This window comes from Chanodichthys erythropterus, chromosome 11 (genome assembly GCF_024489055.1).
Source record: "Chanodichthys erythropterus isolate Z2021 chromosome 11, ASM2448905v1, whole genome shotgun sequence".
Lineage (NCBI taxonomy): Eukaryota > Metazoa > Chordata > Actinopteri > Cypriniformes > Xenocyprididae > Chanodichthys > Chanodichthys erythropterus.
Genome location: NC_090231.1, coordinates 3,849,534 through 3,913,694, shown reverse-complemented (window position 1 = coordinate 3,913,694; position 64,161 = coordinate 3,849,534). Strand labels below are relative to the sequence as shown.

The following is a 64,161-nucleotide window of genomic DNA, read 5'->3' as shown; positions in this document are numbered from 1 at the left end:
AATCTGAAACAAATACACACAACCCGTACACACACACACTCATTCCATACAGCTTATGTAACAACTATACATGAAAAAAATAGAGAGGTGCAGGTTTATTTCAGCATTTAATGGTGATTCTCGTCCTTCACTGCCACTTCTAAGTTATCATCTCATAAACTCTGCAGATCTTCTCTTGTTTACTGAATGCAGGAAACATGAAGAGCTGCTGGGTTTATATGATGATATCAAAAAAAAAATAAAGGAAACAGTTTAGAAATTTGCTTATGGACATAAAAATTAATGTCTACTCTAATATTACAACAAGTGAAGGAGAGTCAGCGAGTAGGGAAATAAAGGTGAATTCACTTTTTTCAGAAAGGTCAGAGGTCACCTCACCTGCTATTGAGCATCATCTGGTGGACAGATACAAGCAGTACAGAAACATCCTCATAAGACTGGGAAATAATACTGACGCGATATTGACAGCAGCATTATGTTTAGCTCAAATACAAACCCAATTCCAAAAAAGTTGGGACACTGTACAAATTGTGAATAAAAACAGAATGCAATGATGTGGAAGTTTCAAATTTCAATATTTTATTCAGAATACAACATAGATGACATATCAAATGTTTAAACTGAGAAAATGTATCATTTTAAGGGAAAAATAAGTTGATTTTAAATTTCATGGCATCAACACATCTCAAAAAAGTTGGGACAAGGCCATGTTTACCACTGTGTGGCATCCCCTCTTCTTTTTATAACAGTCTGCAAACGTCTGGGCACTGAGGAGACAAGTTGCTCAAGTTTAGGAATAGGAATGTTGTCCCATTCTTGTCTAATACAGGCTTCTAGATGCTCAACTGTCTTAGGTCTTCTTTGTCGCATCTTCCTCTTTATGATGTGCCAAATGTTTTCTATGGGTGAAAGATCTGGGGCCTGATGTATAAACGTTGCGTACGCACAAAATGGGCATAGAAATATGCGTACGCATTTTTCCATTTATAAAAAATAAACTTGGCGTAAATAAGTGCGCACCGTAAGGATGCTCTTGACCGTGCGTACGCACTCTTTTAGAAGAGTATGTGTTTTGGCGACACCAACTGGCCCAAATAGCAATAACTATTTAAAAAGAAACTTCTAAATTATCCTATTACATCACCCAATAAATCAAATTGCATCGACCTGAATTATCATTATCAGCATTCTTAACCAGGTGCAAATACTTTGAATTTACTTTTTTTTTTTTTTAATGAATGGGCTATAAAAAGGTATGTGCGTATATAACATATCATCATAATGGATGCTCTAGTGCTGTTAGAAGACCTTGCTAATGACGCTCTATGGAGGGAGCGTGTTTTCAGAGACCGTGAAGATTTCCTTGCTCATGATGATGATTGGCTCATGAGCCGATTTTGATTCCCAAGAGCCATCCTTTTGGAATTGTGTTCTGAATTATGGCCAGTATTGGAAAGACCCTCGCGGAGAAACCACGCGCTGTGTGTTCCTGTACAATTATTGACCACATTAGGCCACTTTGCCACTGGTACTTTCCACCGAGAGTTGGCAGACCGATCGGGTATGTCTCAGTCATGCCATATGTATGGGATGCCATAGTGGGGATGGCACCCCGATACATCCGTTTTCCTTACACGCAAGCTGAACAGGCCAACATCAAAATGCAATTTGCAGCAATCGCCGGTTTTCCCAATGTAATCGGTGCTATTGACTGCACTCATGTTACAATAAAGGCACCATCTGAGAATGAATTTGCTTTTGTTAACCGAAAACATTTTCATTCTTTGAACGTGCAGATCATATGTGATGCGCATATGTCTCTGACAAATGTAGTTGCGAGATGGCCTGATTCCTACATTTTGTCCAACAGCAGTGTAGGGAACAGACTGCAAACAGGAGCTGTGCGTGATGGATGGCTTCTTGGTAAGTCGGCAGGAATGCGCATGTAATTGTAATTGAGTAATGATGCAAATGTGTTTAAAGCATACCTTTTAAAATGTTTTTTTCTTTTAGGTATAATTATAATCTCCAATGATAAACAAACCCACACTTATTTTAATATTTTTTTAAAGCAAAATTTCACATTAATCAATGCAAATTTTCAGGAAACAAAACATGTTTTATAGCATTTAAAAATTAAGTGAAATGTTATATTGAATCAATATTGCCCTGGAAAAAACAAAAAGCTATCTGTAGGCTATTTTACAAGCATGTACTTTCTTTAAAGTATTCTTATAATTTTGTTTATAATTGTTACCTCTGTCTAGTACTTGAAATGTTATATTAATTGTCCCATTGTATTTACATTCATTGTTTTGTTATATTTTCTTAAAAAAAAAATTGTAAATGTTTTACCTCTTGGCTGCTAACTCCACTAACTAGACCCCAAACCGAACAAGAACAGCATTGCCGGACGCGTTCAGTGGTCGAATGCACTATTGGTCTGCTAAAAGGACGCTGGAGGTTTTGACACCTGTCAAAACTTCTCCAGGGCCCCAAAAATCCTCAGACCCCTGAGGATTAAATAATGTGCCTTATTTGAGAGTTGGCAATTGAGTCCATAGAAATCAGATCAGCTCATATGGGTGAGGGTGAAATTTGCAAATCAGCTGATAGTGGAGCTTGACTATGAGGCCTGCCTGAATGCTTGATTTTAGTCAGGACCACTTAAGTCAAAAATTACCATAGATTTTTTATTTTATTTTATTTTATTTTATTTTTTTATCTGCATATTTTGCTGAAGTTACATTTGGCGGTATGGCTCTGTTCTAAATTCCCAGTCCTTTTCATGAGCTCCATGAAAGATAAACTGGGAACAGCATCTTTGTTCATCTTCAGAACACAAATAAATAAATAAGATATTTTTGTTGAAATCATATGGCTCAGTGAGGCCTCTATTGAGAGCAACGCCATTGAAACTCTCAATATCTATAAAGGTACTAAAAACATATTTGAAACAGTTCATGGTTCAACCTCAATATAATAAAGCGATGAGAATTTTTTTGTGTGCCGAAAAAAAAAAAATCAAAACATGGGATGATGGTGGGCGATTTCAAAACACTGCTTCGGAGCTTTACGAATCGAATTAGTGTATCGGAGCACCAAAGTCATGTGATTTCAGCAGTTTAGCCGTTTGATAGGAGATCTGAATCACTGATTCTAAACAAAAGATTCATAAAGCTGAGAAGCAGTGTTTTGAAATCAGCCCATATAGATATCGTTGAAAAGTCATTATTTTGTTTTTTTGGCACACAAAAAGTATTCTCATCGCTTTATAATATGAAGATAGAACCTCTGAACTCACATGCACTGATTCAAATATGTTTTTAATAGCTTTATGGACCTTGAGAGTTTCAGTGGCTTTGCTCTCAATACAGGTCTCACTGAGCCATCGGATTTCAACAAAAATATCTTAATTTGTGTTCGGAAGAAGAACAAAGGTCTTACGGGTGTAGAACGACATGAGGGTGAGTAATAAATTAAATTATTTTAATTTTTGGGTGAACTGACCCTTTAATAAGGGCTCAGGAAAAAGACATTAGTTGATCTTTAAACAGCTGCTTTTATATGTGAACAGTCAACCTTGATAGGCTGATTGTTTATCTCAGTACCAGAAAAATTAGTGTTTCTTTTTTTTTTTTTTTTTTTTTTTTTACCAACTAGTGACCATATATTTTTGTCTGTCTTTAGTTTACAGGAAGAAACACAGTTGAGTTTATTTCAAAGATACTCAACAGCTCCTATTAAGCTCTTCCTGAGACCTTCCCTGAGGATCTTCATCAGCTGGTAACAGACACACTTCAGACTGATCCAGCGAATCGCCCGTCTGTCAGTGAGATCTTGATGAGGCCCTTTATCATTAATCATCTTTATCAAAAGGTGAGTTGTGTAATTAAAATGTATTAACTTTTTGTTTACACTTTATTTTGTGTCCATGTTACAGTGTAATTATATGTTTAAGTAGTGAGTAATAATTATTAACTACATGTAGTTACTATAGGGTTAGGGTCAGGATGAGGATTATGTTTAGGGTTAATTGCATGTAATTATGCATAATTTATAGATATTACTACAGTAACTACATGTAACCTGTAACAATGACATTGTAAAATAAAGTTTTACCAACTGTTATCATACATTTTACTGTAGTCTCCTAAAGTCATAAAGTAACCATGTTTCAGACACAAGCACAATGTAATTAAAACACTAAACCATCAAACACAATTTTTATTTAATTAAACTTGATTTTTTAATTTTTTTTTTTTCAGAGCACACAAACTACTAAAGAGCTTTATGAGAGACTAAAGTTACTGGAAGATCTGGCAGATGGTTTGGAGAAAGTCCATTTCAACACAACCATAGGCAGTCTCGCAGGAGGTGTAGTAGGATTGGCTGGAGGAATCGCATCTATAGTTGGACTTATTCTGACTCCGTTCACTCTCGGAGCGTCTCTGATAGTAACAGGAGTGGGAATCGGTGTAGCAGTAGCTGGTGGAGTAACAGCTGGTGCAAGCAATGTAACAAAGATGGTTAACGAGCGCTCAGACCGCCAAAAGATCAAAATGATCATAACAGAGCTTCAAGAAAAAATTATCTCCATAAGCTGCTGCATCCAAAACATCCACATAGCAGTGGAAACTCATAGAGTGCTTTCTGAACACAATAATTCATGGTCCAATGAAGAGTCTGGGACAGATTGGGCAAATGTTGGGGCTCGACTTGGACGAGGTCTGGGAGGGATTGCAGAGCTTGTCCGTTTAACTCAAGTTGGAAGTGTTGGGAGAATTGCAGCTCAGACTGCGAGAGCCGTTCGTGTGGCTGAAGCAGCTACAGGGGTTTTATCTGGACTATTTGTAGCTGTCGACATCTTCTTTATTGCCCTCGACGCCAAAGAAATTCACAAACTCCGCAAAGATTACGCTTCTATAGCGACTCAACGAGAATCTGAAAATGCAGCAATCAGTGATGATAATTAAGAGCACAATGCAATAAATCAAGAGCTGCGGTCTGAGATCATGAAATTTGCGAAAAAAATAAGAGAGACTAAAGATGAGCTAAAAAAGATCCTTGATGAATTAAAAGACGAACTGCAAAAACTAGAACCAGAGATACAAAGATAAAGGTCACATGTGACGTAGGTGGAAGTACTGCAGTAGGGTGAAAAACTCATCTCATTTTCTTCAACTTCAAAATCGTCCGACTAGGAATTCCAAGAGTATATAAGTATAGACCCCTTAATCACCTACGTCACTGTGACGTCACCGCTCTAGCTGGAGGCAAAACATAAATAAGAACTAATAGGAACAGAAGAATAGAAGGAACAGGACTTTTGGTTCAAAACTAAAGTTTTACCAGATCCCGGCAGACATTCCTTCACAGAAATCAAAAAGATAATTGTGGTTGAAAGCAATACGCCGTACAGACTGGACGGAGACGATCATAAATAATACTCGTGTTTGCAGTGCACACTTCATATCAGGTAAAATAATCGATGCGTATGTAATGGTGAGTTGGTTTTATCTAGTACAAATCAGCAAGTTTCTGTTTTAACTTTCAGTGCACAAGCTAGCTTAAATGTTAAACAAACATACAGCGATAGATGTGTGTGCCATCCTTTGAATGGCCTCTTAAAATAATCCACATTGCTAGCCATAATCATAGTTAGCCCAGCGTTAGGTTACATTAGACAATAAGCCTTGACAAAATTCCCCGAACCACCTGAAAGTAATTCATATGTTGTCTAGGAAATTTAATAACTTAAGTTAATTTACAAAAATAGCTGTCACGGTCCCGCAGAGTCAGTTACTGTACATATTCGGACAGTTCTGAACCTTCTTCTGCATCTTTGTTTAATAAATCCCTCCTAAAACATGCTAGCTTACGCTTGTCAACATTGAGTCCAGCATCTCATTTTGCCTCCAGCTAAGCCCCGCCCACCAGGAAACGTTGCAATGTTTATAAACTTTCAAGGGGTCTATATAATGCTCAGTATATTATTTTATCATAGACATATGTACTGATTATAGTAGCAGCATATGTCAGGTAAGAGTTTACTATATATTCTGGGTCTTCATGATAAAGTAATTACTAGGTTATCACTCAGAGAGAACTTTTCAAGAATAAAATAAAGAAGCATTTATTCCAATAATTCCAATAATATGGGGATTTTAAGCATGCTAGGAATATATTGGGCCTTTTTCTATTTAGAATAGAGTTTTTGTTTCTTAATGTTTTAACAAAAAAAGGGTAACATGTAAGCCCTAATGTGTCATATTTTTGTGTATGCTAGTCTTTGTGTGTGTCTGTGATTAAATGTAATTTTTTTTCTTCTGCACTGTAAAATCTAATTAGTTAGACTTGCTTAAGCATGCAAACCGATTGCCTTTAAAAAAACAAATAAAGTGAAATAGGAACAGTATGTTGTACTGTTAAGTTCAACAGTTTAAGTATAGTTCACTTACACAATAGTTCTAGTAACAAAAAAGAACTGAGAGTACTTGTTAATTGACTTTAAATAAAATTTAATTGTTACCATTGTTGTGAAGTCTGTGTGTGACTCTGACTCAAGCATTGTCAATTACAAAACACTGTCACAAATATAGAGGGATATATCAACCCAATTAAACATTTCACAAAATTTCAAAAGATCAACATGTATTACTTTCCTTCCTTTAAAATCAAATAACTGTGATTTTGTTGCATCGCTCCATCAAAAGAAAGGGAATTACAGTAATATAAATGAAGTTCCAAGTGTCCAACCAAAGGGAACACTAATCATCATCATCAAACAAAAACATTTTAGGAAAATCAACATTAAACAATTTATGAAGTCAGCTTATGTGATGTTCTCTCAAAATTTTCAGTTGTATTCACAAATTAACATTTGAGATGACTTTAGGAAATCAGTGAAACAAACAGAAAAAAAAAAAAAAGAGAGAAAGATGCAGAAGTGGAAGAAATGAGTGAAAAGTCTGTTTAGAATTGCCTGACAAAATAACACTCAAACCAATCAATTAATCTTAACTTGTGTTTTCTAAAAAAGGCATAGTATATGAATAGTACAGATTACTAGATTTGTTTACAGTTAAGGTAAGACATTAAAGGTTCAATATGTAAGAATTTTGAAGTAAAATATCCCAAAAACCACTAGGCCAGTGTTATATATTTTGTTCACTTGAGTACCTACAATATCCCAAATGTTTGCAACTATTTGTAAATCTTGAGAAAATTTCTATTTTAACCAAGGCTCCGGGACGTGTGAGGAGTCGCCTGTCAATTGCGTCATACCCGTTTTATTTTGTAGAAACCATCGAAACACCAAAGACGCTTTAATATTTACATGTTTTAATAGACAAGGAACAACTGTTTTGATATATTTATAGACAGAAAACTAATTATTGTTATATAGCTCAACACGTTTAGTCTTATTGTTTAGGCTAGATCTAATTTTCTTGATTTTTTTTGCGAGTCTCATGCTTTACCATGCCTCAGAGAAAAACACTATTTTGTCAAGTAGCTAACATAGCATAATCAGATGCAGCTTTATTTTTAGTAACAGTAATACATAAGTTTCTCCATCATACAACACGTTTTAAAATTAATTGCATGCCATTTATCAACACAAGCCATCCATGATCCTAAGCACTAAAACTTGCAGTTATAACTAAATGCACCGGGTGGCGCTGTGGAGCGTTTTTTACAAGTTTATTTTATTTGATTGTCACAAAATGTTGTGGCCTCTTCAGATGTCTGTTTACTTCCTACAGATCAGGATGAAAAAATCTGTATGAAACAACAGAAACATGTTGAAGATCACAGAACACAGAAGCTGCATTTACACTTCAGGGTTAGATACAAACTTTTGACACATTTTTTTCTGTTGATTTTTAGAACAAACAAACATAAAACATGAAATGATTCTCAGAACAAACTAAATCAAACACAACAGAATGATTTACAAGGTATACACATGAGCAAGTTTAAACTAAAAGTTGTATACTTTCCCCTGGTAGCCTACTTTACTTCACACATCGGTTCACAATCTGACTAACTTATACTGAACTGATTTCAGCCTTGGCAGCTTCTCTCATAGTCAAGATCAGGGGTCTCCTTTTTTCATTTGAGAGCTACTTTTTAAAAATGAAAGTGATCGAGAGCTACTCATGTTATACAATACTTAAATCTCTTATCATAACTCTCATATTAACAACTATCCAAACTGTTTTACACCTGAAAGATATTTTTATATACATCACCCTTGTCAAAGAAAAGAATAGAATCAGAGAATACAGTTCTTTATGGAAATGGTACTTTGCATAGTATACTATAAAAACATAACTATAGTTTATTTTATTGTGCATCATAACTAGAGATGGAACTGTATGAAAAATGTATGATTATAGTGATCAAAATGATCATGGTTTTCACGGTATCAGTAAAATGTGCTTGAAATGTTCAAAAAGTACCGATACTACACAGTAAAATCAATTCAGTTTTATGTCAAAAACCAACTAGTGTGAAATAATTTTGTGTAAATAAGTGACTTTGATAAAATTTGTCTGTGACCATTTTATATAATGCTTTTTCTTACCGGTGATAAAATAGTTTATTGCATTCTATTCACAGCTGCTATCTAGTGTTGTGAACATGAACACTCATCAACTAAGACATCAGTCTTAATATTTAATACACATTTGAGTGATTCTGACAACAACGTTAAGTTGCAAAGTTCAAATACTAACTACCATGTCCCAAAAACCCGATAAAGCTGATATGACCGGTTTTTCTATCATTGACCTAATTTAAAAAAAAACTAACTTTTTTAAGGTTTTAATTGAAAGTTGCTCTTAAGTCAATTATACTATAGTAATAATCATTGAAAAAATGGTGCATCATCATTTATGTTATGTAAAATAGATTTTTTTTTAGACTGTTATAAAGTACATGTATTTACTCATTTTAATTTGAACAAACATGAACAGGAATAAACCTGAGAAAATCAAAAAATGCATTCCTGTTTGAACCTGCATTCAGATGTTCTTGTAAAAGAATTAATTATACAAAAATGAGCTTTGTGTCAAGCCACAACCCTCCTAAATGTAATACATTGCTATAATGTATGATTTATACATTAGATTAAAAATATAGAGATTTAAACTTGTTTTTATTGTCACGTGATCTGGTTGCAACAGAGTTGAGGCAAGATCTATGCTCAGCAGTCTCGTTTATTAACAATTCAGATCAAAACAAAACACTCAGGAGCAGAAAAAAGTGCAGGAGAATAACCAACTTAACATAGACAAGACAAGGAGAAATGACAACTCAGACCGAGGGCTATAAATACAGAGAAACCAAACTGCTAAACAGGGCTGCCAACTCAGGCATTTAGCGTGAGACTCATGCAACTGACTGTTCTCATGCTCTCACAATCTGTACATTTTTTCATTCTTGAAGCACTGACACCGACAGATAAGACAGAGCAGGTTACCTTTGATGTAAAACAGTCTCAGCTTTCAAACTCGGTCAATTTTATTACAAAAATTCAAACCATAAACGGAGTGTATATTTACACAAAGTGCAAATAGTGTCCTTGTTGGCAAATGCTATTTACACTAGCCACAAACACCAATGTCTGGTTGGGCCACTCAAGTTTTAAAAAAGAGTTCAACGTCTTCAGTGGCGCAGGAGTGAGTAAAGCTCACTGACCTACAGAATCCCTAAGAGGCCATGGATTATAATTATTTTCTTGTTTTCTCGTGATCGCGATCTAATTTTCTCATGATCTCGAGATAACAAAAGACCATGACTTAAAGGATTAATCCACTTTCAAATAAAATTGTCCTGATAATTTACTCACCCCCATGTCATCCAAGATGTTCATGTCTTTCTTTCTTCAGTCGAAAAGAAATTAAGGTTTTTGATGAAAACATTCCAGGATTATTCTCTTTATAGAGGACTTCAATGGACTCCAAATGGTTGAAGGTCAAAATGTCAGTTTCAGTGCAGCTTCAAAGAGCTTTAAACGATACCAGACGAGGAATAAGGGTCTTATCTAGCGAAACGATCACTCATTTTCGGAAAAAAATACAAATGTGTATGCTTTATAAACACCAAATGATTGCCTTATGTATGTGCTTCCACTTTCCGTTTTCTTCAAAAAGCTTAATCTGGCAGTAAGTTTTGGAAGATCATTTAGTCCATCTCTGCAAGATGGACATTTCAGGATAAGAGATGGACTAAAAGTGAACTCCCACACCTTACTGCCAGATTCTGGAAGATAAATTCTTCAAACAGTGGTACAAGAGGATGTGGTGCTGGTCCTTCAGGAGTCACTCTCAAGCTGTCTGTCTATAAGGCCTATAAAAACCCAGTCTTCATGTATTTTTCATGCACTTCAGCTTGTGATTCTTATTAAGAGCGGGTCATTTTTTAGGATTCTTTAGCTAATCTAAGTCTCTGAGATCCTGACACCTCACACTTCTGAAGACTCCAGGTAGGTTTCAGTACTGGGAAATGGTGGCGCTGGAGACTAAAGGGTTCCTGATGGTTTCACACTTAATTCTTCACCTTAATTCTTAATTATTTTGCAGTTAACGTGTCTTTTCTTCTCCACCTGTTTTTGCAATTTCTAGTATTACATTAGTATTGCGTCCTCCTCATGAGTATTTAATAATTTTTGACTTTTCAGTCTGAGTTAAATCTCTTTTTTGGCTCATTTTATCTGTAAAAGAAAACCTGCCTAATAATTCTGCACCTGAATATAGGGCATTTTTCATTTCCAGCCTTCATGAACAATTATATATCACTTATAAATGATTAAAAACAATATTAATAGTAGTTATTAAGATTGATGTGGATTGGAATTGGTAAAATGTGCTTGGAAAAAAAATATGATCAGAAAATCAACTTGCCTAATAATTCTGCACTCCCTGTACAAACACGATCATTGCTATTGAGCTGCTAATCCACTAGCAAGTGAAGTCAATAGTTGGAGGCCTTGCATGAACAATGCAGTTAAATCACTTAGAGTTTTACCTGCAAGTGAGCGTTTATCTTTGCTCTTAGAATGTGGTTTCCTATTTTGCTGAAAATAAGGTGAAGGTCTACCCCTACCCAGTGACCAGCATTTGTCCTCTGTATGGCCTACTTTCTGACAGGAACTGCAAAACCTGTTCTCTTTGCCACAGGGTTGTTTGCTGTGTTCTCCTGGAGTTTGAGGATTTCCATGACTCTCAAATGCTTGAACACCATGCGTTCTGGTACATGACTCTGCGCTATTACGGTGCTGCATCACCTTAAGAACTGAAATAGGCACACTTTCTTGAGCAGTGGCCTCTGAACAAAACATTCCAGATTCATCAGAGCAATTCACCTCATCTAAGAAGTGAACATGCTTTTTAGCGCCATCGCTGTTAAGCGTTTTGGGAGACTTTTGAGCATTTAGCTTATCCTTGAGATCTGCAATGGTCTCTTTGTGTTTTTTACACTTTTCAGTCAGAACTAACTGCTCAGCTAGTAAATTATCCAACTGTGACTGAAGATCCTGAATCTTTGCCTCACGCTTTTGTACCTCTGCATTTTTAGAATTCACTTCTTCACATTTGACATCCATAAATGAAGATAGAAATGTTGTTAACTCATGTAGCCGTTTATAACGCATGTAGTTTAAAGCCTCAATTATTTCACCATGTTTTGATTTCTTATGATGTTTACCAATTATGTCCCAATATGCGAATGTCATCATCTGAATGGAGATTTTTTGGTATGTATTTCCCATTAAAGATAGGCTCAACTTTTTTGCTCCATAAAGCAAATAATATGTCACTCTTTTCAGAAATGTTCCCTTCCATCCCTGAGGAGATCTGAATATCATACCATTAAACAATTAAAACAGACTTACCCATTCCTTGGTGAGATGGTCAGCTTTAATCCATTCACAAATTCAACTGTGAAAAAATGTCCTCATTCTGATGACCGATCAAAGTAGATTTCAGAAAACTCACTGCAAGGGATCCCGGGTTTCGGCACCATCTGTAAGGGTGGAACTCCTACAGCGGTTCAGACTGTAAGGTTTGCCGAGCGACTAAAGAAACTTTATCAGTAAGATGTTAGAAAACTGTACATTTCTTGTCTATTACCACCCACTGCAACTTATACCAATGATGGAAATAAGCGCAGGTAAATAATAGCAAAATATGTGGGAGAGCGTTGCTATAGTGTGACAATATTGTATTGCAATAGGGAGCACATTAATGTTAATACTAAATCAAAACTAGTTAGCACATCAATTGTAATTGAAAGGGTTTAATGACAATTTCTGATTATGGTTACACTTAAAATAATCACAAAATAGATGTATGAGATGATAAAATCATATACCATTAATCGTACACAACATGTATGAAAAAAGTTACCTGAGAGAGAGAAAGAAAATAGAGAGAGAGAGAGAGGGAGAGAGGGAAGGCAAGAGAGAGAGGGAGAGAGGGAAGGCAAGAGAGTGCCAGAGATCCAAGGAAGAAGAGCATAGAAAAGACACCAGAGCAACAGTTAAAATCTTCTTTTATCCCTTCCTTGACCATGTGACTGAAACTCAAATGTGAGACATTCAAACTGACCAATCAGAAGATTAAAACTTCCCCCCACTGTACTAAAGGTGTGACCATTTGTAGACCCCCGATGTACACACATCTTGGCCTACAGGCCTTGATCACTATCACCTTTGTGCCTCTCAAATGGCCCTTGGCAAGAGAGAGGGGGTTAAACAGTAAAGCAAATGTCTTTGTTCATTTTAAAATATCTTTGGATATTTTCAATTCTTACAACTCTCTGGTGGCTCAGTCATGAACTTTGGCCCGTCAGAGGTTTTTCTGGCTTGATATGGAGCGTGATGTGTGGGATTATGTGAGGAAATGTTCCAGGTGTATCCTCAGCAAAACTCCAGATCCTGCAGTGAGAACCACTTTGGAGTGTATTAAAACCAACGAATCAGTGGATGTTTTGGTGATCACAGATCACTTCACAAAGCTGGTGCATGCATTTCTGTGTCAGGACCATACAACAAAAAGAGTGGCTAAGGCTGGCCACACACTTGAAGAATTTAAGCCCAATTTTGAGCCTGATTTGCACCCCCGATGTATCACAAACAATTTTTTGTCCAAAAAATCATCTATTGTGTGGTGTCAATATGATTATTTAACTGCTCCCGATCAAGATGGAAGGTCCACGATCTCAAATCGTAAATTTCAAAAATACATATTTGATATTTTTGACTCTTGATTGGGCTGCCTATGACGTGATACCCGTGCAAGCCAATAAGAGTGAGCAAGCTTCACCTACCGGATGTTGCGTGCTTGTATAACTGAAACTTGGCAGCCACAAGCATGATGGGGAAACTGCCAAAGTCACGCAAACCACTGAAATTTAGAAACACAATGTAGCGAAGCCTCGTTTACTGAAATCACGTGACTTTAGTAGTTTTCTGGGCAATGAAAAAGTGAAAATTAACTTGCTGGCAATAGAGTCCTCACTGAGCCATCAGATTATATCAATAATATCTTAATTTGTGTTCTGAAGATGAACGAAGGTCTTACGGGTGTGGAACGGCATGAGAGTAATTAATGACATTATTTTTTTGTGCACTAACCCTTTAAATCTGTGGAAATGAGAGCACATGGTGACAAGTGCACTAAAATTTATTTTATAGAGAAAGTTAAGGGCAATCTGAAAAGAAAAAAAAAAAAACAGTGAAACTAATGCCTGTTGTCCCATGTTTAACTCCACAAAGCTACACAATGCAAAATCAAAGTGTTTCATAATGTTGCTGGCTGCATGTCACACTTGGCATCACGAGTCACCAGTTATATTAAGTTCAGCTTAAATGTTTAGTCAGACACACCCTTTTTTTTTTTTACCATTTTATAAATCAAAAATGAAATAAATACTTTGATTGTTGCGATCCTATCTGTTAAGGTTGCTGGTGTATAAATCACACAATGAGGAGAAATACACATAAACAAGTCTTTTACTGGAATATCCACAGGAGACTACAGGAACAGGCAGGAACATACACCAAACAATACAAGTACAATACCGGGCAACACATGACAGGAAACACAGGGCTAATATACAAGGGATAACAAGGTGGGTGATTAGACACAGCTGAATGTGATCAGTTACCATGGTGAATGACTAGTGGCGGGAAATAGAACAACAACAAGTCCAGAGTGAGTCCAAAACAGAGTGCACATGTAACACTATCAGACTTATGATAGCAACCTGAATCGTAACAAAGCACTGTTCACCAGAGGAGAACTGGCCCCCCGACTAAGCCTGGTTTCTCCCAAGGTTTTTTTTTTTCTCCATTTTAACACCTACTTGCCACCTGATGTCACCTGTTGGAGTTTGGGTTCCTTGCCGCTGTCACCTTTGGCTTGCTTAGTTGGGGACACTTGACATTTGACTTGACATTTGATATTCAACAGTATTCTTGACATTTATTCAACAGTGCTTTGATCTGCCTGCATTGACACTATTCTTGAACAGCTGTATATATACCAGTTATCAATGTAAAGCTGCTTTGATACAATCTGCATTGTAAAAAGCGCTATATAAATAAAGGTGACTTGACTTGACTCAAAACACATGACATGTTCTAACGGATACATACTCTGTCATACTCAAGTAAAATTGAGTAAATACATTTTTGATTTTAATCCAAAATCTAGTGATGCATGGCTGATTTTGCATCAAGTCTGGACTGGAATTCGGAAGTTTATATGTGCACATAAAATAAAATCATATTCTTATTAACTTTTTTTTTTAACCGAGATGATGCTGGTTCTTGTGGCAGAGGTGGTGGTCTATCAGGAGAACCAATGACCAGTGAAGATGCTGTAACTGAATAGGTCAGACAACCCGCCCACATAGTAACCAGACTTTCAATGTTTAAAAATGGATTTTAAACATTGCACTGCTAAAGTCATTTTATTTTTAGTTTATGAGTGAACATACTGTTTTTGAGGCAAATAACAAAAGTTGTAACAAATAATTTGTGTGTGATTTGTAAATAACATAATTTTTAGATGATAAAAGACCAGACAAATTAATTTTGTTAGCTAACCAAATGAAGATTTGCATAATCCCTTTTAACCACACACTTTGTAGATCTATTTAAGCAACAGCCCAATCAAACACATCTCAGTTTTCTGACTTGTACCAGACGAGCTGATCTTGAGAAGTTCATCAGACTAAAGTCATTGATGTGAGTATATTTCAGTGAGTAGTTTCAAGCTGTTACATTGTAATTTGTGTAGCTAATGGCTTGAAACTTTGCAGGATTTTAATAAAGGACTAATAATAAATGGAAAAACATTTGTGTGCAGATGAAAAAAAAAAAAATCTTTAAATCATGGAATAAGAAAAAAAAAAAGTATTGAGTAAAAATACTTATTGACCATTTCATAATTCATGAATAAGAGACATTACCTGATTTAAATCTCTGGTGTTAATTCTGATATTAATCTGATATCTAATTTTCAAATCTAATTTCTTCAAAGATGTCCTACCCAACCACTATGTCTAGTATTGGTGGTGGAGGAGGTGCTCCATTTTCATTTACTGGTGAAAACAATGGTGTTTAGAGAAGATCTGGGTGTGGGTGGGGAGAATGGCAGGTAAAGGCTGTCAGGGTCTGGCTTACAGATGGGAGAAATGAAACCTTTGGCAAGCCATCTGGATCGAATCAAGAGTATGTGTTCAAACCTGGTGAGCGTTTCACCAAATCGACTCTGTGGGGAAACGAAGCAGGAACACGCCTTGGAGCGATTTGATTCAAGACCAGTGAGGGTGGAGAGTTTTTTGCAAAGATGACAAGCTGGAGTTTAAAAACAGAATATCCCATGGATGTTGGCTCTGGATATTGTTTAGGAGTTGTAAGAGGTGGGATTCAAGTTTCTCAGTGCAGTTCAATCAACAGTTCTCACCAACATCAACTATCCCACTATCAACCAATTGATACCAAAGGTGACTGTGGAAATCCATCACTTACCAGAACGACTCTTCTGCCAAACAACAGCAAACAATCGAAACCTCAAAGAAGGTGATCAAAAAATCCTCATGGTCTAGGAGCAAGAGTTTTACTTCAACGTTTAGTATGGAAGTGAAGGCTGGGATTCCAGTGGTTGCAGAAGTTTCTACAGGATTCAGTTTCAGTGTTGGAACAGAAAGCACCTATAGTCTGGAGCACACAGATGAGAGAACCGAAACTCTGTCTACCAATTTAGAAATCCCACCAAAAAAGAAGGTGGATGCTACAATCACCATTGGCAGAGCCACTTTTGACCTGCCTTACACTGGCACGGTGAAGATCACTTGCAAGAATGGCAGTGTGTTCCAGTATAAAAACAATGGAACATACAAAGGCGTCACTTACACTGATATCAAAGTGAAGACTAAAGAATCTGCTCTGTAATGTCAATGTATCAATTGTTCTACATTTAATTGATTTGTTTGAGCTTTTCTTCCTCTGTTCCATTTCAAAGTGCTCTTTACTCCATTATTTTTAACAGGGTAAATTACTTCATACTTTGATCAATATGGTAATAGAGATGATTGTGATGTATTATAATGTGATTACACAATGTATTTCATCATATTAGAACAAATCTAACATTTATTAAAAACATTTCATGAGCCATGTGTGTGCACTGTTTATCTTTAATGCTGTCTTTTTATTGACAAAATGTCTTCTGAGACAATCTTTATAAGCAGTTTGATGAAAGCAGCTCTATAAATATGCAGATATACAAAATACAACAATGGTGATTGAAAGATAAAAAAAACTATTAAATCTTAAAAAAAAAAAAAATCATATTATCCACCTCACTTTTAACACATGTGCAGGTGCAGCCATTTGTAAACTGAATGTGCAGTTTGACTTCATTTCTGTCCTACGTCTACAGAAGTCTTTATTGAGAAATTACAGGTTTAGCTCTAGACAGTGTTGCTAATTTATTGAAAATATTTCACAATGTGACATTATGATGATTAGTGTTTGTTTTAGCTGGGCTCTTGACCCAGTGGGGTTTATGTGAACATTGTTCATTAAATTAAAAGTTACTGTAATTTTTAAATTAAAAGTTACTGTAATTTTGTTCTGTAATTTTTTAATAAATAAATAAAAACAAACTGGTAATTTACAGTTTATGCCTATAAAATGTTAAAAAATATAAGGCTTTTAGTATTATTGAATGGCTATACTTATTAATTTTATCCCAGAAATGGTAAATAATAATAAAAAAAAAAACATTAAATAGAGGCATCAGTCTCAGTAGCAGATCCGTTGCCAGAGAGGAGAAAGGTGGTGACGATTCTCAGCATACCCTGGACCCTGTTCAGTTGTAGCAATGTCTAACCAAGTAAATGCAAACATGTATAAAAAGGCAGATTTTATTCCACTGTAAAGAACCAGGGAAAAGTTTAGTTAACCCTGCTTCAGGATATAATTTCACCATTGTACCTAAAGCTAAATGTTTATTTTTTTTTACCAATCCAGTTGAACTATTAGCTAAAACAGCACAATTTGACAAAATTTGAGTTTTTCATGTATAAACTGATTTTATTGAGCATGTGGAGACAAGATGCATTATGTAAAGTATTAAAGTTATGTAGCTTTTGTTGCTAGAAGGACAACTGAGGTCACTTTAAACCATGTGCTGTGATTTTTGTTTTACATACACACACACATCTACACACACCTACACACACACCTACACACACACACACACACACACACACACACACACACACACCTACACACACACACGTTCGTTTTTGTGAATTGTGGGGACATTCCATAGGCGTAATGGTTTTTATACTGTACAAACTGTATTTTCTCTCCCCCTACACTAAACCTACCCATCACAGGAAACTGCACACTTTTACTTTCTCACAAAAACTCATTCTGTATGATTTATAAGCATTTTGAATGCTGAATGTCCTCATATGTCACCTCTTTTTTTAATACCTATGCCTACCCATGTCATTATAGACATTTGTGTCTGGATATGTCACAAAAACATGCACACACACACACACACACACACACATACAGTATATAAACAGTATATATACCACGGTGTACATTTAACACAGCTGATGTTTGTTCATGCCTTTGGTTTCAATCTGTTTTATAAAAGTCTAATACAACTCTGGGTAACACTTTATAATAATTGCACACTATGAATCATTAGTGAATAGTCAATTAATCTTTTATAAAGCATTAATAGACATTAGTATTTGATTATTATTGTTGTCAGTAGATTTTGTGCTGTCATTCATGTACGGTTGTGCTTGTGCTGTGTGTCCAGGGGCGCTGCTAAGGATTTTGGGCCCCATAAAAAGAATCTTGACAGGGCCCCCAACACAGCTGAGAGTTTTTTCATATTAATTTACATAAAATAATGCGCTTTTATGGTATTTTGACTATCATTCTCATATATTTAAGTCAATCAGACAATTGAACTCCATCCCATGGAGTTGAACTCCATCCCCCGTCCACACACCTGTAATTTGTCCTCTGTAATACTGCGCTACTTCAGTACTGTATAATGTATATACTGTGCATAGCTGTACATGTGTCATATAGTGTATTCACATATATTTATATTTGTATGAATGTACTGTACATATTTGTACTGTACACTGGCAATGACAATAAAGTTAATCTAATCTAACCTAATATTTTTAACATGACAGTTGAAATGTAACGGAAACACTGAGCACTCTTAATACAATGAAATGTATTTATATTTATTTGCTTCAACACTGATACTGAAATTTCAAAATAAAACTCTTCAATTTAAAAAAAAACAGGAATTACAATCTTTGGTGAAAAAAAAAAAAATCTCAGCAAGAAAACACCACCATAAAACAAAATGGCCATATAAAATTTCTAATAATTTAAGCAGAACTTGCATAATATACAACATTTAAACTTATGGTAATTATCTTTAACACTAGAATGAACAAGGCATCATTTTGACCGTTTTGAAATTTGCATAGTCAATAACTTTGTCTAAATAAATCACAAAGCCTTGCTGCTCCCTGACTTTTCCTAAAACTACATGAATTTTCATTAAAACTAGTTTAAATATTTATTGTGTGAATAAAAACAGAAATATAATAATTTCTACCTATAACGTCCACAGGCAGTCATTTTGCGCTGTTTAAATTGAGTTTTGCCGACGGTCTGGATCAGATAATGTGAAAGTATTATGTGAAGATGGTTGGCAGAGATGAATCATGCTGCATTTTACAATATAGGGGACATTGTAGTAATACAACTCCACATCATCTTAAAGAGATGCACTGAAACCTCACAAACAGATGATAGTAGTTTGTACAGTAGCTGGCAGAGGATTTTTAACAGAATTCATGAAGTTAGACTGCTTGCAAGACAGGTGCAACAGCGTGGACCGCAGCAGGGTGCTGAAAGTGGGCGCCGCCCAGAGGTGGGTAGAGTATCCAAAAACTGTACTCAAGTAAAAGTACAGGTACTTATATAAATATTTACTCAAAGTAAAAGTTAAAGTAATAATCTTAATAGTTACTTGAGTAAGAGTAAAAAAGTATCCATTGAAAATCTACTCAAGTAGCTCGTTACTAGTTACTTTGTAACTATATAATATATATATATATATATAAATATATAATACAATAGCATGTTATTATTTAGATACATATTTAAATTATTATCATAATTAGATATCTTTGCAACAAACACAGAAGAGACAAACATTATTTCTGGCATCTGTAACCCGAATATCATTGCATGTCATTTGCTTTGTATAATAATAACGTATACAGCTACATTTGAAAGAAGAAAGAGAGAAAACTCTTTACATGTGCTCTCGCTCATAAACTCTGAACATCACAAAAACAATGATCAAATGCACATTGACAGATCTTATTCCGTCTGTTTTCCAAAATGTAATCAAATGTATATTTCTGCAGGCTCGTGTAAACACAGTGTTTATGCAAAGGCATTAATTTTCAAGATGAACAGGTCGCCGGCGCTGCCATTGCGCAATAGGTACAAATTACCATTTCATACTCTCTGAACAATGGTAGCTTATTTAATGTACAAATTAAGATATATGTCCATAAAAATGGTAAAGAAATGCTACATACTTTGTTATTGTGCCGTAATAATCTGTAATAATCTGGCTGTAAAATGTCGGCTATTGGCTGTATGAACTGAAATCAAATTAAATCGATACCTGTGTGGAGTTGTTCACAGACAGCACACAGTTCAACTAATAAAGATCTTCATCGCTGGCAAACAATAGGACGTATTTGCAGATTTGTTTTTAAGTGACCGCTTCAGCTGATTCAGTGCGTGCAGGAACTGAACAAATCATTCAAACTGATTCGTGAACCAATTTATACAGTTTTGCCAACATGTTTGATCAAGTCTTTGAACAGAATCGACTCAAAAGAGTGATTCATTTGTGAATGGGGCATCGTTCATGAAAAAAGAGAGAGCGTGCTTGGAATAAACTACGCATTTCTTAACATGTACAGTATTGCACTTAAAGTAACGAGAGGAACGTTGCCAAACGTAGCGAAGTTAAAGTACAGATTTTTCATTATAAATGTACTCAAGTTAAAGTAAAAGTATCCGCATTTAAATCTACTCTAAAAAGTACAAATTTTCCAAAAAACTACTCAAGTAAATGTAACGAAGTAAATGTACTCCGTTACTACCCACCTCTGGCGCCGCCTCGTACAAAGATGCCGACACCGGCTGCATGTGAGGCAAAGCCGTGCACCCACTGCACCCTGCTCTATCGAAACGTGCTAACTTATCGAAAAATGCTACCGTAGAGACCTAGGGCCTCATGTACAAAGCGTGCGTACGCACAGAAAAGTGCCGTAGGCTACGATCATTGTCACGGGCGGTCCACTAACAATTTAGGCCTACTTACAAACCCACCTTTTCTTGTGAAATATTGGGTAGCATACTGTCGACCCTTTGCCTCTTTCACTTCTCTTATTTTTTTCTCTTTCTGTTTTTGACTTCCAGATTTTTGAGGCATTTTCACATCCTCTGTCAAGTTGAATCTGCCGGGCCGGTGTTACAATATATTCGGTTCCTGAAATATCCTGTTCTACTGGGAATATTCATGATATCCTCCTATTGTGGGCGTGTCCTTGAGAGAACGCGCAAGCGAATGGAACTGAAAATATTAGTACATGCTCCTCAAACCGCATCGGTTTAATGGATTATTTTAAAAGGTAATAAAATATTCCTTTGGAATATAAACCTTTGCCAGCCAGCAGCTACGTAAAGAATGTTATTTTGTTTAAAATATTATAATTATGATAAGAAAATTATAGTTTAATTTAGTTTCATTTTATTTAAGGTTTGACAAGGCAGGATATTGCAGCACAAAACCCTGAAATGTGTCAAACATAACACATACTCAAACAACCTTATGTACTTGATTTAAAACAATTTCAAAAGTAGTCAAATAAAAAAAAAAAAAATCTGATAATAATTATATAATTTATTCTGTGAGGTAATACAGCACAAATGCACAGAAAAAATAGATAGCGACTTTACAAGATGACATTATACTTGTTATTATCACCAATGTCATAATATGGTTTTGTTTTGCTTTTGTGATGTTTCCACATTATACTCATCATCTTGTAAAGTCACTGTCTGTTTCAGACTAGATGTGAGAGCTGAAGTCTTGAAGAGCTCTGGCAGTGTGTGATCCAGACATGCATGAAGGCTGTTCCTGAGTGCCAAGGCCCAGTTTTAATATTTACCTCAGAACCTCACATTTAGCATTGCTTCTTTTCACACATTGTTTTGAATTTTTAAATGTCTTTTCAGAGACATTTGTGTTACATTCAGAGTAATTACTTTTGTACTTGTTATAACATTTAATGTATTTAATATTTATATAGTCTACAACTGAATTTGTTGTTTTAAAAAAATAAATAAAACTAAGAAAAGATGAAAAAATCTGCAAAAAATAATATTAAAAAAATAATAATATTTTAAAGATGATTTTGTACAATCCAAATAAGCTGTACAGATATTTAGAAAAGGTTTTAACAATGTTTGTCATGTTTTTCAATTATTTCACATTCACCTATAGGTCAATCAAGGTAATCAGTTACAAAAACTTGGTACACTAAAGAGACCTTTCTACTGACTCTGATAAACACCAGAATAAAGATGCCCAGGGTCTCTGATCACCTGTGTGAATGTGCCTTAGTCCTGCTGCAGGAGACAAGAGGACTGCAGATGTGAACGGAGCAATAAACTACAATGTTCCTAAAATGTGTAAAGGAGTCAAAACAGCGGCGGGAATCCCTCCATCACACACACACACACACACACACACACACACACACACACACACACACACATACCTACTTAACTACAATGTGAGGACGTATGACTGGATACCCTACCTTTAGGGACTACCCTTTCTGAAGGGTCTAGAGACTAAAGAAAGACATCACTGCGCTTCTGGAGAAGCCGTTATTACAGATATCACTTGATTTTATCAATAAAACACTTCCTTAAAGACCTGACACTTTACCTTCACATTGGGGACAGTATTTTATATGTCCAATTTGGGGACATACACAAACTCTGATCTAGTCATCCTTTGAGGACTGTGGAGATACACAGACTCTGGTTAAGGTACACTTTCAGGACTTTGTTGTAACTTGTAATTTTATAAGTTATTTATCCTAAGAAGTCATAGAAGTGGAATATTATAATTCAAAGTTTCAATACTGGGTACTGGAATCAAGCTAGAGCAGAGAAACTAGTGTGAGAGACTAAACTGGGCTTTTTAACTTCTTCAAGATCACTGAAAATGGGTAGCATACATTTTCATTTGATTTGCAGCTTGAGATCAAGTGCCTTTGGATTGCTCAGTTGGGAAATGACAATTAACATTCAGAAATATTATTGATTCGACTGTATTGACTATCAGAGAACAAAAGATGTACTGAATTAAGCTGAATAATGAAATTATTGTCTTCTGCAGAACTGTTTTACAAATGGAATACAAATCATGTCAATTGTTAAAATTTGCAACAGTTATTTTATGTGTGAAGGTGTTTTGAAATGAACTGTATAGTATAAACACACCTTAGAAATAAAGTTGTCTTGACTTCAAGGCAGAGAACACTTCCCTGACCACTGCCTGCATCCTTCTAGTTAATTTAGCATTGACTGCAAATAATCATTACCCCAAAAACATCTTAAGATGTTTTCCTCACCAGTGTCATCTCTGGCTACTCACTGGGGCCTTAAGACATTAGGCATGTTTTCTGCAAAATGTAATAATAGTCAAAAAAACTATATGAATAAAAATAGTGACACACACACTCCGATAAAATGACTCTTTGGGGACTCTAGTGATACACAAAATCCGATAAAATGACTCTTTGGGGACTCTAGTGATACACAAAATCCGATAAAATGACTCTTTGGGGACTCTAGTGATACACAAAATCCGATAAAATGACTCTTTGAGGACTCTAGTGATACACAAAATCTGATAAAATGACTCTTTGAGGACTCTAGTCATACACAAAATCTGATAAAATGACTCTTTGAGGACTCTAGTCATACACAAAATCTGATAAAATGACTCTTTGAGGACTCTAGTGATACACAAAATCTGATAAAATGACTCTTTGAGGACTCTAGTCATACACAAAATCTGATAAAATGACTCTTTGAGGACTCTAGTGATACACAAAATCTGATAAAATGACTCTTTGAGGACTCTAGTGATACACAAAATCTGATAAAATGACTCTTTGAGGACTCTAGTCATACACACACTCCGATAAAATGACTCTTTGGGGACTCTAGTGAGACACAAATCCGATAAAATGACTTTTTGGGGACTCTAGTGATACACAAAATCTGATAAAATGACTCTTTGGGGACTCTAGTGAGACACACACTCTGATAAAATGACTCTTTGGGGACTCTAGTCATACACAAAATCCGATAAAATGACTCTTTGAGGACTCTAGTGAGACACAAAATCCGATAAAATGACTCTTTGAGGACTCTAGTGAGACAAACTGATTAAATGAGTCTTTAATATTAACAATAACAACACATTGTGGCGAATAACAGAAATTAAAAAAGATAAGAAAAAAAAACAATTTACAAAGGACAACAATGAAAATGCAAAACTAGCACTAACTTGGAGGCTTCCGTACTTCCTCCATTCACCCATCTTTAAAATCTCTCTACTTCCTCCTTTACCTTCACCCTCCTCCTTCCCTTTACATTCACTCGCTCTTCTCACAACCTTTACATTCGCTCCTCCCTCTTTTCATCCCCTTTACATTCACTCCTCCCCTTTCCACAACCTTTACATTCGCTCCTCCCTCTCTTCATCCCTTTTACATTCGCTCCTCCCTCTCTTCATCCCTTTTACATTCGCTCCTCCCTCTTTTCACAACCTTTACATTCGCTCCTCCCTCTCTTCATCCCTTTTACATTCGCTCCTCCCTCTCTTCATCCCTTTTACATTCGCTCCTCCCTCTTTTCACAACCTTTACATTCGCTCCTCCCTCTCTTCATCCCTTTTACATTCGCTCCTCCCTCTTTTCACAACCTTTACATTCGCTCCTCCCTCTTTTCATCCCCTTTACATTCGCTCCTCCCTCTTTTCACAACCTTTACATTCACTCCTCCCTCTTTTCATCCCCTTTACATTCGCTCCTCCCTCTTTTCACAACCTTTACATTCGCTCCTCCCTCTTTTCACAATCTTTACATTCGCTCCTCCCTCTTTTCACAACCTTTACATTCGCTCCTCCCTCTTTTCACAATCTTTACATTCACTCCTCCCTCTTTTCATCCCTTTACATTCGCTCCTCCCTCTTTTCACAATCTTTACATTCGCTCCTCCCTCTTTTCATCCCCTTTACGTTCGCCCCTCCCTCTTTCACAACCTTTACATTCGCTCCTCCCTCTTTTCACAACCTTTACATTCACTCCTCCCTCTTTTCACAACCTTTACATTCGCTCCTCCCTCTTTTCATCCCCTTTACATTCGCTCCTCCCTCTTTTCACAATCTTTACATTCGGTCCTCCCTCTTTTCATCCCCTTTACATTCGCTCCTCCCTCTTTTCACAACCTTTACATTCGCTCCTCCCTCTTCATCCCCTTTACATTCGCTCCTCCCTCTTTTCATTCCCTTTACATTCGCTCCTCCCTCTTTTCATTCCCTTTACATTCGCTCCTCCCTCTTTTCATCCCCTTTACATTCGCTCCTCCCTCTTTCCCACAACCTTTACATTCGCTCCTCCCTCTTTTCACAACCTTTACATTCGCTCCTCCCTCTTTTCACAACCTTTACATTCGCTCCTCCCCCTTATCCCCTTTACCTCATCCTTTATATTTATGACATATAGAAAGTTTAGTGACATTCCATCGAACTTCATTGTAACTGAACAATGAAAACAGAACATTGAAAATGAACTATTCTGTCTTCATTAGTGTTCTTATACTCCTTCTTACTTTCTTGATATTCTGATTCATTCCATCCTCAAAACAATTTCTACACCTTTATCCTAATTTCTTTTAATTTTCCTCCATTTATTACAAAAAGAGAATGATGTGCAAAGTGTTAAGATGGCATGTAAAATATATTTATAAGAGCTAATATGGGATTATTTTACTTGGGATAAATGGTACAGATTATTTTTGATTAGTTTATGTAACATCGCAGTACAGTCTTTTGCTAACAACGTTAATGTACAGCACCTTCAATGAGCTGGTCGCTAGTTGAGCCACTCTCTTCAGACAAATAAGTCAAATAATACTTTTAACACTTTCCACATCATATTATATTTTTACAGTATTTTTATATATTATATATTTATTTTTTTACAGTAAAGAAGTTATAAAAGGCACTGAAGTGTTTTTGTGTTTGTGCCTCCTCACAAACCACCCTTTCTTTTAAGAGTCGTGATCCTGTTCCGCACATAATTTTTCACACCAGTCCATGTTCGCTGCTTCAAAGCTTCTGGCTCTGCGTGAATGCATCTTTCACAGTCTTGCTTACCAGGAACTTTGCATGTCTTGATGAACTTCATCATGTGTCTCTCTACTGCTTTTACCTCATTGTCCTCCCATTTCTTTTTTGGAGCGTTTGAAGAACCTATGGAATAATTAAAAATGTAATTCTCATAACAACTAAATCAGTGAGTATGACCAAATCATACATATGTCCTAATGTGTAGATTTTTCTGAATTTTGAAAAGCCCTTGGATGGATATTGCTGCTTGGAGCTAATTTATGGTTATTTGATGATTATTGTGCGTGTAGTTTAGAGATTTTTCTTACCTTGATCCTCTTGTGAAACAGATTGATCAGATTGAACAGGTGGATCAGTCTCTGCTGGTGCGGTTGTCTGAGATACGTCACTGTAATCCTCCTCATCACTTGACATGGAATCACCTTGAGCCTCAAGTTGCTCTAAACAGTTGATAAAAAAAAAATAAAAAAAATCAACAGTTTATTGATTATACTTAGCATCTGTAACATATGATAATGTACAGTTTTTTGCAAATATATACAGCACAGACACACACAGACCGTCCAAGTATACTCATACCATTTGGGTCAATTTCAATGTCGTCAAGTTTCTTTCCTTTGAAGTCAGACAGTGTTCCTTTCTCCATGGCCATTAGGACTTTACTCATTTTTGCCAGCTGCAGTGTCCCCTCTGGTAACCGGTAATACTGTCTGTGGATTCTAATATCGTGACCAAGGAAATCAGCCAGCTGGTCTGCTTCATTCTCATCAAGGTTCAGAACTTTCGACATGGTTGCTATGTGTTTCCTGAGCCTGGTTGATGACAGCGCTTCGGGATTCTTTATGCCACATTCACAAGCAGCTTTATTGATGCACTCTCCTCCTCTGTAGGCAGACATCGCTCCACATCTGGCAAACATAAAGGGATTCTCTGCTGGAACGCCACAAACCTCACGTGTTTCAACGAGCAGCTCCATGGCAGTAACCATCGAAGGCTTGAGGAGCACAGGAACCTTTCTCCCCCGTTTACCACGGATCTCAACTCTGGTGAAGTGCAGGCACAGCTTCCTCTCAAACTCAGACAGACAGATGGCGATGTCTTTGTGTAGCTCAGAAGAATCCCTGCTTTTAAAAGCTGACAAAAGCATCCGGGACACCTCACCTTCTCTTCTTCTGTTGAACAGGATGACCTGGGACAGCGTGACTTTGGCTAGAGCAGCATAGCTGTCAGCAGAAGGGCAAGTTCTGAGCTTACTTAGGAGCTCATTGTGTTTCTTGTCAAGATGTGCATGTAGGACTTTGACGTCCTGAGTGAAAGGAATGATCTGTGGTGTGTTCCACTTGGCTTCTTTCAAAGTAGTTATAGCACCAGCAGAAATGTACTCATTCCACCTTGCCTGGTGTATTTTCCTGAAGTCTCGAGCACACTCAGCACGGTCATGATCTCCATACATCATGGCGTTGCTCTCAACAATGCTACAGATCTTGTTTAAAGAATGCCCAAGTTTGAGAGCTAAAGAAGGAATACGGTAGAAGTTTTTCTCTTCATCGTAGCCAGATACAACTTTAACAGCTGCTATGACATGTTTGAAGTTTGCTGGTATGATGAAGTCTACCATTGTTCTCAGTGGTGTAAACTTCCTTGCTTCAAGAAGAAGTCTGCCAACTTCTCTCATCTTCTGCCTGATGTAGTCATGTCTGGTCACATCAGACCCCATCCTGTTGAACATGTGCTGCCCCAGCTGCATGATGCATATGTCGGAATGGACTACGCGTGAAACGTCATCATAGTTCATAAAGGATAGTACTTTCTTGAAACCTGTGCTTACTTCTAAGCCAACTGGTGTGTTCAGAGCACACAGAGATCGAACTCTTTTCCTGCCCTGGGCTTCATCATCTTTAGGTTTCAGAGGACAGGTTTTGATATGTTTCCAAAGGCTACTCTTGTTGTAAAGCCCTTGGCAGTAAATGCAGTGAATAAATTCTTTGGCTCTTTTTCCTTTTTTTGGACGGTAACAGGCAATCATCTCCCCATGTCCTTGTCTCACAACATCTGTGTTGTGGGCAAAGTTGCCCCTTTTTCTAAGGTGGTTTAACTGGACTCGTCGTTCCTTTGAATTTTTTGGATATGCTACTGCCTTTACAACCTCCACTTCGTTGCGATGGACAAATTCAAGATGTCTTGCCATTTTTGAATATGGCTTAGAGCAATAAAGGCAATACTGCTTCTTCTTGTATGTCTTGCATTCCTGCTTTGGTGATGGCATGGACTGAATAAAAGTCTTATCACCAGACAAGGTGTTTGTCTCTTTAGTTTGGCATTTCATCTTTTTTGGTGATGGTGCCGTCACAAATTGATTAGATGAACTACCAGCCTCTTTGAGTGATTTTGGATGCATCAAAGCACTTTTACCCATGTCATGTCCAGAAGAACTACCATCCGATTCATCAGAGTTGATTTTTGGTATGTAGTCAACATCACTGTAGTCTGTGACATCGCTGTAGTCACTGATGGCACTTCCTGAATACTGAATGAGAAAAAAATGAACACTTACTCAAATAATTCCAAATGTTGTTTTTTTCCAACTACTTTTTTAGTGATCACATGAGTATACCACTGCCAGAATCTAACAGAAGAGATCGTATGTGAGCATAGTGGGCATGGCAGCAGTTCCCGTAAAATTACATTTCCTGGATTGTAGGCAAGTAAAGTCATAACTATGAAAATGATTTGAGTATACACTGCGTTCCAAATTATTATGCAAGAGACAAATCAGTAAGATTTCTGTACAATAAACATTCAGATTTTAGTTTTTCTAAGAAAATGTTTGTTTGTTTATTTATCCATGTCTTTTTAGATAACTGGTATCAACCTCAGACAAAATAATTTGCCAGGTCTATGGAAACCCTACTTAGAGGTTGTTCCACATTATTAAGCAAGTCACAGTTCTCATGCAATATGGAGAGGAAGAAAGATCTTCCTGAAGATGAAAAGCATGAAATGGTGCAATGTTGTGCAAAAGGCATGAAAACAACTAATATTGTGTGAAATTGAATGGAGATTATCAAATTATCATAAGATTTGTGAGTGATTTAGAGCACAGCAGGACTCAGTCAGATAAAGGCTTGTTGAGGAAAGTTCCTGTCAAAAAAATTAACTGTATTAAAAGGGCAGCTATATAAAAAAGCCAGTGTTGAGCAGCAAACAGGTATTTGAAGCTGCTGGTGTCTCTGGAGTCTCAAGAAGCTCTCCATGCAGGCTGGCAGTTGTGCGTAAAGATGCATTTCAGCCACTCCAAACCAAACCTCACAAAGAGAAACATTTACAGTGGGTTTAGAAATACATGAAGACTCATTTTTAAATAGTTTTATTCACTGACTAATGCCGTACTACAATGGATGGTCTAAATGGATGGATTTCTGGATGGTTGGTGAATGGCCACCACGTTCCAGCAAGACTGCGATGTCAGCAAGGAGCTGGTGGCTGATTGTTTGGGCTGGAATACTAGAAAGTGAGATGGAGGGTATTAAAATGACTTTTGCAAGATATGTGGAGTTCATAATAATTCATTTTCAGCTATGGTATAAAAAGGAGGATAGTGCACAGTACAATGCACTATTTGTACAATGCACTATCCCATGCTGCAAAAAAACATCACAGCAATAAATCTGTTTGAAAATGTATTTCTTCACCAACTGTTAATGTTTCTCTTTGTGAGGTTTGGTTTGGAGTGGCTGAAATGCATCTTTACGCACAACTGCCAGCCTGCATGGAGAGCTTCTCAAGACTCCAGAGACACCAGAAGCTTCAAATACCTGTTTGCTGCTCAACACTGGCTTTTTTATAGCTGCCCTTTTAATACAGTTAATTTTTTTGACAGGAACTTTCATTAATAAGCCTTTATCTGACCGAGTTCTGCTGTGCTCTAAATCACTCACAAATCTTATGATAATTTGATAATCTCCATTCAGTTTCACACAATATTAGTTGTTTTCATGCCTTTTGCACAACATTGCACCATTTCATGCTTTTCATCTTCAGAAAGATCGTTCTTCCTCCTCATATTGCATGAGAACTCTGACTTGCTTAATAATGTGGAACAACCTCTAAGTAGGGTTTCCATAGACCTGGCAAATTATTTTGTCTGAGATTGATACCAGTTATCTAAAAAGACATGGATAAATAAACAAACAAACAAACATTTTCTTAGAAAAACTAAAATCTGAATGTTTATTGTACAGAAATCTTACTGTTTTGTCTCTTGCATAATAATTTGGAACGCAGTGTATAAAGAGTTACATGGCAAGTCACATACCTGTCTTTTTCTTGATAGCCTTAAAGAGGGTACCTGGAAGAGGAGAAATACAAACAAATAAAAATAATATTTAATTTAGTCCTACCAGTCCAATACACCCAGACCATCCCAATAATTGAGCAAATGAAGATACCCACCTCTCTTAATGAGAGTGTCTTAGACATCTGTGATGAGAGAACCACAGGTGTGGATACAGCACAGGGTGAAGATAAGGGTGGAGCAGGAGAAGATGGAGGCTGTGCTGGGCTGGATGAGGATGATGAGGGCTGCGCAGGCGAGGATGAGGATGACGAGGGCTGAGAAGGCGAGGATGAGGACGACGAGGGCTGCGCAGGAGAGGAGGAGGTCGACGAGAGCTGCGCAGGCGAGGATGAGGACGACGAGGGCTGCGCAGGCGAGGATGAGGACGACGAGGGCTGCGCAGGTGACGTTGGTGGTGCAGGAGGTGGTGACGTTGATGAGGTCATTACAGAGGTGGACACAGCACAGGGTGGTGATGAAGAGGATGCATCAGTTGTGGACACAACTAAGGATGACTGTAACAGTTTGAAAATATAATCTGAATAAAAACATAAGGTCTACAAGCAAAAGAAACTATTAATTAATATTAAAATAATTAGCCTGTTAATGGACTGAGGTGTTGATCACAGAGTATTGTTATGATGTTGACATATTACTCAATCTTACTTTAGCAATCTTATTGCGTTCCTTTTCAGTTTCTGCTCTGTTAAAACGTTCATAGCAATCTTCATGATGTTTTCTTAATTTTGCCAGTCTTGATTGAAACCGCTTCTGTGGATATATAAAGAAGTATTTAGCATAAAGGGTTAGTTCACCCAAAAATGAAAATAATGTCATTAATTACTCACCCTCATATTGTTCCACACCCGTAAGACCTTTGTTAATCTTCAGAATACAAATTAATATATTTTTGATTAAATCCGATGGCTCAGTGAGGCCTGCATTCAATGCAATAACATTTCCTCTTTCAAGATCCATTAATGTACTAAAAACATATTTAAATCAGTTCATGTGAGTACAGTGGTTCAATATTAATATTATAAAGTGACAAGAATACTTTTTGTGCACCAAACAAAAAAAATAACGACTTTGACAATATAGTGATGGGCTGATTTCAAAACACTGCTTCAGAGCTTCACAAATCGAATCAGTGACTCGGATCTCCTATCAAACGGCTAAAATGCTGAAATCACGTGACTTTGGATTCATAAAGCTCCAAAGCAGTGTTTTGAAATCGGCCCATCACTATATTGTCGAAAAGTCGTTATTTAGTTTTTTTGGTCCACAAAAATATTCTCGTCACTTTATAATATTAATATTGAATCACTGTACTCACATGAACTGATTTAAATGTGTTTTTAGTACATTAATGGATCTTGAGAGAGGAAATGTCATTGTTTTGAATGGAGGCCTCACTGAGCCATCAGATTTAATTAAAATTATCTTAATTTGTGTTCTGAAAATTAAAGGTGTGGAATGACATGAGGGTGAGTAATTAATGACATTATTTGAACTAACCCTTTAAACAAACATAAAATGTACATTAACAATATTGAAAATAAAATTGTGACAATAACTAGGTAACTAGCAGAGGTGGGTAGTAAGGTAGTAAGACTACATTTACATTCCATAACTTTTGGTGCTTGAGCGGTTAATAAACATAACTGCATGTGTCTAAAGAACATTGTAGCTGGAGCTACTTCTCTCTGTTTATGTCTATGAAGAGTCACACAGATACTGTGCTTCTCCGCAGTGGTTCCTTCCAGACCAGGAAGGAACCTCTTTAACTTTTACATTTCTTTTCACAGAAATTACATTTCTAATGACAAAATATTATTTTGTACCATTTGGAGCGTTTACACAAAGTGTGCTGGATGAAGTGGACACGCACCTACAATCAACTAAAAACAAACCTTCTAATGCATCCTACGGTCTGCCAGCGATAAAGATCTTTTCTAGTTGAACACCTGTGCACCAGCTGTTAGTAGTTGCCTGTGTTGAATAGGGTGTTCAGTATTTTGGGGGCGGAGCAATGAAGGGAGGGGTGTGGTTGTTTGGGTGTCGATTTCAAATATCAACAGTTTTTCCCAGAAATCATCTAATAGTTGCTGCATTATGAGACAGTTACCGTTTTTCTTGATGTTCTTGCTTTGCCTGACTGCTTATGTGGACCACTGCTGTTCACCTCGTCCAATCCAGGTGAAGAAACAGGAGCAGCACAATGGGGCTAGATGCCAGAAAAGGAACCAGTGAATATAAAAATCAGAAATGTTTGTATAGAACAGAAAAACCAGTAATTAATCTAGCTGTCCTACAGTAACTTTATCTATCACTCCTTTCCTTCTGTTAACACCCAGACACACTACTCACAAAAGAGACAATAATATAGAATAATGATACAGATGTTTTAAAGTGGACTTACCGATCTCTGCGGACCCAAACTGATGGATGGCTTTTTATCAGAGGATTCAGTTGATGCTTGATTCAAAGGCTTGAGAAATATGAGACCACAATCACATGGTAACTAATCAGATAGTAAAAGATTATCCTGAATTACTGATCAATCTTTCTATCATTTTTTTGATAGTACCTTGACTCGCCATGGCCAGTCTGAGTCTCCGTAATTGTAGGTGATTTCTTCTCCTGGTAGAATGTCTCGCACAGCAAAGAGACACAGGTGAGGTTTACTGCTCACTTCAAGGGTTCTCATTTTGCAAGTAGGATTTCTGTGTTCATCATTTACAAGTCTTCCCAAGGAACCATCTTCTTTAGATGCATCCATGCTATAAAGACATAAAATTATTACTCAATACTTGTAATCTTATATATGCTAGACAAGTAGAGTTATTTTTAAGTGGTTCTGAACTCAAGCCCTGGAAACCCACCGCTCTGCATAAGTTGTATGTCTCGTTTTTTAATCTACCTGATTCAGACCATCAGCTGATCATCAGGACACAGCTCTATGAACTCAACCGAGTGTGTCAGGTTAAGGAGACAAACAGAATCTGCAGAGAGGAGGGTCTGAGAACCACGGATCTATCGGATAGTGTATGGCAACATCCTCTCAGCAGACAAATGCATCTAACATTCACCATTTTGTTCTCTTTTGGGAATACGGTTAAAAACGAATATTGATGACTCAAAGAAACTGCACTCAGCAGCCTTCAAGTCAGTTCATGGTTAATTTTAAGTATTAAGGGTGTGTTCACACTTGGCATGTTTGTTTAGATTAAAATGAACCCTGGTGCCATTGCTCTTTTATGGCACTTTCTCACTGTGCGGTACGACTCAACTCGCTCGGTTTGTTCTTCCACTGCAGTTAGTACCGCTTCAAAGTGATTGGGATTATAGTCTGATCATTACAGTTGTGCTGCCACCTCGTCTACTGACCACGATAGAGGCGTTTCTTTTTCAAGTTGCATGTGATGGTCATTTAAAGCAAGTCGATTAAAAAACACAAGGCAGCAAACCCGCTAGAATTAAATCTAGCTGGTGTGGTAAATCCAATCTAGTGTCTCTGCGGATGCTGTTATACTCTCTGACAAATCAGTGATCTTCAGTGCTTACACGTCACATTTCAGTATCAGTATGGCACGTTTGGAACCTCAACCGAAGTGGTGCTATTTAAAGGGATAGTTCACCCAAAAATAGAAATGTTTATCTGCTTACCCCCAGCGCATCCATGATGTAGGTGACTGTTTCTTCAGTAGAACACAAATTACGATTTTTAACTTAAACCGTTGCTGTCTGTCAGCTGTATAATGGAAGTCAATGGAAAGTCCATGTATAAAAGTCCATAAAAATTAAGGGGCCGTGCCGAGCCGTACCATGTAGTGGAAAAGCAGCATTCATTAGAACGTGTGAACACTGCTATCTGAACCCTGGTGCACACTAAACAAGTGGACAGAGACTACTGAAAAGATGGGTCTTGGTCCACTTCCAAACAAACTCTGGAGCAGTTCGACTGAAATATGAACGCAACACGGACCAAAGAGATCTAAACGAAACAAAAACAGGAAGATGAGACCCTAAAAAGGACAGAATGCTCATGCATACCTGTTTTTTCTCTTCATAGTCGTGATGTTGCCCATAACAGTTCAGTACAGGTGTCAGAACCGGAGGGATTCCTGCCGCTGTTTTGACTTTTACACATTTTATAAACTCTTCACAAGTTCTCAGCTGGTCAAAATACCACCATATGTAGGCTACGCACACAGCATGTGCGGCAAGTTCTGTCATAAAAGCCCACCAATCAGGTTGTGAACATATCATTATGCCTTTAGGTTCGACGATAGAAATGCTAAGTGGACCCAGACCAAACGAACAAAGCAAACCAAACTACAAACATGAACACACCCTAAGTATCTTTCAGTTCCAGATGTTTTAGCATCTCTACTACATCAATCCAACAGGTCTGTACTCACCACCAATTTCTGCCACGCCACTGAAAATCAAACAGGAACGCGTTCTCGGCCTCAGTGTAGTGTTCAGTTCGGTCAAGACTTTCCTCTGAACTCAGAAGTTCACCTCTGTATTCAAGAACGAAATCACCCCTGAAAAAAGCTCTAGTGGTGAAAACTCCACGCCCTGAAGAGGAGAAATGCATTAGATTCAGCAGTTTATTAAGTCAACTATCATTTTGATCATTACTTAAAGTTCTCTGCCATATGATGTACATTATATGTAAAAGGGAAATTGCTGAATGAAAATAGTCAACAGCCAGGCAAATTTCTAAGTATGCTGTGCTTTTTATACATTACATTATACTTTAAAGTCTTAAAATTATACAGTTAAAATTTTTATACTCTTTCATACATAAACAATATTATCTTGGCTTTATATAGTTTAGAATAGAGTGCTGCAGCGATGACGTATTTTTGTAGTTCACACACCCCTGGTTCCCTCAACTAAAACCCTATATGTTGTTTTAACTGGCTTTTGTATTGCTGCAGAAACTAAGCTTAAGTTTGCCTATTAAATACACCACAGTTGCAAAACTTCATCGTCCTCATGATTAAGCTTCAACAACTCGTCTAGTACGTGTCTGTGTTGCAATATTTTTAAAAGAAAATTCTGTGTTTAACATGCATCGCTTCTGGATAGTTTGTCTTTGTGGTGTATGGATGTTTATGGATGGTTTTTGGCTTTAGATAAAGAGTTTTTTTGTTGTTGTTGATAAATGTGCCTCCAGGAACTGTAAAACTTTAAAAATCCATCTCCCTGTTTAATAAGTATAATGTTTTGCATTCTTATAATGTATGTTTGAATGGTTGTGTACAGTGTACATCCCTAAATCTACCTCTAAACACAACGAGGCTGTGAAAGTGACTAGTGAGTAGATGACTTTATCTGTTCAGGTGATGATTTTTAATGTCCCAGACAACCTCTGTCTCCCATTTAGACACTTGTTAGCAACTACCTTTAAAGTAAAAGCTTCTTTTTTTTTTAAATCACAAGAGGGTATTACTGATGTATATTTTGTGTCTTAGAAAAAAAAAAGTGAAAAAGCAGCCCTTACTTCAGGAATTTAACCAAAACCCAATAATAATAAAAAAAAAAATTAAAAAAACATTGATCATGTACATGATCATGCACAACGATATACTGATAGCTCCAAAAAAAATAATCACCTTATTGAAGGTCTTACGGGTATGGAACGGCATGAGGGTGAGTAATAAATGACATTATTTGAACTAACCCTATTATAAAAATGATCCATTGTCCTGGTTTACACACAAACCAATAACCACCTAAATGTTCAGTTTACCCAAAAATAAATTTCTGTCATTAATTACTCACCCTCATGTCGTTTCACACCCGTAAGACCTTCATTCATCTTCAGAACACAAATTAAGATATTTTTGATAAAATTCAATGGCTCAGTGAGGCCTGCATTGAGAGCAAAATCATTTCCTTTTTCAGTGTTCAGAAAGCTACTAAAGACATATTTAAAACAGATCATGTGACTACAGCAGTTCAATACTTTTTGTGTGCCCAAAATCACCCATCACTAGATATTATTGAATAAAGTGGTTATTTTGTTTTTCTGTGCACAAAAAAATATTCTCATCACTTCATAACATTAAGGTTGAACCACTGTAGTCACATGACTGTTTTAAATATGTCTTTAGTTGCTTTAGAGGTCTCACCGAGCCATCAGATTTTATCAAAAATATCTTAATTTGTGTTCTGAAGATGAATGAAGGTCTTACAGGTGTGGAACAACATGAGGGTGAGTAATTAATGACAGAAACTTCAATTTTGAGTGAACTAACCCTTTAAACTACAAGACTTTATTTGTAAAGCAGGTTATTCTGCATTAATGACATCAAGACCTAACCATTCGTGTATATCAGCACTTCTCAAAGCGCGGAGGGGATTCAATCCGGACCCGCCTCCATTTCGTATTTCAACAGCAGTAATTGTGTGTAAGGGATTAAAAGTCTGGATTTCCTACTTTGATAAACGCATGTCAAAATCATTTGTTTAGTGTTTTATGTCTTTTTGGAGATGGTCCGAAATTAAAGCGAAGGCGAGATATTTAAAGTTTTCCTCCGTGATTCAGTTGCCATGACATCCAGTGAGCATTTAGGCTACTTTTGATGTAATTGGGCGCGAGTTGCGTGACGCGACACTTCACGCGCAGTAAGCGTTTGAATGGGTGTGGAGCAGTGGTTCTCAACCTGCGGCCCGTCACAAATGTAAATGCGGCCCGCGATATGCCGACCACAATAATAATAATAATTTTAAAAAGTAGCATACAATTTATTTTTGTTTTAAAATTTAAATTAAAGCGAATTAAAAAAATATAAATGAGCTATAATGCTTTATTTGTCATATAAAATAATTTTGGTGAGCATTTATTATTTTCAGACATCAGCCAATGTAGAATAATGACGCAATCACTCAGTTAACGAAACAAACACAAGTGTGCGCTTAGGAAGAGTTCAAACAGTAGCCATTAATTTTGTAAATTTAAGCCTCAAAATGGTCAAATTTGTTATTAAAGGAGAAAAACAAAATGTGGAAGATAAAATGAAGGAACACAAGCAAACAAGAAGAGTCGCAGCATCAGCAGTAAAGGTAAGAAGAATGGAAGAATCAGTTTGCTGTTAATGAGCGAGATGGGCAGCCTTCCTGTTTGCTCTGTAGTAAAGTACTTGACAAGCAAAACCTACAATTTCAAAAGACTGAACTGTGAATTCGATGTGTTTGATTGATGTATTTTAAATCAGTAAAAATAACCGCATCAGCGCACCCGCGGCTGGAATGAGCCCAACTCGGCCGCGCGCTAGCGGATCCGATGCTGCGCCAAGGATTGCGACATGACAGAAAGCTTGATATCGTCAGAGATTGTAATTAGCCTACAGTGCACTCATTGTTGTTTGTAAAAAGAGCTGAGTAATATTTGCTTATTAAGGCGTTTATGTGATTGTTTGGTGACTATTGCGATAATGTTGAAGAGAGTCATAAAGTCATACAGAATTAAATAGCAACTTAAAGTGATGTATATAGCCTACAGTTTGTGTGTTCATTGAGCATTACTGATTATTATTGTAAAGCTAATGTCAGTAAGTTAGTTTTTATTTGTTATTTATTGTGTGCAACATCTAAGTATAATAATAGTATTATCTGCTAATACCATAACATTAAATCTGATTGGTTTGCATTGGTGACGTCATATGTAAATTATATGCGGACCGTGAGACTTGCACTTGGACCATTGTGCGGCCCACTGGGAAAAAAGTTTGAGAACCACTGGTGTATATGGTTAGTCATAAATACTTGCCTTTATATTTGCTGATGAACTGCTCTTGAAGCCCAGGCTTATCAGTTCTATGGGTCATGTGATCCTCTGCATCCTGCAGAGGTGTTTTACGCCTTTTGCTTTTCAGCATTATTTCTGGAAAAAAGAAATAAAAAGAAATATAAGGTGAATGGATTAAATAAGCATTTTTAAAAATCTTTTTGATCTTACTGGAATTGTTCACCCAAAAATGTACATAATTATTGTACTAATCCTCATGTTGTTCCAAACCTGTGTTGTGTTTTTCTGTGGAACACTAAAGTTTATCTTTAAATGTAATACAGAGCTCTATGCAGTGACAGCACATGTGACCAGTCTGAAACAGGCATTTAGATAAAAAAAAAACAGCAATATCATTGATGCCAAAAACCATTGTGACCAGATGATTGATATCAATCCATATTCATGTTAATTTAAAAGCTACAGATTTTCAGTCAGTAACCTGATAGATTCATATGGACTATTTTGTCTGCTTTGGAGCTTGACACACAGAATAAAAAAATACTATAAAGTGTCTATGTACTGTCATTGTGCAAAAAAAGCTCTGTGAAGATAAATAAAAAAAACACTTTTGTGTTCCACTAAAAAAAAAAAAAAGTGTAAATAATGTATTACATAAAATTAAAAATGACATCAAATAATAAAAAATGAAAATTAATTATTTCAAATTACAATACATACTGTTGATATTTTACAAAAATTGAGAAAAACAGGCTACCACTGATTAAATTGTAGAATCTAAAGAGATATTATATGAAATATAACAAAATTCTATTTGCTCATCAATGCCTACAAATAAGCAATAAACTGTTTTTTTCCTTATTGCAAAAAAAAAAAAAAAATCAAATGAGAATCAAACTCAAATACAATCGAGAAATAAAACATTAACAGAAAATAATTTAACCACTAAAGTAAACATACATCTTACTAACTTTCATATTTCACAGTGTATTTTAGTTATCATGCATTTTCGGGACAACACTTGATCTCACCTCTCCAGCGTCCATTGATGGGGGTTGTCGTCTTTTTCGCGTCAAGCAATGCCATGTGACTGCATTTCCCGGGAAAACACATCCACAGCTGACGTGCGTGCATGACGTAGTTACGTATTTGGATTTCACGTTGAAATTGTGACTACATTTATTTGACATAATAAATATTTTGGCAAACACCTAGATCTTTGTTTGTTTTATTCACAGTACTGGTTCTTCAAACTTAAATAAAAAATAAATAAAATAAAAACGGAGGCGTACGTCTTTCTAATGGACAGAGCACATGATCACTTTTAAACGATCTCTTTGGAACACATATCTTAATTTTTACTAATTCTATTTAATCAAATGTTTGAGTTAAAATCAGGGAGATGTGTGGATTATTTCGAGGCTCTAAAATAAACTTTAACGTGCACTTTATTAACAGCATTTTCTTTCATTTTTTTTTTAATTTATGGGATTTTTTATTAAATATAAAGGAAGGAAAAGCTGCTAGATCTTGTAAAAGTGCTTTAAAAACGCATATCCACGACAGATTATTCCATAATTTGAGCAGCACTTGTGATCTCTCCTCAGAGCTCATCTCACTCTGCACTCAAGCTGCTGCGCTGCTGCTGTGGGGGATGGGCGGGAGGCAGCGCGCGCGATCAGAGGCCGGTGGGGGAAGGGCGGCGAGTCACTCAGTGTCACTGTCTGCAGCTCTCAGCTAGGGCTAGGGTTAGGGTTAGGGTTAGTGTTAGGGGAGCAGGGGTTTCACATCCAGTGCCTTTTAAAATCAAAGTATGAACAAAATAAATCTGTAAACAAACATGTAAACGTCCCAGCTTGAGTCATGATTCTTTTAAACACTTTTTATACTAAACACTGTAACTGCTCTCTCTCTAAATATAAAACAATGTTTGCTGTAACTGCTCTCCTATTATATATTCTCATTCATATGCATCCTTAAGATGTAAACCAGTATGTGCATTTCTTAAAACAGTTCATACAAATAACAGCACACAATGAATTACCTGCAATAGCCTGTAACCAGTTCATAATCCTTATATCAGTGTCATCAGAATGACAAGTCCTTGTATCATTGTTCACAAAGACACTCTGACAGTATTTTCAGAAGTAATATGGATACGATTTTGATGTCAGTGATTGAAAATACACAAGACTGCACTTTATCTGTATGGCATACATTTCAACAGTATGAACACGTCACTCTAGACTGGATGAGACAGGATTCAGATATACTTTCTGGTGGTCTGTCAAAATATTACAGTAGCTACAATGTCATGTGATATAATGACAGCCAGTGGCACAGATCATCACCAAACCGTCCATTCCAGCGTGATGAATATGATCCTCAACTGGATGGAACTGGAATAAATACTTTGACTGTTGCGATCATCCCAATCGGACTTATGATAGCTGCCTGAATTATAATAATGCTCTGTTCACTGTTGGACAGAGGAGAACTGATGACAAAGAAATGTTTCAAGGGTACCCCAAACAAGTGACGAACCTGGCTGGAACATGCTTGTTCAATGAACACTTGTCAGTGGTGTTGTCTATTACCTGAAAGTTTTCATCATCATTGTATGTGTGTTGTCTGCAGCAAGTTTCTGTATTTGGGTGAATATTTGCAGCAAGTGTGTTGTCAAACTGATCAAGATGTTTTGTTCATTTTTTCTGTTTGCATGTGTTTTCTTCAGTTGTGCGCGGTGATCTCTCTCAGCCACCGTAATATTTACTGTATAATGTAAAATGCAAGTAGACTGCAGTAACATAGCATTACATCAGTCTACAGTTTATGTAGTGAACAGTACATAGTGAACATTATCTGATTTCACACCTGTTCTGTCTACAAACACATCTCCCATCATTCGGCTCTTTTGACCCGTCTCGGCCTTAGGTCATGACTGAGAGCATGATCTACAACAGTGGCTCTTATTTCCATCAGAAACATCTCAGTCTTGGCCTCTTCTACCTCTTCCTCTGTTCTCCTCCATACCCTTCCACCACACATCCTTACTCCTTCTTCTGTCTGTTGACTCTGTTTGTGTCCTTGTTGTTCATTCATGTACAGAGTGTGTAACACTGTGTTGTGCTCTGTCTGTGCCTCCCAAATGAGATGGCATCTGAGATATTTTAGAGAACTGTTGATCATTGCTTGAATTACATTCCCCTTCATTATTGAAATTCAAAATTCATCCCTGAAATTTAATAATTCAGGACAAAAAAAGTCTAAAAGAAATGTATAGAAAATATGCTTGACAGTTTATGACTAGTTCAACCATTTTGCATTTAATGTCTTATGAAAATAAAAACTATTCGACACCTAGTATATTTTGATGAACCTGACATAAGCAAGTGATAATGTAGGAAACATCTGACACTTGTACATCAAATGCACAAATGTACCAAAGCATTTGCAATTTGTTCCGGAGAATGAGAATCTGCATTTATGATGTGAACAAGAGACTATAATGTGGATGTTGAACAAGTAAGAATTTTAGTTGTGATTGGAGACATGCACCAAAGTGAGAGAAACTGTTATATATAATATAATATAAAATATAAAATTATTATATTATATATAATATTAATTATTATAAATATCATATATAAATATAAATTATTATATTATATATAAAATATAAAGAGAATGTTTGCTGTAACTGCTCCTATCTATATAATATTATAATATTTTTTTTTCACATATCTTTTTATATATACATATATATTTTTTATGTTATTTGTGTACTGTGCTTGTCTCTTGTCTCTGATACTAATGGAGGAACAGCAGAACGCAAAGTAGGAGAAAACACTTAAAGCAAATAAAATCACTCATAAAAGCAAGCGATTTTGAAGGTTTTCAAATCTTTTTGTTGCTTGTGTATTTTATTAAATAAACTAAATCACCATGCTTGACGGATTAAAACAGTTTTCCCTCCGCTTTTGGGAGGAAATATGTACGTTTCATATTCAAATGACGTAATGTCTGTCGTCCCCGCCTCAAACTCGTTCGTACATTAATAAACTGTAGTTACAGTACGCGGATATAGTCTCCATTAGGCGGGGGCGGGGCGGCGCGATCTTTACACACACATTGATGCGAGCGCAAAACTCCGAGGATTAAAAGTTAAAAATACATGCCAATATAAAGCATGAGAGCTCCTGCAAATGAGTCTATTTTTATTTAAACACAAATTATTGTGAATATTTCTCAAATTAAATGTGGATTATATGTCAATTCATTCATATTCATGATAGTTTTTGCCTCCGCCATCTTTATTGGTGACGTGTTGGTCTCTGATTGGTCAGATCACCAGTCCCGCGCTCGTAGTATCTTCCTGCGCTCTGATTGGTCAGAATCCCAAAAGTGTGTATCTTTCCGGAAGTGCAGTTCTCCTAGAGGGCGCTGTGTTATACACACTTTAGTGGGGGGGCATACACACTTTAAGTACACAAATCACATAAAAGTGAAATTTTGGGACAAATGAGATTTTAAGCCAGGAAACCATTTTAGAGCATGCTGAATGCCATTATATGGTCAAACAAATGAGGACATACAAAATGTCCCAAGTTTTTTTGGTGGTCCCCAGTTTACTGGTGTGTATCCTGGTGAATGTACCCAAAAGTGACATAAGTAGGTACACACACACACACACACACACACACACACACACACACGAAGATGCCTGAGATAGTGCTACAGGGAGACAGAAGGACAGCTGATTGTCCTTCCAGTGCCAAACCACATGTAACCATAAGTCCCCCCAGACATGTTTGAGAATGTGAAATGCCTTGATGGAAGAGTGGAGTAACATCTCACTGCAAGAACTGCAAATCTGGTGCTGTCCATGAGGATGAGATGCTCTGTAAAGCAGCTGGTGCCACATCAGACTTTCAGATACTCTGTTGATCAAACGCCTGTGACATTTGTTCAGTTTATGTCTCAGTTGTTGAATCTTTTTGTTTGTACAAATATTTACACGTTAAGAAATTTGCTGGAAAAACAGTTGAAAGTGAAAAACGCAACAACAAAAAATTTGATGGTGCTATGTGACAAATAACATCAAGTGTGCATTTACTTGTTGGACTATAATGATAATTTGTCATGATATCCAGTAAAATATGAGAAAACAGGAAATAATTGTAGTTTGGTGTTGATAAAGGGTAGCCTATGTAAGTCTTACTGTGGTGATAAACACTGAAAATATCAAAATAATCAAGAAATTAAGGATGACAGAATATTCACACCAGGCTATAGCTTATATTTTTTATTAGGCCACAGATACATTTGTTGAGGTTTCTTTCAGGTTATCAACAGTAGCCTGTAATCACAGAATTACAACAAAGGGAGCAAACTATCAAACTATTCAAAAACTTTTTAAAGCCTCACAAATAACAAAGCTAAACAGAAAACACATTAGTGTAAAACAAGGTTATTCGCTCATGTTTGCTCTGATGTATCATTACGTTAACTGTTTATCTGAATGCCTGTCCTGTACTCAATCAGGCAAAATAGCTCTGACGATTTATCATATTACACAAACTATGCATTGCTTTGAACATGTGAACTGTTGCTTAACACTGAATATTTTATTACCTTTTCGAAATAATCCATTAAACCGACGTGATTTGAGGAGAGTACTAATATTTTCAGTTCCATTCGCTTGTGCGTTCTCTCAATTTTATATCTTGGCTCCAAATTTAAATAATTTTCTCTGTGAGAATTATAATTACATTCTTTCTTACAAAACAGTCAGTCTGTCAAATGTGGCAACAATTATTAATCGTACTTACAGGTTGTGATTTGGAGGAGGGAGAAGCTGGTCCAAATAAACTACTGACCCATTCTTCAATAACAACCGGCCTGCGAATCCCTCGTTGAATGTTAAATTATGGAGTGCCGCAAGGATCAATGTTAGGCCCTCTGCTATTTTCAATATATATGCTACCACTTGCTAATATTATACGAAATATGTTACAATGTTACAATATGTTTCATATGTTACAAAAGCAGCCTTCCTCCACTTCAGAAACATTGCTGAGCTACAGAACATGTTATCTGTTTCTGAAGCAGAAAAGTTAGTTCATGCTTTCATGACGTCTCGACTAGATTACTGTAATGCATTATTAGCTGGTTGTCCTGATCCTCAATAAACAAGCTACAATTAGTACAAAATGCAGCTGCTAGAGTTCTTACCAGGTCAAGAAAATATGATCATATAACACCAATTTTATCATCTCTACACTGGTTACCTATTAAGTTCCGTATCGATTATAAAGTATTGCTAATGACCTATAAGGCTCTAAATGGTTTAGCTCCTGTGTACTTAACCGATCTTCTATCGCCCTACAATCCTTCACGCTCTTTAAGATCACAAAACTCTAGACTTCTGGTTGTATCTAGGATATCTAAGTCCACTAAAGGAGGGAGAGCGTTTTCACATTTGGCTCCGAAACTCTGGAATAGCCTTCCTGATAATGTTCGGGGCTCAGACTCGCTCACCCAGTTTAAATCTAGATTAAAGACGCATCTCTTTAGCCAAGCATTCACATAATGCATCTCACGTCAGATCACTTGCACGTGACTATCTTTGCTTAAAGTTATGAACAGCAGCTACGCTAATTATTCTCCATTTGCTTTTCTGTTTTACCTCGGGACGCCCATGTATTCATTACTTCCATGCACTCATTGTTTCTGCCTTAAACTAATACATTGTTTAAATTAACCCTGTACAGCACAGCGTTGCCCTTAGGCAACGGAAAGTTTTCTTATGCCTTATGTTTAGTAAATTTTTCTTTAAATGGTTACAACCAATTAGAAAGGTTGAGAAAAGTACCAAAGAACAGTCCAGTAAGGTGTGGGAGTCACTATCAATCACCATTTAAAGGTGGGACGTCCTGTTCTGACACATGGTCACAGGAACACATGGTGTGAGAAGAAGGCAAGATTATTTGCTTTAGTAATCTTATTTAAAATGGCATGAACTGTCCATAAAAAATATGTGTGTGTGTGTGTATGAAGGGTGTAGAGAAGTTCAGAAATTCCATTTTTTTTTTTCGCTGCCTCAGGGCAACATTGTGCAATAAGGGATACTTTTCGAGGATGTTTTGAGCAATACTTCACATTGCTCATAATTTGACATAAAAAGGGAAGATGCAGGGTTCCTGGGTGTGAAGGAACACCCAAAGTGATGTGCAAAAATTGTAACATACACCACTATTTCACAGCAGAGAAGAACTGCTTTTTGAAGCTTCACATGGAGTGAAATCTTATTACATGAAGTACATTATAGCATGACACACTACATGATACAGACCCATGCATGTATCAAATTCAATATATCAATGTCTTTCAAGTGTTTTCCCTTTTTATTTAATGATTTCTTGACATAAAAAAAAAAAAAAGAAAATGTGATTTTGATAATTGTTTGGTAACACTTTATTTTGATAGTCCATCTGTTGACACTACTAGTTATCAGTACTCATATAGTAGCATGTCAACAGTGCATCAGTTGACATTCAACAACATTGTTTCAACAGACAAGTAACATACATTCAGCTAACTGCCTGTAGATTATAAGGCACATTTTAATTTCTAATCTATAGATTTTACAAAAAGTACATGCTGACTGTCAGTATTTATTTCGCAACAGGTTGTTAACTAACAGTCAGCTGACTTTCCGTAGATTGTGTTACCATCCTCTAAGTTGTCTACAACTACTCAAAATCAATCTGTCAGTTGAAAGTCTACAGTCATGTCAACATATGATCAAGAGCATATTATACCATCCTTACTTAAGGGTCTCAAATGCATCAAATTAATAATTATTTAACCATTTCATTTTTATCAAGATCACTAGTTTATTATCTGTTGATAGTCAACTAAACATTGGTTGTGCATCTGTTGCTTGTCAACTAGTCTAAAGTTTACATTCAGAAGATCATCAGTAGACATAAGCATTTGTAGATATATTTTAGGACTATCCAATTAAAGTGAAAAACAGTTGATAACAGTTGAAAGTCTATAAGCTATCAACAGAAAACATACAGCCATCCATTAATTATATGCCAGATATGTACTGTTTAAAATGAGAAGTTAATACCAGACTATGAACTACAATAGAAGCAACACTACAGACAGGATATTAGAGAAAGTTGTCTATTAACAATATATTTATACAAACCCATTGTTCACTAGGGCATCAGATCTGAACAGTCTAATCATGTTGTATCAAACTTTACTTCAATTAACATTACATAAAACAAAAACAAAACAACAAAATAAAATAAACATGCTGCACTGGCAGCACTAATCAAACAAGTCTCTACCATGTCATGTAGGGGCAAAGCAACTTGAACTGTAAATTATGAAAAACAAAACGTATCTACTTAATCTACTCAAACCTTAGCTAACATCCTGTTTCCTACATTCAGTCTTTCTTCGCAGAAAAGGGGATGAGCTGTTTGTTATTTTTTAATATTTTTCAGTCATCAGTGCTAGTATCAGTCCTGGAGTCCAGCATCATGGCCTGTGGCTCCTCATCTCCAGTGGCCATTATCTCCATGTTCCCATCTGTCAAATGATAAAACAAACACAAATAATGTTTAGAGCATAACTTCACCCTCAGCTCTGCACTTTTATCCACTGCATAACTTTATAGAATGTTTATTTTTGTTAATTATTAAAGGCGCTCTAAGCGATTCTGAGCGGAGTAACTTCCTGTTGATGTTCGAAGTGTTGTCAAACAAAACAGAGGCTAGCTAGACCCTTCCTCCTACTCCTCCTGGCCCTCCCCTCCGTGCTTCCTGAAACAGTCACGAATGCGCATTTAAAATGTAAGTAGCTTGCATATTGACGCTGCTTGTCGGTTATTGGCTGGATCATGTTTATTATGCTAAGTGGTCCAGGCTGCACCAGTTTGTTTTTATTGCCGTTTTCGGAGCTTGTGGCGACTACAGAGACCACGTTTTTTTACAGTGTGTTCAGGGGACAGGCAGCTAGCGCATAGTGAGGAGATGTTTGCGGTATGTGACAAAAAAAAAAATTGGGCCTAAAAACACGTCAAATCGCTTAGAGCACCTTTAATGTGGTGAAGATTACATTGTGTCTAACGAGACATTGCAGAACTACAAATAATGTGTACAAAATCTCATAGGTTTGATTTCACATACAAAAAGAAGGAAAGGCTTATCATAAGACTATCAGATCTGAACTGTGATTATGTGTGGCAAAACTGAAATGAAAAAATAAACAAACAAACTAACATGCTGCACTGCACTGCCATCACTACAATTAATGAAAGTCTTTACTATGCAGTGTTATTGGATAAACTGTAGGAAAAAAAAAAAAAAAAAAAAAACCTTCAATTCAAATTTATTGTCCTAGGCCAACACCACCAAGCAAAATAAAATAAATAATAATAATAATAAAATAAAATAACAAAAAATAATTAATTAATTCTGCCTTCCATGATAGTAAGGGGGTCTTAAACTGATCTGTGGTTACTTACATTCCTTATTGTCACGATCATTGCCGGTTCCTGTTCACTCCGGACTCCATTTCCCATAATCCTCCCTGTCAATCACATGCACTCACTTCACCAATCACCTGTTGCCACATACAGCCATGCACACTCCACACTAATCACCACACCCAGCTGATACTCATTACCAGGACTATAAAAGACTCACACACACACCACCTCACCGTGAAGTCTTGATTCCTTGTGACAATTCTGAGCGTTTCCTTGTATCCTGTCTGCCTGTGATTGATCTTGCCTGTTCCTGTTTTTTGACCCGTTGCTGCCTGTCCTGACCCTTGCCTTGTATACTGTTCTGTGAATGATATCCGCCTGCCTCGATCTACTGCCTGTACCCTGACTACGTTTCTGCCTGCTCCTTACTGTTCCTGTTTGCCCCTGATCGACCCAGCCTGTACGACTATGTTCACTGTAAATAAAAGCTTGCATATGGATCTCTGCCTCAGTCCCGCTTCGTTACACTTATGTCCTTGAGAAGTCTTCCAAGTACTCCATGTTTATGTCTTCTGGCTAACCAGTAAGTCCACTCAATGAAGCAGAGCTGTTTTTTTAAGGCCTTCTCAGACCGATTCCCCAGCATACGCCAGATTTCCCTCTTATATGTCTGCCACGCTCTCTCAATGTTTTGAGTGTGTAGTCGTTTGAGGATCTACATAATTCTGGCTGTGGTTGACTCTCACATGCTTGTAGCCCTCCTGAGAAAGGCTGGTGTATGCTTTCCACTCATCGCTCACTACAAGACTTTCTCTTTTTACGTGTTTTTTGATGATTCGAACAAGGGTTTCCTTGTTTCTTTTTTTCACAAGGCGAAGAATTGGACGTCTGCTTGCAGCTTTGATTTCAAGTATACCAAAAACCCATGTTCGCTTTCTCTTCCAGGTGTTACCAAAGCGTCCTCTTGCATACTACAAAAAAAAGTATGAACAGTGTTAGAAAATAATCAAAATAATCTCTTGACCATGTAAAAGTATATTACTAGTTATGAGTAATTACATGATAATACTTTTTCCATCCAAAACTTTTTAAAATTCCATATAATACAATAAATATGCTTACAATATAAGAAAATAAGAAAAAGTAAACCAAATTTGTATTAACTGATTGACAGCTTTGGGGAAAGTGATGTCCACCCTCACTACTTACATCTATCCTAAACTACGATGCACAGCTCTTTCTGGTTCTACAATATGTAACACATTTTTTATCAAGTGCATTGCATTTAGATTACATTACCTTGCGTTTATGGCAGAACTTGCTCTCATCAATGTGAACTATTTTTCAGGCTTTTTACACAAATTCTTCTGAGTTTCTTTGACATCATAGAAAGTGTTGCTGTGCTCTTTGCAATGCCATCTTGAAGCATGTCTACTTGCCGTAGATGTAAACCCTGTGCGAATCTACAAAGGATCGGCATTAACTAAAATGATGTCCATTAAATAAGAACAGTATATTTTCACATAAAGAAATCATAATAGCAAAGCATATTAATAATAAACAAAGCATAATTTGTACATTTTATTTTGGACACTAGTTTTTTGACCCTTGACATTACTGCTGAAATTCAACCATAGCAAACTAAAAAGTACATAGTACAGTAACTAGAATTGATGCTCATTGCAACACAGTGCCACATCAAAGTCATCATCATAATCTTCTGAGAGAAGCCAAAATCTTTGAAAAAGAAATTGACATACTTAAAATTATGGTCAAAATATATTTATACGTTTATTATAACAAGCAAAATATCAAAACATGGTGACATATTACAGGACATGCTTTTGCAATAGAATATGCTACGCTATTGACCACAATATATTTTTTAATCCATGCCAACATAAACTATGATAACGTATGCTGTAGTGCAATTGTGTTCTATGCACTCAAGCACTACACACATAGTGTAAAATGCAAAATATTGTACTTATGTAATAAACTTGCATTGCTTACCTATGTATGTACTTCATCCATGTGAACAGACTGCAGTGTGAATGTGAGAAGAGTGACTTTGACCTAACACTTCTTTTCAACCGTCCACATCTTTTACGTCGACACTCCCTGGGATTTTTTAAAACATGAAATTGTATGATAAAAACAGAAATGTTTTAACATGTTTTTTTTTTTTTCAACACACACACACACACACATACACACATTGTTGTGACGGGCAGCCCAGAGAGAAACTATAAGAACCGAATTACATCGAATTAAATACCACATATTTGATACACTTTAATGCAAAATAGCAATGGTAATGATAGTAAAATACCAACATATATATACTTAATGTTGGGCTTCTAATTATAAACAAACACAAAATATACAGACACTCTTATTTTGAAATATCTTTTACTACTTCCAGCCGCTCCTTCAAACAATTGGATCAAAATGCATTCTTGTAATAATAAAGAGAAAATCATATCTACAAGACGGTGTCTATTGCAAAACAAAATATGGAACCATAGTTTACAAGAATTTATTCTTACCAGATGACATAATCCTTGGTCTGGGAGGCAACCATGTTCATTTTATGCCTGCAGTTCTTGCATTTAATTTTGCGTTTTAGCAAGCCAATCATTTGCAACCATTTTATTAATTTTAAACATGATTTTTTAGTTTCTCTAGCATAAACCTTTGTCAAAAGTTTTCTTTCCATTGAATTGATCCGCCAGATCGAGCTAGTAGGCTAACTGTTTGTCAATTTAACGACCAAGACAACCCAGAAATTAAAAACTCGCGCACTTTCATTTCATTGGCTAAATATGTTATCAGATACACCTACCACGGTTGAGTGTTGGCAGAGCTGTCACGTGATCAAGCACTTCAACAATCGGATTGGCTAAGTCTCACTCTGAAAATTTGGTTGTCCTGATGGTAAGTGTTAACTCCATTGAGAAACATTGTTCTTATTTCTTTTTGAAATTGGTTGTTATTACTTGCATGTAAACCAAAATCGTTATCAATTTTCTTTTCAGCATCAACATAACATGTTTGATCCAGAGCATTCAGTACACCGCCCCCCATCTGGCAATAGTAGCAGTGCGCTGGGTACCATGCATTTTACCCGGGCAAAGGCACGGAGGGGAAATACAGAGGGCGAAGGAGAAGATTCCACAAACAAAAGTGGTAAGTTGTGTTTATAAATGTAGAAGTATTTTACATGAGGCTGATATTTCGCGTGACGCAATAATATATGCAAAGTCAATTACAAGATGCGAATGAACACAAATTCGCGCCAGATGATGCGTCACGGGAGTACGCGTCCGACAAAATTGAAAGTGATTCAATTCACTGATTAATGTATTCCTTAGTTTTTCTCTAATTTGTTGGTCTAAACACGCTAGACAGAAGGTATAACGTTAGCTGTTGACTTTTGACTCTGTGCTTGAGGGTCTTCTGATTAGTGACGGGGAGTCGACTCCAAAAGAGTCGATTCCTCGACTCTGACTCGGGGTCGACTCCAGCACAGGAATCGACACTCGGTGTCGACTCTGTTGCTGTGTCCAGAATCGCTCACTTGTTTACTGATTCTCGAATCCATAGCCTACATAATGCATGGCAGTTAAGTACATAATGTCTATGGTTAAGTGCACTAATCAAGGAGTGAACGAAATGAAGCGAGGAATTCGGACACTGACGAATCGCGTCAGAGAGCTGTCGCAGAAACTTTGTCACATACATATAGCTTACTTTAGAAATAGATAATAGTGAGTTTAGTTTGTAATTATACATACCTCCGTGTCAGCTTTAGTATTGATGGTAGCTTATATTATTGCAATAAATATAGATTTGATTTTCCATAGTTAACCGTGTTCATTAAACTAACCATAAATAAAAATAATTAAAAAAAACTCACATCAACAATAAACACATTAATAAGTGTACATTGTGTGCATTTGTATGTATTGTATTAATTTTAGTATCTTAAAGGTGCTCTAAGTGATGTCACGCGTTTTTAGGCCAAAACATTTTTTGTCACATACAGCAAACATCTCCTCACTATCCGCTAGCTGTCTGTCCCCTGAACTTTGGACTCCAAAAAACCTGGAATCAAACACCCCTACTTCTGATGTATTACAAATTTTTCATGTCATGTTTTGCAGCTGCTAAGATGGACAGTCTCAAGCCTGTTAAACAACATATTCTCTGGAAGAAGAAGGCTGAGATGCTCCAGTCTCGGGTGGATGAGCTGGAGGAGGAAAATGGCTTACTCAAGAAGCAACTTGAAGAGAAGTCTGCACAAGAACAAGGTATGTATAAAAAATAAACACGTTTATGTGAAAATAATTAAATTTAAAACTTACATGGCGCTGATTTTTGTCCATAATGTTTAATTGAAACAAAAAAGGGTTGCCTTCAATATTATAATAGTTATAGTAAAGTTCTACACAATGCAGCTTGAAAATAGAACACTACTGTATTTTTTTATTTTTGTATATATCAAACCTAAGAGACTTTGTACACATTATTTGTAATTCTGCAATGTCTCTTTAGACACAATGTAATCTCCACCACATTAATAATCAACAATAATAAACATTCTATAATGTTATTCAGTGGGTATAAGTGCAGAGCTGAGGGTGTTTAGTGTTGGGTATCATTGAATATCAGCCTGCTACATAAAAACTGGACTCATTTAAGAGCTGTTTGTGTGCAAAATAGAGCTGTATAATTCTGGATAAATTGAGACTTTTTTTAATGAAGGTTGTAGTTCTCACAATTCTGAAGAAAAATATTAGACAACTAAACAAAATCTCATGGAATTTATAAATGGAATGATTCAATGACTCATTCAAGATTTACTTGTTTTATTATTGGACGAATCAGAATGAATGAATCTCTTGAACGAATGATTCAAAGACAAATACATTTTTAACAGCCACTTTTGTCACCTAAAAAAAATAAAATTAAAAATGTTGCACACCCAGGAATAGATGGTGGAATTGAACTTGAATTTTACAACAACTACCTGATTCCTGACCTTAAGTATCTGATTCTGGAATTGGACTTGATATTCGATTCCCAGTTCTATTGAAGTTATGCTCTAAACATTATTTGTGTTTGTTTTATTATTTGACAGATGGGAACATAGAGATAATGGCCACTGGAGTTGAGGAGCCACAGGCCATGATGCTGGACTCCAGCACTGATTCAAGCTCTGATGACTCCAGCTCCAGCTCTACCTCTACCTCTGACTCTACCTCTGAAAGAAGAAAAAGAAGTATAAAAAGAAGAATGGCAAGAAGAGAAGTAAAAAAAAGAAAGAAGGAAAACAAAACGATGAAGAGGTCAGGCGGAAAAGGAGAGCGAGGTATGGTAGGCTCTTAAGACATGCTGTACTTATTTAGGTATTAGCCTAGGTGTTTAGGTTATCATTTGTATCTTACCTGATAGCACACGTAAAGCAAGAGATCATTAACAGACATCTTAAGTTACAGACTTACGTGTGCTATCTGGGATAGTGGCTTTTTAACTGGATTTGAGGCATTGTGCACACTATCCCGCAACATCACTCTTATCATCTCTCTTTTGAATGACATGAAATCAATGATGATCTGTATCTAACTTTTTTTTCTTACATATGTTTTGAATGAAGTAAATAAAGACACACTATGTATGCACTTACTTATTATGGCTGGATGAGGTGAACCTGTAATTAATCATTAAATATAAATAATATGCTGGCTAGTTCCCTTTCAGTCGGTCACGTTCGACGTACGTCAGTAGTGACCGACGAATTGGGATATCGCTTAGAGAGCCCTATCATCTTCGTGTAAACTAAAACAAGCCAATGGAAATGGCGTGCGATATTTGCATAATGCGCACCGCCCCCGACAGGTGTATATAAATAGGAAGCAGATGCAATCGCACTCTGTCTTTCGCTTCGGAGCCATTCACTGGTGTCCTGTTTTAGAAGACTCCTTTCTTCGTTTGTTTTATGCTAAAACATTGCCTCAGAAGAGGATTTACAGCGAGCTTCCAGTGCTGGTGAAAGGGCACGTTCAGCGAGGTCGCGAGTCTCCGAGGAGCTGAGCTATAAGCTCGAAAACTGCTGTTTTCACAGCAACACAAAGAGTGTGTGCGTGTGTAGCGATTTGGGCCGGTTCCTCGGTGTGTCAGGGAGTGGTGTACCTGACACATCGCGTCGCTCCCTGGGTGCTTCAGCACGAGTGAGTTGACTTCCCCTTCTAAAAGAGCTTTACAGACGAACCCTGACAGTATGTCATTTCGTCTGTGCGTTAATGGGTGCAGTCGTTCCCTGGTCCCTGCTGATGGGCACAATCGTTGCATCTCGTGTTTGGGCATTCTGCACGCTGAAGCAGCTTTTGTGGATGGTTCATGTTCCCATTGCGGGAACATGACTATCGCGATGCTGAGGTCGAGACTCTCCTTCCTGAAGTCTCAGGAAGCGGGGGTCCCCTCTTCTATGCCGCGTACGACCGTTTTTTCCGGCCCCGGGAACCGGAATGACGGTACGGCGCTGTATAGGAAGGGTGACCGGAGGATTACGGTCAGGGCTTCCCCGCCGAGCGGAAACGCTCCTCGGGCCCCTGCCGCCTCATCAGCACCGCAACCCATCGTGCCACCGTTGGTTTCCGCTGGGCCCTCTACGGACTGTCCAGCCGTTACCTTTGGTGTGCCGGCGGCGGATCAGATGTCGATCGCTGCATCGGAAGGTGAGCCTGAGTCCTCGGGGAGGATTCGGACGCGCTGCCGCCCGGGACGGTAGCGTTGCCCGAGTCGGATCCCGAGCTTACGGCTGTGCTCTCCCGGGCCGCCTTGTGCGTCGGGCTTGAGTGGAACCCTCCACCCTGTCCCGGCCCATCTCGGTTGGACGATTGGTACTTGGCGGGGGGTCGCGCTGGTCAAATCCAGCGTCCCCCCCCAATGCCTTTCTTCCCGGAAGTACACGATGAGGTGACCAGGTCTTGGCAAGCTCCGCTTGGGGCTCGTACAGGGCCTGGTCCCTCGTCCGCCTTCACCTCCCTGGACGGCGGGCTAGCCAGGGGGTACGCGGAGATCCCGCCAGTCGAGCGGTCTGTTGCGACGCAGTTGTGTCCAACGGCCGCTGGCTGGCGCGGTGAGCCGCGTCTCCCGTCCCAGGCCTGTGAATTCTCAGCCGGTCTGACTGAGAAAGCTTACAGTGCCTGTGGGCAGGCTGCCTCTGCCCTGCACGCGGTGGCCCTTTTGCAGGTCTATCAGGCAAAAGCGCTGTCGCAGATGCCCCAGGAAGGTCCTGACCAACAGCTGCTTGGGGAGCTACGCGCTGCCATTTACCTTGCCCTCCGGGCAACGAAGGTGACAGCGCGTTCTGTTGGCCAGGCGATGTCTACTCTGGTAGCCCAGCAACGCCACCTCTGGCTGACCTTGGCAGACATGAGGGAGACCGACAAACATCGGTTCCTGGATTCCCCCGTGTCTCCGGTCGGCCTTTTCGGCGACGCGGTGGAGAGCTGTGCCCAACAGTCCTCCGCTGCACAGAAGCAGGCTGAGGCTATCAGACATGTCATGCCACGGCGGTCCGCTGCTGCCTCCACCCAGCCGCCCGTGGCTCAGCCTCAGCCCGCTCGTCGCCGAGGGCGCCCGCCTGCGTCTTCCTCCGCCCCTGCTAAGTTGGCAAAGCAGCAGCCTACACCAGCCAAACAGCAGGGTGCCGGGCGTGGACGTGGTGCCCAGCCCGTCTCTGCCAGCCAGGTGGCAAGCGGTCGGGGAAAACTCGGCCCTGAGACGGGCGACCTGGAGCGGAAGGTTCCTGCCCTTTGGGAGAGTATTCCATCTGCTCTCCCAACCCCGGAGGAGGGCCGGGGGGGATTTTGTGGCGGCTGTCCATCTACCGCCGCTGGCTCTCCGGAGTCCAGCGGTACCCACTTTGCCACAAAAAGAGCAGTTTCCTCAAACTCCAGGTCACAACAAGGGGTGTCTGCCAGTGTGCCAGGCTCCGCTTCGCTGCTGTCAGCTCCCTCCCCATTCGCCAGCAGGTGGCAGTGTGATGGTGCAGACCGCGTCCCGTGCGCCGTCTCCCATGCACACTGCTGCCTCGCAGAGTCCGACCCCACTCCGGGCCGCCCTCAAGCCGTCCGAGTCGGGTCCCTCTCTGCCTTGCTGCCCCACCCCCGGTGCGTCTGTGGTGCCTTTGGTCCCGCTGGCTCAGTGTCTGGAAGCGTGGATATCGCTCTCCAGCCTGTCCAGTTGGCTCATTCGTACTATCAGACTCGGCTATGCGATTCAGTTCGCCCGGCGTCCCCTGGTCTTCAGGGCTGTCCACTTCACTCAGGTGTCGTTGGACAGTGCTCCTGTTCTCCGGGTGGAGATTGCTGTCCTCCTGGCGAAGGGTACAATCAAGCAGGTCCCTCCAGCCGATATGAAGGCGGGGTTTTACAGCTCCTACTTCATTGTACCGTAAAAGGGCGGTGGGCTACGGCCAATCCTGGACCGTCCCCAGGATTGGTTTGCAGCAATAGACCTGAAGGACGCATACTTTCATGTCTCGATTCTGCCTCGACACAGACCCTTCCTAGGTCGGTCTGCGTTCGAGGGTCGGGCATGTCAGTACAAAGTCCTACCCGACATGGTTGTAGCTCCCAACCGGTTGGGTCCTCAGGTCAACTGGGACAAGAGCAAACTCGCCCCCGGGTAGAGGATCTCTTGTTTCGGTCTCGAGCTAGACTCGGTCGCACGGACTGCGCGTCTCACCGAGGTGCGCGTCCAGTCGGTGTTGAACTGCCTGAGCTCGCTCAAGTGCAGGACAGCGGCTCCACTGAAAGATTTTCAGAGGCTCCTGGGGCATATGGCATCTGCAGCCGCGGTAACGCCGCTCGGATTGCTTCATATGAGACCGCTTCAACACTGGCTCCGCGGCCGGGTCCCGAGATGGGCGTGGCAGTGCGGCACGCTCCGTGTCCCCGTGACACCGAGCTGCCGTCGCACCCTTGTCCGGTGGTTGGACCCTTCGTTCCTGTGGGCCGGAGTACCCCTCGAACGAGTGTCCAGGCACACTGTGGTCTCCACAGATGTCTCTGCCACGGGATGGGGGGCCACGTACAACGGGCATGCAGTGACAGGTCTTTGGACGGGGCCTCAGCTGCATTGGCATACCAATTGCCTCGAGTTGCTAGCGGTTCGTCTTGCGCTGGCCCGCTTCAAGGAGCTGTTGTCAGGCAAGCACGTTCTAGTCCGCTCACTAAGCACTGCGGCCGTTGCGTACACCTACCGTCAAGGTGGTCTACGCTTCCGTCGCATGTTGCAACTCGCCCGCCATCTCTTGTTGTGGAGTCAGAAGGATCTGAGGTCCCTTCAGGCCACTCGTGTCTCAGGTGTGCTCTACCGTGCAGCCGACGAGCTGTCACGGCAGCATCTACTTGCGGGCGAGTGGCGGCTCCACCCCCAGGCGGTCCAGCTGATTTGGCAGCGGTTCGGCGAGGCCCAGGTAGTCCTGCTTGCCTCCCCGGAAACTGCCCTCCGCCAGTGGTTTTATTCCCTGACCGGCGGCACGCTCGGCACGGATGCCCTGGCACACAGCTGGCCCCCGGGTCTGCGCAAACATGCGCTTCCCCCAGTGAGCCTTCTCGCACTATTCATGTGCAAGGTCAGGGAGGACGGGGAGCAGGTTCTGTTAGTGGCTCCGTACTGGCCCACTCGGACCTGATTCTCAGACCTCATTCTCCTCGTGACAGCACCTCCCTGGCCGATTCCTCTGAGGAAGGACACCCTGACTCAGAGACGGGGCACCCTGTGGCACCCGCCTCCCGATCTGTGGAACCTCCACGTGTGGTCCCTGGACGGGATGCGGAGGTTCTGAGTGATCTCCCGCAAGCGGTCGTAGACACCATCACTTCCGCTAGAGCTCCTTCTACTAGGAATCTCTACGCGCTGAAGTGGAACCTGTTCGTCGAATGGTGCGCCTCTCGCCGAGAGGACCCCCGATCATGTTCGGTCGGATCCGTGCTTTCCTTTCTGCAAGATGGGTTGGAGCGAAGGCTGTCTCCCTCCACCCTCAAGGTGTATGTTGCCGCCATTGCCGCACATCACCATGCAGTTGAGGGTAAGTCCCTGGGGAAACACGATCTGATCGTCAGATTCCTGAGGGGGCCAGGAGACTGAATCCTCCTCGCCCTTCCTCCGTACCCTCTTGGGATTTGACCCTGGTTCTCACAGCTCTCCGGGGTCATCCCTTCGAACCTTTGCAATCAGTCGACCTGAAACTAATGTCTCGTAAGACGGTTCTTCTGGTTGCATTGGCTTCCCTGAAGAGGGTAGGGGATCTGCATGCATTTTCGGTCGACGAAACGTGCCTAGAATTCGGGCCCGGTGCTTCTCACGTCATCCTGAGACCCCGGCCTGGATACGTGCCCAAGGTTCCTACCACTCCCTTCAGAGATCAGGTAGTGAACCTGCAAGCGCTGCCCTCGGAGGAGGCAGACCCAGCCCTAGCTTTGCTCTGTCCCGTCCGCGCTCTGCGCGTTTACGTGGACAGAACGCGAAGCTTTAGGACCTCAGATCAGCTCTTCATCTGTTACGGAGGCCAGCAGAAGGGAAAGGCTGTCTCCAAGCAGAGGATGGCCCACTGGATAGTGGATGCCATCGCCTTGGTGTACGAATCCCAGGGCGTGCCTTGCCCGCTCGGGTTGAGAGCCCACTCCATCAGAGGGGTGGCCTCTTCCTGGGCGCTGGCTCATGGCGCCTCGCTGACAGATATCTGTAGAGCTGCGGGCTGGGCGACACCAAACACGTTCGCTAGGTTTTATAGCCTACGTGTAGAGCCGGTATCCTCGCGTGTACTCGCATCCTCTAGTCGGTAGACGTGTTGTACCCACTCTAAGTGTCGGCTTGCAATGCCATTCCCGCCACTGGCCGGATACGTGCATACTTTCACTCCAGTCGTGTTCCCCGCTTGGCGAACCCTGTCGAGTTCCTCCGCCTCCCCCTTCGGCTCGGACATTGCGGAGTGTCTGATGCCAGGCCTACATCCGTCGCTGACGCTGTCTGTTGGCTGGGGCCCATATGTCGTGACCCCTCTACGTGAGCGGTCCCATATGTGTATTTTCCACGGTTTAAAACTCCCTACGGGCCGAGTCCGTGTCTTTCCCTTAGCAGAGCCAGCTCTGCTGTCACCTGTCAGATGAGTCTCCCCTAACCAGGTGGAGCCATCCCAGGGACTCCATATGCGTACTGCCCCCCCGGGCCAGTCCATGTGTGTATTCCCACGTAAACTCCTCCCCCATTGGGTAGGTAGTGGTTTCCGCAGCGTCCCTTCGGGTTCGCTTTCCCCAGTGTGTCTAGTTTACTTAGTGGGTAGTGGTTAGACAGCAGTAGACTCTCTCGGTGTAAGCTCGCCCCCTTCACCGCCAGCCGGTGCTATGGGCGGCTGAGCTTGTGCTGGGCACTGGAAGGGGTTTCGTAACTGTGGCGCTTTAGTTGGGATCCCAATTCGTCGGTCACTACTGACGTACGTCGAACGTGACCGACTGAAAGGGAACGTCTCGGTTACGTATGTAACCCTCGTTCCCTGAAGGAGGGAACAGAGACGTACGTCCCGTCGCCACAGTTTCTGTACCCTCGCTGTAGTGCGGACACCAGTTGTCTCCTCAGCGAAAAACAGAGTGCGATTGCATCTGCTTCCTATTTATATACACCTGTCGGGGGCGGTGCGCATTATGCAAATATCGCACGCCATTTCCATTGGCTTGTTTTAGTTTACACGAAGATGATAGGGCTCTCTAAGCGATATCCCAATTCGTCGGTCACTACTGACGTACGTCTCCGTTCCCTCCTTCAGGGAACGAGGGTTACATACGTAACCGAGACGTTTTTACCTTATTTTTTAAACCAATAATAAGCAAATAGTCTTGCCTTAATTAGCAGACTGTATAAAATAGAACAGATGTTCTAAATCAAAGACACACCACACCTTAATCTAAGTTGTAACTTTCCTTTTGAAGAGAACATTTTTGGGATCACCCTGCAACTAAGACACCACACAAGACACAACTCTGGTGATTTATTCAAATTGTTTTCTTTTCAGTTGCCTCAATTTCAGATGTGGTGAAAAGATATCTGCGTGTCCTCAAACTTGTGCAAAAAGGCTTCAGGATGACCGCAGCCTTCAAGAAAGCTCACGTTTCAAGAAATGCTGTGAAAGACACGGCAGCAATTGCAGAGATTTACATAGCAGACAAAAGTGTGCTAGACCAGTTCAAGGGTAAATACACACTTTTGAAACTAGCACAACTTTGTCAAAAAAAAAATAGCTGGTGAACTGGCAGAAAAGATCATTGAAATGAAAAATAACAAACAGCTCATCCCCTTTTCTGCAAAGAAAGACTGAATGTAGGAAACAGGATGTTTTTCATAATTTACAGTTCAAGTTGCTTTGCCCCTACATGACATGGTAGAGACTTGTTTGATTAGTGCTGCCAGTGCAGCATGTTTATTTTATTTTGTTGTTTTGTTTTTGTTTTATGTAATGTTAATTGAAGTAATGTTTGATACAACATGATTAGACTGTTCAGATCTGATGCCCTAGTGAACAATGGGTTTGTATAAATATATTGTTAATAGACAACTTTCTCTAATATCCTGTCTGTAGTGTTGCTTCTATTGTAGTTCATAGTCTGGTATTAACTTCTCATTTTAAACAGTACATATCTGGCATATAATTAATGGATGGCTGTATGTTTTCTGTTGATAGCTTATAGACTTTCAACTGTTATCAACTGTTTTTCACTTTAATTGGATAGTCCTAAAATATATCTACAAATGCTTAGTTAAGAATGTCTACTGATGATCTTCTGAATGTAAACTTTAGACTGGTTGACAAGCAACAGATGCACAACCAATGTTTAGTTGACTATCAACAGATAATAAACTAGTGATCTTGATAAAAATGAAATGGTTAAATAATTATTAATTTGATGCATTTGAGACCCTTAAGTAAGGATGGTATAATATGCTCTTGATCATATGTTGACATGACTGTAGACTTTCAACTGACAGATTGATTTTGAGTAGCTGGTAGACAACTTAGAGGATGGTAACACAATCTATGGAAAGTCAGCTGACTGTTAGTTAACAACCTGTTGCGAAATAAATACTGACAGTCAGCATGTACTTTTTGTAAAATCTATAGATTAGAAATTTAAATGTGCCTTATAATCTACAGGCAGTTAGCTGAATGTATGTTACTTGTCTGTTGAAACAATGTTGTTGAATGTCAACTGATGCACTGTTGACATGCTACTATATGAGTACTGATAACTAGTAGAGTGTCAACAGATGGACTATCAAAATAAAGTGTTACCAATTGTTTTGATGATAAATTTCTCTATAATTCTGTACCATGGTTGCACCATATGTTGCAAAAAATGTATCAATAAAATGTTCCCAAATGAACCAAAAAATTGGTGTGGAATATATATATATATATATATATATATATATATATATATATATATATATATATATATATATATATATATATATATATATATTTTTTTTTTTTTTTTTTTTTTTTTTTTCATGTGCAATCAACATGTGTCCAGTATTGCATATGTACATTTCTGAAACTATATAATTGGACACAGTCACCTCTGTTATCAGATTCTCTAAATTGTATTGTTGACATGCATTTCCTGTAAAGCTGCTTTGAAACAATATGTATTGTAAAAAGCGCTATACAAATAAATGTGAATTGAAAATGTGAATTATTAACTTGACTCATATGCCATTTGCAAATTCAAAACAGTAACAAGAACTCAACAAGAACTTCTGTACATGTATGACAGAAACAAAGTCTGGTTAATAATAAGTGTAATATGCAATAGCTGGAAGTTGTAGTTGTTGTTTCTCTTTTTTCTGTTCTCTTTCAGTGATTCTGCTTATTGACATCAGGTGTTCATCACTAATGCTCAACAAATCACTTACATATTCACTAAACCCTCAGGCTACCTTCAGGACTAATGTGGGAAAAATGCTTTTTTTTTTTTTTTTTTAATACTTTCCATAATCTGAGCAGTACAAGACTTGACTACTTGTAAGTTTGCCACCTTAACACACACACACACACACACACACACACACACACACACACACACACACACACACACACACACACACACACACACACACACACACACACACACAAATGGACTTTATTCAACATTGTTAAGTGGTTGGGCCATTCATGGACAAAAATGGGTACCTATAGAAATGAATGGGAAAAACTATAATTATAGTATTTATTTTTTATTATTTGTCCAAAAAAATCCAACACAATGCAGATCATACAGTCACAAATGAAGGGGTGAGCCTATACAACATTCTTAATGTGGCACACACACACACACACACACACACACACACACACTTCAAAAGTCAGATCAAACTCCTACTACAAGATTTGTTGACGCTTTCAAACAAAACATGTTGTACATTGTTTATTCTTATATGTTTGTTACCATTTACTCCACATATGCGGTGAAGCTCCCTCAGTGTCACTCCCCGGACAACTGTGCATTTGATGATGCATCAGTCTCACTTTTTTTGGTCTGGTATTCTGTCACACCTGGTTGTAAGTACACGCACAAATAAAATGAAGGGTCAAACAGTCTTTAATAAATCCACAGGAAAGTGAATTCACACAGGCAAACAACGAAGCCCAACCATACATAGACAATACCAGACAAAAGTGAACTGAAAAAACATGACTTATATACACAGACAAACAAGGTGGATAACACTACACAGTGATGATGATAGTGATCAGTAACTATGTAGTTTTTACTTCATGATATAATACTAGACGTGTCACCGTATGCGACCACAGGAGGAAGAAGGCAGGAGGAGCAGGTTTCAAATGGTTTAACAACTCAAACAGGCAGGTGAATACATCCTAAATACAACAGGCAAACACATCCAACATAGAACAGTAAAAGGACAAAGAGTGAACAAAACCAAGGAATACTTATACAAGAACTAATGAGGGAACTAATCAAATAAACTAATCAAATCAGAAACCATGACAACTAACTAAAGCTGGGAAAACTAAACAAAGGAGGACATGTGACAAACAGAACATGGTGCAAGAACAGACAGACGTGACAAGACGATGATACATAAACCACCTTCAACAACATTTCTCATATAGGCATGTTATGAAAAAGAAAAAAAAAAGCTCTGTGGTTTTTCAGAGAAACTGCATGGAGAAAGGAAATGACAATAAAACCACTTCTCTTCATTAGAAAAACAAAGTGGTTAGAAAGGATGACATTCTCCTAACAAACCAACTGAATGGCTTTTACATTGTTTTTACACACACACACATATATATATATATATATATATATATATATATATACACACACACACACACACACACACACATATATATATATATATATATATATATATATATATATATATATATATATATACACACACACACACACACACACACATAGGATATGTTTGACACTTCCATGGATAGTATGGATGTTTTTTCTCTGGACAACCAATTTTCCAGATGTCCCAAACAGTCAGAAGGGTGCCCTTATCAGAGAAAGTAACTTTGCACCACTCTTCTGCTGTCCAATCCTTGTGCTTCTTGCAGAATTTCAGCCCATCTTTGATGTTTTTCTTGGAGAAAAGTGGCTTCTTTGCTGCCTTTCTTGACACCAGGTCATTGCCCAAAAGTTTTGGCCTCACTGTTTAGATGCATTAGAAACAACCTGCTGCCAATATTGAGCAGTTCTGCATTGGTGACATGATTCTGTTGCTGAATTCTCAGGAGGAGAAGGTCCTGCCACCAGCTTGTCCTTACATGTGAGGCCATTTTGATGCACAGATGATGCAGTGCTGTAGTACTTGAGACTCTGACTCGATCTCGAGACCATATTGCAATGGTCTTGGTCTTGTCGTGGACTTGTGTGCATTTTGACTCAGAATTGACTGGTATTCAAAACATATTAGGAATCGGACTGATTCCCTAGTCCACTCGAGTCCCATTAAAAATATTCCTATTACTGTATGTTATTATTTCTGTAAATCGATGTTTGATTGACACAATGATTGGTGATTTTCTTGTGCGTATGACTTGAGACTAACGTTAGTGCAAAGTTAGCAGGACTCAGGTCAGGATGTCATGTGGAGTCTCTAGCTCTTAACTATGTGTTGAAAATGTCTGCTACATCATCTATTATTCAGTTTGCATATAAGAGCCACAAAGAGTTCATATGCAGTAAGACTCTAAAAAAAAACAGTTGGTGATATGTGAATTCTGCGATACAACAATTACCGAAGCAAAGGGAACAACATGTGGAGTGAAAGCACAAAAAAAAAAAGTTAAGATTAAGAACTCATAATTTCTGTATATGCATAAAATTTCAGTATT

The 64,161-nt window shown here is 38.6% G+C and overlaps 2 protein-coding genes and 1 pseudogene across 3 annotated transcripts; 2 read left to right on the top strand and 1 right to left on the bottom strand.

Moving 5' to 3' along the window:
* The first annotated feature begins 3,461 nt into the window (after positions 1 to 3,461).
* On the top strand, positions 3,462 to 5,120 carry LOC137030689 (apolipoprotein L3). The gene is given in 3 exon segments (XM_067401128.1): positions 3,462 to 3,467; positions 3,691 to 3,879; positions 4,269 to 5,120. Coding segments are annotated over 3 exon segments (1,047 nt in total).
* A 10,434-nt stretch (positions 5,121 to 15,554) lies between these two features.
* Positions 15,555 to 16,468, top strand: LOC137030580 (aerolysin-like protein; annotated as a pseudogene).
* An 8,336-nt stretch (positions 16,469 to 24,804) lies between these two features.
* Positions 24,805 to 38,548, bottom strand: LOC137030622 (uncharacterized). Of its 2 annotated transcripts, none has more exons than XM_067401038.1 (11): positions 38,225 to 38,548; positions 34,860 to 35,022; positions 33,026 to 33,218; positions 32,858 to 32,926; positions 32,564 to 32,662; positions 31,102 to 31,206; positions 30,552 to 30,830; positions 30,415 to 30,447; positions 26,679 to 28,626; positions 26,408 to 26,539; positions 24,805 to 26,222 (listed from the first exon to the last, which is right to left on the bottom strand). In XM_067401038.1, the coding sequence occupies exons 1-11, from the start codon at positions 38,331 to 38,333 to the stop codon at positions 26,002 to 26,004; spliced, it is 3,351 nt and encodes a 1,116-aa protein (XP_067257139.1). In that variant the 5' UTR covers positions 38,334 to 38,548; the 3' UTR covers positions 24,805 to 26,001. The 2 variants fall into 2 exon arrangements, with proteins under 2 accessions (XP_067257139.1, XP_067257138.1); XM_067401037.1 differs by having other exon boundaries at positions 24,806 to 26,222; positions 30,552 to 30,950.
* Between the last annotated feature and the right edge of the window lie 25,613 nt (positions 38,549 to 64,161).

Coding starts and splice junctions, on each gene's coding strand:
- LOC137030622 (XM_067401037.1), bottom strand. CDS start 38,333: ATGCTGAAAAGCAAAAGGCGTAAAACACCTCTGCAGGATGCAGAGGAT. Junction 30,448..30,551: donor AGACACTCTCATTAAGAGAG/GTGGGTATCTTC, acceptor CTCCTCTTCCAG/GTACCCTCTTTAAGGCTATC. Junction 26,540..26,678: donor CATTGAAATTGACCCAAATG/GTATGAGTATAC, acceptor TCAACTGTTTAG/AGCAACTTGAGGCTCAAGGT.